Source organism: Engraulis encrasicolus, chromosome 17 (genome assembly GCF_034702125.1).
Source record: "Engraulis encrasicolus isolate BLACKSEA-1 chromosome 17, IST_EnEncr_1.0, whole genome shotgun sequence".
NCBI classification, from domain to species: domain Eukaryota; kingdom Metazoa; phylum Chordata; class Actinopteri; order Clupeiformes; family Engraulidae; genus Engraulis; species Engraulis encrasicolus.
The window spans coordinates 36,578,230-36,650,318 of record NC_085873.1 but is presented as its reverse complement, the minus strand read 5'-3'; the positions used below and the strand labels follow the sequence as shown (position 1 = coordinate 36,650,318).

Genomic DNA, 72,089 nt, shown 5'->3' with positions numbered 1-72,089 from the left:
TCCACCCCGTAGAAGCGTTTGAACTAGAGATGCACCGGATCCAAGATCCGGTTCCGGATCCGGCAGGATAATAGGGTTTTTCACAGTATCCGGTTCCAGGATCCAGGATCCGGTAACCGAGGCTTTTCAGTCAAAATAGTTTGAGCCAACGTGATAAAAAGGGCCCACATGTATGAGTAGGCTATGTGTTTCAACCCTTTCATAGGATCCGGTATCTGGTTCCGGATCCGGCAGGATCCTAAAAATCAGGATCCGGTGCATCTCTAGTTTGAACCATTTCCCTTTCTCACAGTCCATGGCGTGAGCTGCTTTTGTGCATGTGGGGTCCCGTATTTGCCTGATTTTCATAGACTTCAGATCACTACCGCGATTCTGGTCTGACCAGGACTATAACGATTAGCATTTCCATACAGGAAGAACTTTGTTTCCATACTCATGAACGGCCGTCCAGGTACTTTGCTCTAAAATGTGCGTTACCCCCCTTTATGGGTGAAAACAAACCGAATGCCTCATCAACTTACATGCTACATTGGCTAGCCCATGCTTCAGCCACGACTGTTTGGCTATATTATTTGAACAGCCGGCAACACAACACGTTTACGGCATGTTGCGCGTGAACAACGCTAGTCTGCAGGTCCGTATCTTTCGTTTATTGAACCCCAACATCACCAATTGACTTGCATGGGTGGTTTCCCCCCACAAACGGGTGTAACGCAAATGGAAAACGTCATGCCATTCATGAGTATGGCCTGGTTAACCCGCCTCCCTCGGCTTGCTACTGGTTGAGGGATGTGCCAAACCAAACAAACCAAACATTTCTTAGCCCAATAGAACGTCTCTGCTTAAACCACGTCACTGCCTTGAACTTGCCTCTACCCAGGACGGTTGGAAATGCTCAGTTGATTGGTTCCAGACAAAGTGGGTGGAGCAAGCTCCTGGCCCTACTGTGTGTAGCTGAGCCGAAGGCGTTGCGTCACCAGTAGGGCAGAGCCCTGCTAGTCCCGTATGGCCAAATGTCGTCTTGTCCAGCATGTGTGTTGTCATATTTCATTGGTTCAGCAGCCTTGTGGGGGCAATCGCTATTCCGACACTTTTTAGGGGTAGGGGTTAGGGTTAGGGTTAGGGCCAAAACATACCAAGGCGGAACGGAACGGTCGCAGGACGGACGCGGTCTTTCTGCTTAGTTTTGGCCGGCGTGCTTTTCTCTGCCTTGCACACTGACAGCGTCGGCGTGCGCGGCCAGTCCTATTCAAAACCCTAGCCACAGCCAAAGCTAGCATGCTACTTTGCCATTCATTTGAATGAGACACCGCCGGTCGCCGGCGTGAAAAATAAGCTCGAGTTCTATTTTCCAAATGCAGCGCGGCGCGGAGCCGGCTCCCGCGGCGCTGACGCCCGACTACCGCCGGTTGGTGTGTAAGGACAGATAGGTTTCAATGTATTTTCACCGACGCCGGTAAAACACGTGGCCGTCCCGCGACGCTTTACCGCCTTGGTGTGTAAGACCCCTTAGGGTTAAGGTTAGGGATGTCGGAATAGCGGCATGTAGGAATAGTGGCGGGCGGTGGAAAACGTGTCAGTATTCCGACAATAGACATTAACGTCGGAATAGCGACATGTCGGAATAGCGCCACGTAACCCTTGTGACCACCACACCAAGCAGATGCACGTGTCTCGAATAATGTTGAGTGTCACTTGACCCAGTACAGAAAAGCTTAACACACCAGAATATTTTACTATATTGGGACTCATTGGGACACATTCAAATAATAATAATAAAAGAATTATACGAATAACACAAGAATAGTAGCAGATAAAGAAAACTGAGATGAAACAAACAAAAAAAATCTCTACACACCTGTACCTCGAGCCCTTAATCTTCAGGTAGACGACGGGATGAACCACAGCCATGAAACAGTCCACGCAAATGCACGCCATGAACAGAGGTCTCCCGGCCAAGTTGAAACCGTACAGCACGTTGGCTACCTTCGAAAGCGCATCGATTTCCCACACAATGTAATTGAGCACAGCTGGTATAGTGTAGAGGTTAAAGACGACATCCATGACCGTGAGGTTGAAAATGTAGATCATGTCACCGGCGTTGCTGGATTGTCCGTGGCGCTGCTTTTGAACGAGCACCCACAGGAGCCATGCGCTGGCAGGCACGCCCACACATGCTGCAGCTACGCTGAAGACAGCCCAAATCATGGCACCAATGGACATGTCATTGCAGTAGTAGTCAAAGTAGTCCTCAGTGCTGTTGGTGGGGCTGGTGATGTTTGAGGACGCAGGACTCATGATACCTAAATGTGTTTTAGAAATTAGAGAAAGGATACAGGAGAAAATACACTGAACGGCCAGTTTATTAGGAACAGCCCTCTATTGCTGGGTTGCACCCTCTTTTGCCTTAACTGCCTGCAACAATACTCGGGTAGGCTGTGGCATTCCAACTAAGATAAATTGGTAGTAATTGGCCCAAATTGTGCTAAACAAGTATCCTCATGCCATTATATCTCCTGAAACGTTGATGTAAGGCAGGGTCGATCAACATTTTCATGTTGTTGTTGACTCCCAATTTTACCCCATACCGATCTTCTAGAGTTGTTTATGGTGAGCCGTTGCAAATTGTTGCCTCATTTTCCTGTCCTTAGCTGACAGGAGTGGCACCTGGAACCAAATGTGTTTTTCTGCTGCTGTAGCCCATTTGCCTCAATATTTGATGTGCTGTGTAATCAGAGATTCGCTTATGCATACCTCGGTTGTAATGAGTGGTTATTTGCTCAAACCAGTCTGGCCATTCTCCTCTGGTAGGATGCATGCCTTCATTTCAAACAAACAGAGCCCGCAGATCATTCATACCTACTAGTATATCCATGTTAAATAAGACAACTGTTAGACTGAGTAGCACATTGCACTTTGGTACTGAATAACTGCACTTTACCTGTGTTTAAGTTGGGTTTTTTGTCAACCTGTCGTCTTGTCCAAGAGGGAAGGTGAGTGTTGCGTTTGTCTACTGTGTTTTTGTATTGCAATGTCTTTGTAATTCTGTCAGATGCACTGAAAATGAAAATGGCACAGAACAATTTTCCGAAAGGACAATAAACTATCTATCTATCTATCCATCTGACCTCTGCCATCAATAAGGCATTTTTGCCCACAGAACCGCCGTCACTGTACAGTACATTTTTTCTTTTTCGGACCATTCTTTGCAAACCCTAGAGATGGTTGTGTGTGAATGTCCTAGTAGTATTTTCTGAAATACTCAAATCAAGCCCTTTCGGCACCAACAGCCATAACACGTTCAAAGTCATGTAAATAACCTTTCTTCCCCATTATGATGCTCGGTTTGAACTGCATCAGATTATCTTGACCATGTCTACATGCATAAATGCATTGAGTTGCCACCATGTGAGTGGCTGATCAGAAATTTGCCTCTATGAACAGTTGTAAAGGTGTTCCTATTAAAGTGGCCGGTGAGTGTACATCAAATGAACATTAAATGAAAGTTAGGAAATGGATAGCACTCAGTTTTTTTCTTCTTTCTTGTTCTTTTCTCTTTATTTAAACATTGCAGGGACTATATGACAGACGTTTCGGCTGCACAGAGCCTGCTTCAGCGTGGCCTGATTAGGTAGTATAGAATGTGCAGGAAGAGATTGGGTATAGGGCTGGGAAATAACCCAGGACGGGCAACATACATTGATGGTATGGTGCATTAATGTCAATTTCCTTGTATGGCCAGTGCATGTGAAGAAACTGACAATAAAAGCGTACTTGACTTGACTTGAGCTGCCCCATATATATAAACTTTATTACAGGCTCAGGGCCCAATAGGCAGACACACAACATATACATAGAAATAGAATGTGCAGGAAAAAGAAGAAATAATAATAATAAAAAAAAAACAGCAATGATGCCAAAGCATATACAAACTATGTCATGACGGTCTTAAAAGGCAGCCATACCAATGTTTCCACATATATGATTGGTATCGGACAGAGCTATATCTGGCACTTGTGAGCATCATTATAACCATAGTCCACAGGGGAGCAGAAAAAGTTCCCCAGGTCCTATATTCCCTGGGTCCTATGTTCCCCGGTCTTTGTATGGGACCGGGGAATTTAGGACCCTTTTTCTAGAAAACGGTGTTCCCTGCATTGTACAGTATCTAATCCTTCCCAAAACCATCCCTAAACCTACTGTAACCCGTCAGTGATGCAATGTTTCTTAGTTGTAAATTTGTGCCCTGACCAAAACTATCCCTAAACCTAAACTGTTACAGGTGCAACAACAACCTGCACTTTGCCAGGCAGCAGCAGTCTACTTGGAAGCAGCGGGGAACATTTGAAAAAAGGGTCCCAAGTTCCCCAGTTGCGGGGAATATAAGACCAAGGGAATATAGGACCCAGGGAACCTAGCAGCCTGATCTCCAAAAATTCTGTGCTCCTGGACACGCATGTTAAGGACACGAAATCCGTGTCCAGGAGCACGGATTTTACCAAAATTCCGTGCCCCTGACACGGAATTGTTTTCCGTGATGGGCACACGGAAGTGCTTTCTATATTCCCACAGCACTGTGTTAAATCTATCATTAGAAAATATATACCAAATGCTAATCCTAAACAAAATAATGCTACAGCAATTTAAGTTGTGCCCTGACCCATTAAAGACATATTTTTGAGAAATACCTTTTCCAGTTGGTTGATAGGCTATCAAATTCATATAATGAATGAAAGAATACTAGCTGTGCCCAGACCAAAACAATCCCTAACCCTAGCCTGTCAGTAAGAAATGTTTTTTTGAGAAAAAATATTTGAAATTAGAAAAATCCTGAGAAAACACAAGACTGTGGAAACATAGAACTGTGGGAGTATAGAGAGAGCACTTCTGTGTGTCCATCACGGAAAATAATTCTGTGTCCAGGAGCACGGAATTTTGGCAAAATCCGTGCTCCTGGACACGGATTTCGTGTCCTTAACATCCGTGTCCAGGAACACGGAATTTTTGGAGATCATGTTGCACATAGGGATGACCCCGTCCACAGCTGTCCCTGTCTTTCTAAACTTCCTATGCAGTTGTCAGCACCTTCCCTGAGCCAGGCATAAATTGCACCGTGCACATTCAATCCACCTTTTTTCAGGACACAAGCAACAATCAAAATAATCGCAACATGATATAAGCTACACAGATATTTTAACTCACCCGTGGTCTTATTATTAGGCTGGTTACATATGGATGTCTGTGTGTCTGTAGAGTTAACACCATTATGTCACGGTAGGCTGCCAGTCCCCATATATGCTGTACAGAATACAATCAACCGCGATAACAGATAATCTATACAAATTTGAATGCCGAAACATGTGACTGGAATATACAAATGTTTATTGTACGGTGGTACTGTCTCTCCCTCCCATTGCCACTGTGCAATTTTCTGCCACTCCAGCCCCTCGATGCAGGGGACTTTCAAGGGGGCCTATATGGGGCTCTGGGGGGGGGGGGGGGGGGGGGGGGGGGGGGGGGGGGGGGGGGGGGGGGGGGGGGGGGGGGGGGGGGGGGGGGGGGGGGGGTGTATATAACAAGCTCTATAACCTGACCAGCTACAAGCATTCATTGAGGGCAGGTGAGGCAGGGCCTCACACGCCTCACTAGTCAACTTCCAGACATCATGAGATGCAACAAATGGGCGATTCTCCAATTAGGGGACAATTTGACCTGGACAATTTCAGAAAACGTGAAAACTGAACAATTGGTAGGCTTATACTTAGTATTCACATTCTGACGATGACTGAAGTGATAATGTGAAGTGTTGGCAGTGATAATGTTACATAATTAATATGACTTTTTTGATATTTTTGACAGACCAAGCAAAGAAAATGCCATTTCCATCACGGAAGTAGTACTGGAAATGACGGTTGTGGAAATTACATTTCCTCACTTTCCCTCCAAAAATCTCATGCTAGCTAAGTAGTCTTGAGATCATGATCACAAATCACAACTAACAAACGTTGTAAATACTGATTTTTTTTAGCCTAGCGAGCCAGACCCGTACTGATTATATAACACATATTTACCTTGATTTTTTTTGTTTTTCTTACCCCCTGTGGGCACTCTGGCATCAATCCCTGGGAATCCCTCTGAAGATTATTTTACTGTGGTTACTGACAAAATATTTCACAATATTTTCACAATATTTATTTTTAATACAATACATGTTTACTTACATGGATGTAAATTAATGTTTTATGATTGGATTTGACATTAGTTTATAATTCTATCATTAAGGTAAACAAAGGGTTCTAAGTTCCCTGGTTCTAAGGTTGAAAAAAGGGTTCTAAGGTCCCTGGTAGCGGGGAACATAGGACCTGGGGAACATAGGACCTGGGGGAACATAGGGATGACCCAGTTTAGGGGAGCAACAACCACGTTTTTTGCTGCCATGCATTTAGATGGGAGTTTTTCTCCTCAAATGGTGCTCTGAGGCAGGTACGTACTGGACATATAAAAATAGTAAAACCGTATACACACAACACAAAAATGTGCATTTCGTATTCCACGAATCACAGGGTGCTGATGTTGTGATCATCCATTCCAGACAGACAGAAAGGCAGGGAGATCATTTCCATGAGTGCAAACAATATATATAACATGATCGATGTGCTCTTAAACTTTACATATACTCAAATGGCTCTCGTCACCTTACCTTACCTGGTGCAAAGTGCACGTGGACACCTCACCTGGCGTTGCTGTGTATAACAGGGAGTGCATTCCAATATGCAACCTTGCATCCTCCACTTGAACTTGTGGCCTTTGCGTTTTGCTGAGGCCCCGCCTCCGTGGAGAAAACGAGCAAGTTTCCCCGCTGTCAGCCTAGCCAAAACAATTTTTGGGGGACTATTCTTCATTAACCATCCTGTTTGACTTTTTTAGAAAATGACTTTACAATTGAGCTGTTGCGAGATATTGAAATATAATGTTGTTGTCAGTGATGTCACCATGACGTATTACTTCCTGGTACAAGGCCACAAGCACAAGTGAAGGACGCAAGGTCGCATATTGGAACGTACCCAGGGAATCATGGCCGATCTCAACATATAGTTTTGCTCGCTCTCTTGGGGAGAGAGAGATGGGGAGGATTCGGCAAATGACCCGGGCCGCAATCAAACCTGGGTTGTCAGCGTATATCCAGTGCCCTACCGTTAGGCCACGTCAGGGCCTAACCTTGACTTTTGTCCGTACACAAAGACAGACACGACTGCGGTGGTACTGGGTACTAAGCGAAATTAAGCTTTATTCAGAATTTAAGCGACTTAATTCCGAACTAAATGTCTCACGTAACACAAAGTGCTCATCTAGCATTGTTTCAAAGACAAAATGAGTGATCAGCACTAGAATGAGTGAAAGGGCAGGTGCACCTGCTTTTACCTTTGGAAGCTAATTGTCCTGTTTGAGACAACAACCCACACCTGTCCTCACTTAAAACTGGCAAACTAGCTCATTAGGAGTCAAGCTTAAATACCTGTGTCTGGCTGGCCGGCTCTTTCACACGCTTACGGCTCCTAGTTGAGGTCAGGGAAGGTCAGGTCGGTGCAACACTTTCTCTTACTCTTCTACATCACAATACTAGATCATAGGTGTATCTGTCAACACTCATTTCTGGTCATTTTAAGATAAGGAACTTTTATTGTCTGCTTGCACAGACATTTGTCTTGCATGACACTTCTCCACAATCCACATGTAAACACAATTTTTATCTTGTCTACCTCAACTCTCAGAGTATGTTTTTTTGCACTTCAAAAGAAAGAAGTCTACCGCATACTTTGTTGACTTTATGCTCGTTTATTAGAGCGAGCAACGCGTTTCACCTCAGTGTGTCATCAGGCTCGCTCAGGTATACCAATATACCAATACCTGAGCGTAGCCTGATGACGCACTGAGGCGAAACGCATTGTTCACTCTAATAAACGAGCATAAAGTCAAGAAAGTGTGCGGTAGACTTCTTTCTTTTGAAGTATTGGAGATTCCTGCGTTTACCAGCACCTAGGAGCTGTGCATGGAACTTTGTACTGTTGTATGTTTTTTTGCATGTTTGTCTACACAGAATCTTTTTGCACATTGCCTTTTTATTTTTATTTTTTATTTTCCCCCTCCCTGTCTATTACCTGTCTTATATGTGTCTTTAAATGTCCATGTGGGCATTATGTGTATTTTATGTAAGCTACTACTTGACATCTGGGTTACCCTGGTTTTCGGGGATCAATTAAGTTACTCTACTGTACTTGGGTCTTGTGCAGGGCCAGCGCCAGCTTTTGGAACAGTGTTGTGGACGGTGAATCTGCTCAGCCATGTTCAGAGAAGCGAAAACCTGGGCGTTCTGGCGCGCCGTCCTCGCGGAGATGGTGGGCATGCTCCTCTTCATATTCATCGGCATCACGGCCGCCATCGGAAACCACAATAACTCCGGCCCTGACCAGGAGGTGATTTTAAATGACAACACCCACCCCCTTCACCCCCACCCCCTTCACCCTGAATTTGAGCTGCTCCCCTCAGGGAGGCGCTACAGGGCACACATTACAAGGAAAAACATCTACAAACATTCATTCATACCCAACGCAATCTCCATGGTTAACAAGCAATGGAAAAGCTAACAAAACAAGGGACTGGATCTGGTACCTGACTTGTAGTGTATATGATGTGTATGCTGGGAAGGGTGGCTAGAGGGAGGGGATGTATGCAATGCTTTGTGTGTATTTATGTTTTGAGTGTGTGTTTTCAATGGAGTGAATGTACATGTTTTTATGGTGAGATCAAAGACAAATGCCATGCTTGCATGACTATAAAGTATATTCTATTCTATTCTAGGTGAAGGTGGCTCTGGCGTTTGGGTTGGCCATTGCCACGCTGGTGCGGACTCTGGGGCACGTTAGCGGCGCGCACCTCAATCCTGCCGTCACGTTGGGCCTGCTCGCTAGCTGCAAGATCAGCGTGCTTCGGGCTGTGTTCTACATCGTTGCTCAGATGGTGGGGTCTGTAGCAGCCAGCGCAATTGTTGTTGGACTGAGACCCACGAGCCTGAATGCTCTTGGATTAAACGAGGTGTGTAAACTTGCATTTTCACCTTGTTGAAGCGTTTTCAAATGACATGCTGTACTGAACTGTGCAAACTCACACTTCCTTGTAAGGTGCTGTTTCCACATAGCCGGATTTTTTTCCCCCTCCTGTTTACATTGGTTTTAGCCTTCCGTCTCCATGTAAGCAGACTTTTAAAACCCCACATAAAAAAAATCTGGCTTTTAAAACGTCCCATTTAGGGGGCTAAAACGCACCTGATCCAATGGAGTTGTTTCCACCTAAACAGGAGAACAAAAAATCTCCATATTTAAAAATATCTGGCTACGTGAAAATGGCACCGAAGACTAGACATTCTGTTAATTAGATGACTTTTTAAAATTTATTTCATTTTTTAAATTTATCTTCACAGCTGAATGGAGTCACGCCTGTTCAGGGTTTTGGCGTGGAGTTCCTGCTTACACTGCAGCTTGTCCTCTGCGTCATTTCCAGCACGGATGAGCGCCGATATGATGTTGGCAACTCTGCACCACTGGCTATCGGCCTGTCTGTAGGCCTCGCGCACCTGGGAGGGGTAAGTGAACTGAGTGGCTACGGTTACATGAGACATTTAATTCAAAATTAACTCACTTTAATTCTGAATAAAGCTTAATTCCGCTTTGAAAACATAATGTAAACACTTAATTCGTAATTAAATGTAAGTGATTCAGATTGATATAGATAACTTTATTAGTCCCATCATAAGGGCAATTCAGTTTGCGGTCCCAGTCTCCCATCAGTCAATGAATAGATAGTATAAATTAAAAAAAATAGAAAATGGAATACAAAACCTAAAAGAAACAAAAAACAATAAATAAATAGGAAAACAAAATACATACACATTTTAACACATACATTCAAACACCCTGTCCTGTGAACTGACTGGCTACGGTTACATGAGACATTTAATTCAGAATTAACTCACTTTAATTCTGAATAAAGCTTAATTCAGCTTTGAAAGCATCATGTAAACACTTAATTCAGAATTAAATGAAGGATTAATGGGAACTTGAAGGAATTATTAATTCAGAATTAAAAATATCATGTAAACATAACTGTCTTCTGTGAATAAGGGTGTATTTGTTGCTTTCGATTTTATCAAGCCTGTTCATGTGTAACAAATATATGGAGTTTATTTACAAAGCGGTGTATCCACATTTTTTGACTTTTGCATTTTAGTATTATAAATGATTATTCAGAGGTGCTGTCACCTATGTGTGAATTATTGCCATTCAAATATAACATATTTTTTCAAGCTATATAAAATGCATTTGGCAATGGAATACCCAATACAAAAATGTCAATTTCCCAACATTCTACAAAATGGAAATGCACCGTTTTGCAAATGAAGTCTTCATACCTTGTTGGAATCGATTACTTTATATATATATATATATATATTTTAATTCATTGGTTTGCTTTGCTATGGGGCACCTAAGTCACACCCTCTACTTCCTGGTTCATGGGGCAGGGGGAGTCAAAAAATAATTACTGGGCTTGAAAATGAGTATTTTCTTGATACCAATCCAAACCTTGGACCTCCACCTATGCACCACACATCCAAAAATCAATCATTTTCAAGCCCAGTAATCATTTTTTGACTCCCTCTGCCCCATGAACCAGGAAGTAGAGGGCGTGACTTAGGTGCCCCATTGGGCTTGTGTTTATCTCCCCTCAGATCAGTTACACTGGGTGTGGCATCAACCCTGCTCGTTCCTTTGGACCAGCTGTGATCCTCCAGTCCTTCAACAACCATTGGGTATGGTCTTTCTTTTAGGGCAGTGGTTCCCAACCTATGAAGGTATTCCAAGTGGGCCTTGAAATCATTTCTCAAAAATAATCATATTTTGGTGTGCATTGCTGTTGATTTAGTTGAGTAATATTCTTAATTGGCTCACAGGTGTGCCGCTAACATTTTTGACAATTTTGAATGAGCCCCAAGTTGAAAAAGGTTGGGAACCCCTGCTTTAGGGTATCTTGAGTTCCATGTATATTTATAATGTTAGATGCTGTTGTGCCACCTGATGTCTGAGCCCCCCCCCCCCCCCAAAAAAATCTTTGACCCATCTACTACCTTTTAAGTGGGAGTGGGCGTAACATGAAATTACCCCCCCCCCCCTCTCTCCAGGTGTATTTAACTTAAAGTGATACTGTCCCATTTTTGGAAATAAGCTTATGTTACACCTCCCCTTGAGTTAAATAATAGGCTTTTACCGTTCTCCTATACTTCCAACCGTTTTCTAGTTATGGAAGTTCAAATTTTACCTCCAAGCTAGCAGTTAACATTGAGTCCTATGAGACCAGTTAGCCGCCAGCTGGTCTCATAGGACTCAATGTTAACTGCTAGCTTGGAGGTAAAATTTGCACTGCCATACTCAGAGAACGGCAGGAAGTACAGGAGAAAGGTAAAACTCAATCATTTAACTCAAGGGGAGGTGTAATATGAGCCTATTTCCAAAAATGGGACAGTATCACTTTAAGACTCGTTTTCTTCTCCCCTCTCTCTCCAGGTGTATTTAACTTGAGAGTCGTTTTCTTGCTCCCCTCTCTGTGTAGGTGTACTGGGCAGGGCCCATGAGTGCAGCAGTGGTGGCCGCCCTCATCTATGACCTGATTCTCTGCCCCAAAATTGGCGACCTTGCAGAACGGCTGAAGGTCTTGTGCGACGGAGAACTTCCAAGCGATCAGGAGCCTCTGCTGAAGGTCGGAGAGGGTGACGAGTAGTGTGACACTTGCAGCATGCACAAAAACTGTTAAAAAAAAACCTAAAGGATAATAAAATATATATTTGTACAATAATTGATTCCTAGTCATTTTGTGAAGCCTGAGATTGTTGGGTGCAAGTTTGCTGCAGAGATGGCAAGCAGAGGGCACAAAGGATTTCTTGGGCTCTAATTCAAAGGTTTTCTTTATTACTCTGAGATGACTTGCAGTTTGTCTAAATTGGTGAAACTTGTATGCTCTGTGTAGTATAGAGTCCAGCATTTTGGTTGAAGCCGCCACCTTTTACTATGCTGCTTTTTTGCACGGTTTTGCAAATGCAAGTGCTTGGGATTATTAAAAAAAAACAATAGATAAGCTATTTATTTGGGGTGGGGGTTCATTTTTTCACATTTTTATCTGAAATTGCACAACAGCCTGATGTGAACACATTGTCCATATGATCACGTTATCTATTGTGAATATAAACATCTGATACTATCATAATAAAACAGAAAATGAATTGAGTGGTACATTATCTAAGACTAGCTTGGTGTCCTCATTTTCTCAAATGACACCTGGGCCATCTATTTGCAGGTTCACCACTTAAGTTTGATTAACTTAGCCATGGTTTGTCACTTGACCAGATTCATGGTGCATTTCAAAATGCAGACTCCCCGTCCTCCACTTGTACTTGTGACCTTGCCCCGCCTCCATAAAAAAACAGTTTCCCCCGCTGTCAGCCTAGCCACAACTTTTGGGGGACTTTTTCGTTCACCATCCTGATTGCAAATGAGAATGTAAATTGTGCTTTTGCAAGCTATTGAATTTTCTGTTGTCAGTGACGTCATCATGAGGTCACAAGCGGACGAGTCGGCAAGGGAGGACTGGAGTCCGCATATTGGAATTCACACTGTGAATACCCACCCTGCAGGGGCCAGAGTTATAGACCTTAATGTGTTTATTTTGCCAACCCATCAGTCCTCACCCACACCCATCATCCATCATAATGGCAGCTATGATTGCTGTCCAACACCTGCGTATTCAAATCACTGAGGTGCACCTACCTGTATAATGTAGGCTACTTCAGCGCTAAGGTGTTTCCACGTAGCAGAATATTTTTTTTGCAGGGTATTTTTTTTCTCCTGTTAGGTGTAAACGCAACATGTGGATAAAAATAAATCCTCCATTGTAACGAATGCGTTTCAGCCCCCTAAACAGGACATTTTTCTCTCCTGCTTTTTATACCTGGATTTTAAATATCTGCTACGTGGAAACGGAAGGCCAAAACCAATGCAAAACCAATACAACCAGGAGAAAAAAATATCCACATATAAAAATATCCAGTGTAAACGGCACCCAAGAGAGTGGCAGTATGTTCTTTTTAATATTATTATGAAATGGTAATCTCGACAGGTGGAACCCAAATCTAAAACATTAGTCACGTTTCTATGGACAGTTTCCCTTCAGAGAGATTGAAGATAATTGGTTTTGAAACAGGCACGCTGTTTATTACATGATCAGTTTCTGTATTTACTCTTAAACACCTAATATACAGTGCCCTCCATAATTATTGGCACCCCTGGTTGAGATGTGTTTTTTAGCTTCCAATTATTTTATTTTTTTTCTAAATAATATGGGACCTTAATGGAAAAAAAGAGAAAAATCCAACCTTCAATACAAGTGCATTTATTCAGTAGGGAAAAAATCCCACATAAAGAAATAATTATTTGACATCAAATAATGTGTGTCACAATTATTAGCACCCCTGGTGTTAATATTTTGTACAACCCCCTTTTGCCAACAAAACAGCACCTAATCTTCTCCTATAATGTTTCACAAGATGGGAAAAGACAGAAAGAGGGATCTTCAGCCATTCCTCTTTGCAGAATCTCTCTAAATCATCCAGAGACCTGGGTCCTCTCCTCTGTACTCTCCTCTTCAGCTCACCCCACAGGTTCTCAATGGGGTTGAGGTCAGGGAACTGAGATGGATATGGGAGGAGCTTGATTTTGTGTCTGGTGAACCATTTCTGTGTAGATTTGGCCATATGTTTAGGGTCATTGTCTTGCTGAAAGACCCAGTGACGACCCAGCTTCAGCTTTCGGGCAGAGGGCAACAGATTTTGATTTAAAATGTCCTGGTATTTCAAAGCATTAATGATGCCATGCACCCTAACAAGGTTCCCAGGGCCTTTGGAAGCGAAACAGCCCCACAGCATCACTGACCCACCCCCATACTTCACAGTGGGTATAAGGTGCTTTTCAGCATGCGCATCTTTCGTGGTACGCCAGACCCACTTAGAGTGTTTGTTGCCAAAAAGCTCAATCTTGGTCTCATCTGACCAAAGCACACGGTCCCAGTTGAAGCCCCAATACCGCTTGGCGAACTCCAGACGCTTGCGTTTATGATTGAGAGTGAGGAAAGGTTTTCTCCGTGCATGCCTCCCAAACAGCTTGTTGGCGTGTAGACAGCGCCTGATGGTTGATTTGGAGACTTTGTGACCCCAGGATGCTACCATTTGTTGTAATTCTGTAACAGTGAGCTTTGGAGATCTTTTGATTTCTCTTACCATCCTCCTCACTGTGCGTGGTGGCAAAATAAACTTGGGTCCTCGTCCAGGGGTGGATTTCTCGAATCCGACCAAAATTAGCCTTCGGACCAAGTAAGTACGAACGAAGTCCGACACAACAACTAACCAACAACGATGATTTCTCGAAAGCCTCAAACCAACAAAGTCCGATGTAGGTACGAAGTAAGTCCGATGAAATTCCAACCAAGTAAGTTCAGACGCATGATGAAGTTGTCGGAAATGCTCGGAGTGTCTCGCCTCAGCTCGGGTGCATTTGTCGCAAAGCAGTGACGCTGTACCACACAGTGCCTGTCAAATTCAGGCTATACATCTATCAAAGTCCACAAATCTTTGTCAACACAATCATGTCCCCGACTTCACCCCTCTTCAACTGCAGTTACCAAATGCGACATTACAATCCACCATGTATTATTTGTAGATTTTGCATGTTTAATATTGTAGGCTATAACCTACCACTAATATCATGGAAGTACGGTTGGTGGGTGAGTGGTTAGAATGTCGGAATTTTATACACGTTTGCCGTTTCCTTATCGGAGGCGTGAGTTCAATCCCCGGTGAATATAGCCCTAGGCTATATAATAACCACCCATCACATCTTTTTTCCAGAACGGCAAGCGAAGTCAGTCATTCTCACGCTCATGGGCAACGCAACACTTTCAACAGGTCATGGCCAGGCAGATTGCAGTTAAATGTTGCTTGAAATGATAACTGAAATTACGCTTGAGAATTAATAAAACATATCAGAATGTTTCTTTAATTTTCCAGTCTGCACGCGTCTTTACGCGCAACGTAAGCGGGTGGAACTGCCATCATTGCCGTTGTACATAAAGACCCGCAGGAAGGGACCTATGGAAGGGGGCGTTAATGTCTGTAAACATGGCACATTCAAAGTCCTTCAAGGTCGGAAAAGACCTGTTAACACAAGCATATCCCCAAAATCCACCCCATTAAATGCAATAACCAAATGTCGGTCTACACATCACCATCAATGAAGAGCAATGGGCGGTGAATTGTAAGCGCGAAGGCATTTTCAGTGTGACAAGATTTCGATTCCCTCAGTAAGATAGGCCTACATTAAACGCAGGTGCCTATTCCTCTGCGCAACTGTTTATCCAACCTCTGTGTGTGTGCGTAAAGTGGCCGATCCACGCGTGCTGTTGGGCGCGCTTGTGGAGCTCTGGCATCCGAGAGTCTTTGCCTCGTAGCCACGCACGCAGTCACATTAAGGCCAAGTCAAATTGCTTTTCACCTGTATTTTAGAAAAACACAAAACGATGGCCCAATTCACACAGATAGAGAAAGAATGACACAATGCGCTGTGTTGTTTTCTGATCCCCCTGACTGCACTGCACTTCGTGCGCCATGGGCCATGGCGCTATTTGGAGTGTGCTCACTGCTGAAACAACATTTGCTTTAACAGTAGCCTATTGGCCGGCTACTTGTGACAGACCTATAGTAGAATTGAAATGAAAAGAAGAATATGAATACTATAAGACCTTCTTGTCATCACGCTCGCCTTTCCGAGTGCCTTCCCATTACGCACTATTTCAACATACTAGGGCAGTTGCATAATGTCCATTATTTGAACTTGTTGTAGTCTACGATGTAGTTTGGAGTTCTTGTGGACTAAGGCATAGCCTACAATGCAAGGAATAGGCCTACAAGAAGGATAACCGCACACTGGTGCCTTTTAAAAATAATAGTGAACAGCGCATTTCGCAATGGCAACTTATAGGCTACATGTATTTCCATGTAGCCTATGCTTGTTGGAGTTTAATCAAAATGTGCTATTGGCTTTGTTATGTGTGGAGATATGTGAGCAATTAAATAATCTACATTCATGCGAGATGCTGCTTTTGGTGTGGGTTCAAATCCCGATGGTAATCAAACGGTTCTTTTTTTGGCGCAGCTTTGATTGATCGGAGCTCGTGAAGCACGATAGTGGAACATATAATTTCCTACTATATTTGGACAATATTTTTATCCCCTATTTGAATATTGTGTTGGTGGGGGGTTTCAGCCCTGTTCGTAACATGACTAGACATTTGGTGTAGTATGGGTCGGAGGCTTGTGCACTTGGTGGCAGTAATCGATCGATGTTGCTTGAACTCTGCCTGAACCCGCCCCAAACCACGAGCAAGAGTGACGTGCTTCCCAAAACAAAGGTGAACTAGCTAACCATGCTAGTCGTTCCAATTCCGACAGTAGTACTAACGAACAGCCCCTACTTCGTTTTGCAGGAACACCTGCGTCGTTCGCACCAACATCGGACGAACGACTAACTACATTACTTGTAAACATTGGTACTTTGTAAGTCCGAACGAAGTGTTCCAGAAACAATTTTGTCGCAGCTGGGTGGTTAGTTGCTACATTAGTTAGCAACGAAGGTTTCGAGAACGGTAGCCCAGGCTTGTTTACCACTGTTCCAGTTGTTTTGAACTTCTTAATTATTCCTCTCACAGTGGATATGGGCAGCTGCAGTTGAGTGGCAATCTTCTTGTAGCCTCTGCCTGACCTGTGAAGGTCGACGCACATCTGCCTCACTTGTATGCTGTGTTCCTTTGTCTTTCCCATGTTTAAGAGTGGATAAGAGAAATGGCCTCGGTGTCACATCATATTTATACCCCAGGGAAACAGGAAGTGATGAATTACTAATTAAATGTTCCTACATACTCTGGTAAACTTTGTAAACTACTGAAGAAATGACAGAAATGCTTCAATTATATTTATTTCCTGGGAATTGTTAAGGGTGCCAATAATGGTGGAACAGGTGATTTAATGAAAAATAATTATTTTTTAGTCAGGGATTTTTTTATTTTCTTACAATTCATTTGAGTTGAAGGCTACATTTTCCTACAATTTTCAGTGTGACAGTATTCTTCTGCAATAAACACTGAATTTATTTTAAGGCTTTTAACACATCTCAACCAGGGGTGCCAATAATTATGGAGGGCACTGTAATCAGTTTAAAAATGTAAAGCGCATATTCACAGAGATTATGTGACCGTGTTCTTGAATATTTAGTAGGTTTATACATTTAATCAGATCAAAAGTTCTGGGTATCCCACCTGCGTTCACTTAACCACACCTATATTCAAATGTGTCAGTGGTGACCACACCATCGCATCTTATCCAAGAGGTTGAATAAAAACATCAACATTAGATGAGGCAGCTATTCTCTGGCACTGTATGCTAGAACCAACAGGATGCCTGGCGGTTTAGGAAGCGCGTGAACCTGTCACAATCAAGGTACAATACTTTGGCTTTATGCCCCTTAAAATTAATGGACATGTACTGTATGTCATGTATTATATACTTTTTAATTTGTGCTTTTCAGTGGAGTCAGCTCGAAAATCTCTTCTGACTGAAGATAATATGATATGTCAGTACACTGAGTGCATTGGGTACCCCTTTAGAAAGAACGTGAAGCAGGTTTGAGGTAAATTTAGTAGAGAGAGTAATAAGCGGCATTTGTGTGGTAATCACATGAAAATGTTCTCATCGGTGTCCAAGAGAGCATATCATGAGGTCAAGGGAGAGGTTCCGAGGCACTCAGAAGTGCGATTTAAAGTTCTTCATTATTTTGTGGACATCAAGCCGATCATATCATATGACTGGTGGACAAAAGGACACAATATTTGGATTTAAAGGGACACTGTGCAGGAAATGGTCAAAAAAGGTACTGCAACTATGCTGCTCATTGAAATTGGGCTGCCTCTTGCCAAATTTGATCTTTACATGAAAGTTTACTAAGTAATAAACAAATATTTTCTAGTATGGTACAAGTAGTCATTTTTGCAGCTAAAAATGGCTAATTTTGGACATTCAAAATGGCGGACCATGGAGAAGATCCCCCTTTTCATGTATGAAAATTGCAATTTTTCCAGTCATAATGATTACTTAGAATTTGACGGTGGTGGTAAGTATTCATGAAAAAGGTAACATTAGTGAATGGGCAGCATGAATTCTGGAAATAAACATCTAAAAATCTCACACAGTGTCCCTTTAAACAAAACAAAAAAACACCTGTGTGGTAAGTTTAATGGTGTTGAGGGTGGAGATAAGGTATTCGTTATTTATCTCAAATAAAATGAAGTAACTTAACATCAGCATGTACTCACATCACAAATTCTCTCTCACACACACACGCACACGCACACACACATGTATCTTGTCCACGTAAAAATAGCCTACATAGCATCTTTTCACACCTTTTCTTTTCCATTACTGTTACGTAATTGGCACTTGCCAACCAGCCAAATATTGGTAAAACTTGGCTGGGCTAGAAATAATTAGGCAGGTAATTTACTCTTATGACAGAGTCTTCCAATCAGAATCTACAGAATCTACTGGTATATGGAGGGCCTTTTCATGGTAAAGTTTGGGAAGCCCTGCAGTGGCCGGTGAGTGAACAACTGAGAGTGCGTATTAATGTGCGAGCTTGCCTCCTCCACTTGCGCTTGTCTCCTCGCCCCGCCTCCTGGCCCCTCCTCCGTGGAGAAAACGATAAAGTTTCCCAGCTGTCAGCCTAGCCACAACAACTTTTGAGGGACTGTTTTTCATTCACCATCCCAATTGCAAACGAGAAAAAGACTCTACAATTGAGCTTTTGCAAGATATTGAAATATAATGCTGTTGTCAGTGATGTCATCATGACGAGAAGCGAGTGGAAGGTCGCATATTAAGATGCACTCTGAATGTCATGCCGTGGAGCAATATGCTAGTGGAGCAGACTACACTACAGTTTGCACACAGTGAGTGTGTTACAATATGCGGCCTTGCCTCCTCCACTTGTGCTTGTTTCCTCGCCCCGCCTCCTGGCCCCTCCTCCGTGGAGAAAACGATTAAGTTTCCCAGCTGTCAGCCTAGCCACAACTTTTGAGGGACTGTTTTTCATTCACCATCCCAATTGCAAATAAGAAAAAGAGTTTACAATTGAGCTTTTGCAAGATATTGCAATATAATGCTGTTGTCAGTGATGCCATCATGACATATTACTTCCTGGTACGAGGAAACAAGCACAAGTGGAGGCGCATATTGTAACGCACTCAGTGGGTATTTCTCAAAACCTAGTGCAGTGCACTTCCAAGTGTATCAGCCTAATTAGTCACGCCCATTGATTGGATACTCTTTGTTGAACTCTACGGAACATCCAATCACTGGGTGTGACTAATAAAGAGTATCAAATCACTGGGCGTGACTAATTAGGCTGATACACTTGGAAGTGCACTGCACTAGGTTTTGAGAAATACCCTGTTTTGTGTTTGTGCTTTCTAGGCTTGACGTGTTCCTTTCTTTGGTTTTCACAAACTGCGTCTCATTATTTATTTATATTACCACCATGTCCAAAAAGCAAACGCGTTTCGGCTATCAAGCCTTCATCAGTGTGTGGTACCACGCACTGATGAGGGCTTTTTGGACATGGTGGTAATATAAATAAATAATGAGACGCAGTTTGTGAGTGCGGATTTTTCTTCCTTAAGTTGATCCAAAGACTTAAGTTTTTCCAAGAAGTTGAGCGCGTCCTTTGCCTAACCTTTCTTTGGTTTTCTCCAGAGCCGACGTGAAGAGTGCTAGATGATGATGGCGGCATCAGAAACTTCACCTCCGACCTCCTTTAGCTACACCAATACCAAGTCCACCGTCCTAACCATTAGGACACGGCTGCCCTTTGACATGTTCCTTCTAGTGGTGGGCCGTTATCGGCGTTACCGTGCTGCGATAATGTGAGACTCTTGTCGCGCGACAAAGAAAATATCGCACGTTAATCTATTCTCAAAATATGGATTTGGGGTTTGGGGATGCGTGTCACCATAGCGTTCGAATGACAGACGCTTTCAGACTGCCCTCCAGTCGCTTCGCCTCTCCACCTGTTGCTCAGCAGACCTACTAAATATGAACAGTGTTTGCATGCTGTAAACATTAATCTCTCTGCCGTGATATGTGTTGTTTTAGTGTTTTTTCACAAGTGGTAGACTAGAGAGACGTTTGGGGTGAAGCAGACATTATTGTGTACATTGTGATACATCAGCCCGACATAGCCAACATTTCCTCACGCATTGCATGGAACACAAACAACAGTCCTGTTCCAGACATCTTGCCTGTGCCATAATTGCAAAACATTCCGTGTGATATACATTTTGAAGATTGTCAAACTGAAACTGTCAATATCTACTCTCGCTGAATGTTTGTGTTATGATCGCGCATTTGCGACTCATGTCAGACGGATACACCTCGCGGTAGTTGCGCTTGATATAGCCAACCTCGCGGTCTCGCGCTCAACTTTTTTTTTTTTTTTTGAAAACTGAATTCATTTGGAGTTGTAACTCCGCATTCTACCACAGAGAACAACTGCCAGGTTTAGGCCAAATCGATGTGGGCCAGTGCTTTAGGGTCTAGAACTAGCTCTAGAAATCTAGTAGCCTGGCTCTGACTTTGCTGTAGGCTACCTGCTACGCAGCTCCTCCCTCTCTAAAGGAGCCGCTGCCCTTTTTAACAGGCAGTGGCAGATTCATTCTCTCTCTCTCTCTCTGCCCATTAGAAATGCTGAGTTGTTGTGGTCATTTTGTTTAAATAGTTAAAATGTTTGAGATTTATCTGTATTTGCCTCTACAATTTATAGCACTGTTCATTTTGAAATGTCAGTATATTATGACTGTAAATGCTTCCTAACATATTCGAAACACTTTTCAAATATTGCAGTGATTTTTTTTCAATCACCAAATATCAAAAAAAATGTTGATGAGATGCATTTTGGAAAAAAGATATGAGCTCTGGTCTAATGCGCCATCTTAAGAAACCCCCTAGGTTTTTTTCCGTCATTATTTCGCTAGCGTGCCTATTCTGAATGAGCCATTTTGATATAGATTAATCTAGATTAATCTAGATTAATTTCATAATTACAGTGAGATTAATCTAGATTAAAAAAATTAATCTATGCCCACCCCTAGTTCCTTCCTTTGTTTTCTCCAGAGCCAATGTGCTAGACGATGGCGACATCGGAAACTTTACCTCCGACCTCCTCCAGCCACACCACCAACACCTCCTCCAGCCTGGTGGCAAACCACACCGACCCGGAGCCCTTTGACCTCTTCTGCACCGACATGATGGAAGGCCCGCTGCTCTGGGCCGTCGTCAGCGTTCCCTGCTCTTTAGTCGGGGTGATCGCCAGCGCCTGGGTCCTCTGCCTGTTGCTATGGAAGCGTAGGAACCACGGCAACCCAAACCTCTCCAGCAGCAGCAGCAACGACATGTACATGCTCGACCTGACCCTCATGGACCTGATCTTCAACTTCTGTGTGTTGCCGAGCGCGCTATGCTACTTCCTGTGGAAAACCTCGGCGCAGGTACAGGTCAACGGAGAAGAATTTCCTGGTGATTCCAAAAGTCAAAACAAAGTGTGGAGAGGCAGCCTTTAGCTTCTATGCTTCACAGCTTTGGAACCAGCTTCCAGATGACGTAAAAAATGCACCCACTATTGATAGCTTTAAATCTAGACTCAAGACAAAGCTGTTCTCAGATGCTTTCCCCTAGCTCAAATTCTTATTTTTTTTATTTTTATGTTTATTATATTTTTTTTTATCTTATTTTATTATTATTATCATTTTACCTCATGTTTTATCTTAATGTTTTACATGTTCTTTTTTAATCATGCATTTTAAACATGCATTTGTTAATCTTGTGAAGCACATTGAGTTAATAATAATAATAATAATTGTATTTGTATAGCACTGTGTCATACAAGGCATGTAACTCAAAGTGCTTAACAAATGGGAAAAAAACATTGTTAGAGATAGATTTAAAAGGAGAGGTATAGAGGAGAGGCAGAAAAAGCAAGAAGGCAGAGGAAGAAGAGATAGACAGAGAATGTAGAGTCATAAGGTCAACGTAGGTTAGGACCAGGATTCTTAGATGTGTAAGGTCCATAGTGGCTGGGCCTATCATAAGTCATAGATAGTCACACAGAGATTGGGCGCTCAGGTGCGGCCCCTGGTGGCATCAGGGGTGAGGAAAAACTCCCTTTCGCTTGATTCATAGTTTGTGAGGGGGAAAAAAGCTCGGTGAGGTCTGAGAAAAAAGACCCCCTGTAGTCAGGAAGAAACCTCAGGCAGAGACCAGCGGCCACCTAGGGGAGCCCCCTGCCAGGGCTGGATTGCGAGTAGTAAGGGCGCTGCGGCGGCTGGGACACTATGACGCCTTGGCAGCTAGGAGTTGGCAAGGATGAAGAGGTGGGTCTTCAGCTGCTTCTTAAAGGAGTCGACGGAGGTGGCTGATCGGATCTCGATGGGGAGGGCGTTCCATCTCTTGGGCGCATAGCAGGCAAACGCGGCGTCGCCGATCTTCTTCTGCGGGGGGGTGGGGGTCCTTAGCAGCTTGGCATCAGTGGACCTGAGAGCTCGAGCAGGGGCATAAAAAGAGAGCATGTCTGAGATATAGCTAGGGGCAAGTCCATTTAATGCTTTAAATACTGTGAGCAGAATCTTAAAGTCGATTCTGTATGAGACAGGTAACCAGTGCAGGTCTGCCAAGACAGGAGAGATGTGCTCTCTCATTCTGGTTCTTGTTAGGATTCTTGCCGCAGAGTTTTGAATGAGTTGCAATTTGTCAATTAATTTTTTTGGGAGACCAGAGAAGAGAGCATTGCAGTAGTCTATCCTACTGGTGACAAAGGCATGAATAAGTTTCTCAGCGTCTTGTCGGGGGGCCAAGCCGCGCACTTTGTTGACATTTCTAAGATGGAAAAAAGCAGATTTTGTTATCTTGTTGATGTGAGGCTCAAAGCTCAAATCCGAGTCTATGACCACACCTAGGCTAGTAACCTTATCTTTAATGTGTATGCTTAGGTCACCTAGGCTTGAGTGGAGTTTTGCACGTTTTTTCTTAGGCCCAATGAGCAACACTTCAGTTTTATCTTCATTTAATTTTAGGAAGTTACTGTTCATCCAATCTGTAATGGCAGACATGCATTTAGTCAAGGCATGAATGGCAGTGGTTTGGCTAGGCTCGACAGAGATATATAGTTGAGTGTCATCGGCATAGCTATGAAAATCAACATTGTGCTCTCTGATGATGGAGCCCAGGGGCAACATATAGAGAGAGAAGAGGAGAGGGCCCAAGCAACTACCCTGAGCAACTCCAAAAGGCACATTATACTTGTTGGAGACGTATTCTCCGATGGTGACAAAAAACTGTCTTCCTGTAATATATGTTTTGAACCACTCTAAGACGTGACCGGACAAGCCTACCCAAGATTCAAGGCGGTCAATTAGTATGTTGTGGTCTATCGTGTCAAAGGCGGCACTGAGGTCGAGGAGGATAAGTGCTGAAACTTTGTTTGCGGCAGTGCTGAGCCTAAGATCACTTATTATTTTGGTTAGTGCTGTTTCGGTGCTATGGTTGGCTCTAAAGCCTGATTGGAATTTTTCCAAGATATCATTCCCAGCCAGATGTTGATTAAGCTGTTTAAATACAGTTGCACCTGTGTATGAAATGCGCTATACAAATAAACTTGCCTTGCCTTGCCTTGCCTTGCAGGTACAGGTGTTTAACTTCGGCTATTGCCTCAGTATGAGTGGGAGACCGCTGTTCATGGTGTGCATCTGTGTGGACTGCTTCATGGCTGTGCTTCGTCCCATCACCTATAGGAACCTGGCACAGTCAAGGTACCTACAACAAATCCAAGTCAGATATCGCGCACATCCAGATCTTTTTTTTTTTTCTTTTCTCGGGTGCAGGGTCAAAGCGTAAAGTTCATGAAGGCAAAAGATGAACCGCACACCGATGAGCCCCCATTTAATCCATTTTTATTTGCGTGCTCCCTGGCCCTTCCTCAGAGACCTACAACAACCACCACACTGGTCTCATGGCACTTTGATTTGATGTACAGTGCTCAGTAATACAGAGTACACCCCTTTTGAAAAGAAACATTTTTATTGTTATTTTAGTAAGCAAAAAGTTATTGAATGTGCATGTGGTAGGTTTAATACAACATCTGTTGATCTTAACACAGAAAGAAGCTTAATATTATAACTTAAAATAACGTATTTTCCCCTTTTTTGTGAAATTATGGTGGGGCAAAAATTCCATAACTTATGTGTTTATTGAAATTTTATTCAAAATGTTTCTTTTCAACAGGGGTGTGCTCTTTTTTTAATTTGTGGTGTCAGGCTGAGACAACTTGAAATTATTTTATTTGTAAACTCTTTTAAGTAAGTCAGCGCAATGACATTGCCTTACTTGAAATCTCTCTCGGAGTAAGTTACTTAATTTTTTCAAGTTGGCTCAACAAGACAGACAATCAGAACTTTCGCTGCATGTCATACTTTCTCTGTATTTCTATGCACACATACAGTATATTGACAAACATCTGGTCACTGTATCCCTTTAGTTACAGGCTGGTGCTATGCATGCTGGTATGGGGGTTCACGTTGGTCTACGGCCTGATGTTTGTCCTATTCACTGAGCTCTTCAACACTCCCTACAACATCATCCCCAACATGCTGTCTCTACCGCCCATTACCGTTTGTGACCTGTTGATCCTCCGAGCCCTGAGGAAGCCGGATCCTTCTGGAAAGACCGAGGTCCACCCGCAGAAGCAGAGGGCCCTGCAGACCATCACCCAGAGCTTGGTCATGGCCGTGGTCTCCTACCTGCCCCCTGTGCTGCTCTTTGGACTCGTGCAGCTGCTGCCGCTGACCAGGCAGCAGATCCACTGCCAGGTAGGGCTAGGGTGGCCATACGTCCGTCTTTTCAGTGCTTTGTCCGGCGTCCCGCACAGCATTAAGCCGGACACCTGGCTGATTAAAATGCATTGAAAAGGGTGGCTTTAAAGGGGGGGTGGGGTGGGGGTTGTGGGAACAGAAAATAAAAAACTGGTTTATTTTATTTTTTATTTTATTTTATTATTATTATCATTTTACCTTATGTTTTATCTTAATGTTTTAAATGTTCTTTGACTCTAATTTATTTCCTTCTTTCTTTTATGTTTCCTTTCTTTTTTGCATTTGTTAATCTTGTGAAGCACATTAAGTTGCGCCTGTTTATGAAATGCGCTATACAAATAAACTTGCCTTGCCTTGCCTTGGTGCACATATAATAATAATAATACTGGTGCTTTGTTGCAGCACCTTCGGCTTTCATTACAGCACTCAGTCTTTTATTCGGTATAGTCTGTCAACATGGCATTTTTTAATATCATGAAAGCCTGGATTTTGAGAAGTGTAGACTTATTTTATAGGCACTGTACATACAGTAGCCTACATACAGTATACACACATGTTTTTGTGTACATACATACGTACGTACGTACGTATATACATACATACATACATACATACGTAATATACATACATACATACATACATACATACATACATACATACATACATACATACATACATACATACATACATACATACATACATACATACATGTATAATGAAATAAATTAATAGATAAGAATCAATTAAAGGAAATAGCTGTTTCCGTATCTGTACCCCCTGACAGGTGAGCGTCCCAACCCTGATGACCAACGTTCTGGGCAGCACCATCCAGCCCCTCCTCTACCTGAGCAACATGGGACACCTGCAGAAGCTGAGGGGCAGCTGTGGAGGAGCTGGAGCCTCTTAACCCATTGTGTCCTGGAGACTTGTACGAAATTCCGAATGGAAAGAATTTCAATTAAAAACAATGTCATAATACGAACACTAGGTGGTGCCATTACCTTGAATTTCTTTGAATTTAATCTACACCACCCATTGAAAGTACATAGAACACCACCACCTAGTGTTCGTATTATGGCATTACTTTGAATTCAAATTCTTTCCATTCGGAATTTCGTATAAGCCTGGTGTCCTGGAGCGACATACTGTATACGCTGCATTCAGGTTCTTTAGATTTGAGCTGTTTTATTAAAAATGTGGGTATGCTAGAGCTGCATGAACACATTGTAGTGCTAGATGAAGGTTCTAGCTTTTAAATGCAATTCATGTCATGTTTTTATGTGCTTCAGAGGCTGAGATATTTAGGTTTTAATAAGGAGAGGGCACCTTTTCCCAAAAAAGAGCTTAGGGCTAAAATGGGTTAAAGAACACACACACACAGTTTGCATTCCAATATGCGACCTTGCGTCCTCCACTTGTGCTTGTGGCCTCACGTTTTGCTGATGCCCTGTCTCCATGGAGAAAACAATTCCGCTTCCCCACTGTCAGCCTAGCCAAAACATTTTTTGGGGGGACTATTCTTCATTCACCATCCAGTTTGCAAACGAGAAAGAATTTTACAATTGAGTTTTTGCAAGATATTGAAATATAATGCTGTTGTCAGTGATGTCATCACAACGTATTACTTCCTGGTACGAGGCCACAAGCACAAGTGGAGGACGCAAGGTCGCATATTGGAACGCACCCTCTGCATCCTGCATGGGTGTGAGGCACTATTTCCTTATGTCAAGTGTATGAGCCTGGGTAGTGTGTAGCCTTTGCAGTCACGCCCAGTGATTGGATATCCCGCAGAGTTCACCAAAGAGTATCCAATCACTGGCCATGACTACGAAGGCTGACACACTTAGTAAGAAGGGCGCACACTAGATATTGGGAAATGGCCATTGTCTGATTGCAGACAACAGACGAAAAGCAGTGGTAGCACCATAGATCTGTATACTAGGCCCTGCCGTGGCCAAATGGTAGGGCACTCGTCTGCCATGCGGCCAACCCAGGTTCGATTCCCGGTCTGGGGCATTTGCCGATCCTTCCCCATCTCTCTCGCCATTTGATTCCTGTCAACCTCTCAAACTGTCCTGTCAAATAAAGTCGTAAAAGACCAAAAAAAACCCATTAAAAAAAGATCTGTATGTATACTAAGATTTACATATCTCATACTAGAATGTCCACACAGGTGGCATCTTACCACAGACAAGCTTGTCCACAGAATGTGTCATCAGAGGTGTAGTGGGCGCGGTACGCGGGGGTACGCAGTCCACCCACTTCTCCTGAAGTGAGATTTTTAAAAAAATCTTCTGCCCATGTTTGAATACAAAAAGGAATGATCACATAGCAGTATTGCAGGTGATTGACCAAACAGATGAAAACAGAGAAGCAATGACGGTAGATTAAGGACAGTTGGGGGGTTTGACATGATAAGTTGCCTAATTATTTGATGATGTTAAAAATCGCGTACCCCGACTTTAAAAATCCCCACTACACCACTGTGTGTCATATACTGATCTAAACTCAGTATATACTGATCTAAACTCAGTATATACTGATCTAAACTCAGTATATACTGATGTAAACTCCACTGAGGTGCTTAAGTGTTTATATTCTTATCTTGTTGAAATGTTGATATATGGTCGGGTTTATAGTCGGCTTAAAACATTAGGGTAGAGTGGTAATATGCAGTTCAACAAAGACGCTTTTGCACACCTCTGTAGTTGGGCAGGTGCGTAGGATGTTATCCCAGCGAGGTTGTCAGTCAAGTGCAAAGAAATCCCGCGCACTGTCCACTCCACCAACAAACTTTAATACACCATTTCGGTCATCCGACCTTCTTCAGGTAATCTAGGGTTAGGTCACCTGAAGAAGGTCGGATGACTGAAACGTTGTAGGCTATTCAAGTTTGTTGGTGGAATGGACAGTGTGCGGGATTTCTTTGCACTAGAGTGGTAATATGCCCCAGAGGAGAATATACAGTTGAGGACGATATTATTAGCCCCCCTCCTAAAATTAGACATATCTCTTCTTTGATCATTAAGAATGATCATTTTCAATAAATGTATGTTATTCTGGAAATGAATACACCATGGAGATAGTATCCAATAAGTTATATTTGGACTTTTCCGTTTTCACAATGAGTTTAAACAAAAAAGTGTAAAAATGGCAAGGACAAAATTATTAGCCCCCTTATCATTAATAGTCAATACAGTGCAATTTATGAACAAAAATTGACACCAGGCACTTTGATTAGTTGTTAACTATGTTGGCACATGTCCTACCAGGAATTTTGGCCCATTTTTTCATTGCAAATAGTTAAGCTGGTCCAAATTGCATGGATGTTGAGGATGGACATTCATTTTCAGCACTCTTCAAATACTATCTGAAGGATTGAGGTCTGAACCACTCCAAGACCATGGTTTTAGTATCCTTGAAGAACATTTGAACTATTTTGGATGCAAGTTTTGGGTTATTATCTTATTGAAAGGTCCAGTGAAGAGCTTCGCTCCCTCTATGAGCGTATTTTTGCAGGTCACTTTCCACATTCTATCATAATTTTCAGTTTTTATGGTGCCGTACACCCAAACAAGGTTTCCTGTGGCTGAGGCTGCCACAGAATGATGCATCTGTCGGTACCTTACCTGTCGCTTCTGCCTTATCTGTCGCTCTTGTCACCTGATTGGCTGAAATGAACGATCCATGTTTTAGAGGCTGTCCGGGTTATCGCCTGTTCATAAACAATCGTATTTTAAGTTTTCCTGGTAGACTGTTCGTTTTTATTTAATAACAAAACACCGTGAAGCAGAACATTAACATTGAAATCGCGTCGCATTCATCGATCTTAATGTACTGAAATGAATTTCGACACAGGCTTGTTATACCCATTGAGAGTAAATAGAATGGAGGCCAAAATTCTATTTCATTGTTGAAGCCAAGTTGGAGCCAAGGTTGGACCCAAAAAGACCAAAAAATGGCCAAATCCCATTCATTCCTATGAGAGACATAAAACCCTGTATCTCCCTTAAATGCCACTCCAGGGGGATCATTTTTCGCTCAACTAGTAGGTCCCCTTGCTCTCCAACTTACCAGGGTGGTGATTTTTTGTGGTGATGTTTTATTTTAGAGAGATATTAAAAAGTTAAATTGACCAATGAGCATCAGAACATGGTTTGATTGACCGTTAGAAGTCTTGTTGTTGTCCAATCAGCACCTGCGTTTGGCGTTGCTAAGGTGGAATGTAAGTTGGAATGTTCCCAAATCTGGCTTCAAAGCGTTGAATGGCAAATAGCGTTGATTTGGCGTCCATTCTATTTACTGTCAATGGTTATACCCCCTGATTTACTATGTTTACTGCTAAGCTAATGTAGCACGTTGTGTAACACACGACTACCGTTTATATTGGCCGCGAAATATTTTACATCTGTAAGTTAATACAGTATACTATTTTACATCTATAACCTATCTATAGCCTACTATTTCCACGATCTGCTTACCTTGATCCCCACAGATACCACGCAAAACGCCAAAATACGAGGGAATGCACTCATTGACTGAATATTGCTACTGTGACAGACTGAGCAAGTGACTGGATTACATTAACTTGCTTTTCGTTTTTACCTGGTAACAATTATATAATAATTATATTCTCTATAACATAACAACGTTAAAAATGCAACTAAGTAGAAGCTTGCAGGGACACCAGTGTTTTATTTCACCTTTATTTTGGAATTCCCAGATGCCAGTTTAAATCAGCTGAAATAACTTACAGTATTAAGTAATGTGCCATTTATATTTAAAAAAAAAAAACAACAAAAAAACAAACAAACAAACAAAAAAACTTATACACTGCATACCCCTACTTGAATAAAAATAACATTTTGTTAAACAGGTGCATGAGTAAGGGACAGCTCTTCCACATACCCATGTCATTGTAATGGGGGCAGGCGTTTGTTTACATTTAAAAAAAAACATCTTCATTTATTCCCAATAACATTCAAAAGGTTATGCAACATCAGCAGACAACTAGCAAACAGACAGTGATACCTTTTGGGATGGTATTTGGATTAGGCCTATGTTAAGAAGGTTTTTAATACAATCAAAGTCTGCCCCCATTAGAATAGCTCAGATCTCAGAAAGAGCTGAGTCAAAAGAATGCCATCATCACCGGGTAGCCTACTGACAAGTCAAGGGTAGCATGAGCTATACAACAGCATATTGAAATTGGCAGAAACTATCTTTTAAGAGACAAATGGTTGAGTAATCCAGTGCCACTTTGATGTTATGGGCATTCTAATTTACCAGAAATCACCAGACATAACCTTCCATTCATTTTCAATGTTTTTTTTTCTTCTGGTGAGTTAGAATGTCCATACCACCAAAGCACCAAAGCGTGGTATGGAAATCTATGGGACAATGAAGAGGGAAGTGTGGGTGACCAGATCACAAAAAAAAACAGCTGGCATCAAAGCATCAAGGATATCTGGGCTTCTATAACCCTGATGCAATGCCACTGCCCATTGACTTCAATGGTGCGACACCTTCCATTCTGACACACATTGAGACACACTGCCATGCAAAGCAAGTAAGAGTGTGGGAAGATATAATCACAAATAGTAGCTACATTCCTGTCCTGATGCATCTGCCAGATGGCAATCTAGCAAAGAACTTGTGCCGAGGGTGCAGTAACACATGGAGAACCATGATGTGACGCAGTATGTGATGGTTTATTAGCAGTTTTGTGGTTGTAGTGTCTTCTACAGGGTTCACAAGAAGTGTAGATTTTGCAGAGGTTTTGGTGGCCCATGACTGGTCCTGGATGGTGCACCACCTCCACTGAATCTCCCCTGATGCTGATGAGTTGGACATGCTGGAAATGTCATCTAAAGTTTGGCAAAGAGAGAAGATTAGAGGAGAGTGCGTGCGTGCGTGCGTGCGTGCGTGCATGTGTGTTATTAACCCATTTTAGCCTGATGCTGCATACACGATGCATTGTCCAAGGCGCCTAAAGTGACATGGGTGCATTCCAATATGCAGAAATCATGAAAAGTAATTCCATTAGTAAGTAAGAGTTACTTTTTTAGAGCATGCATAGGGAAAAAAATATGGAATGACTCAGCTCTGAGGAAAAAAATATGGAATCATGAAAAACAAACACACAAACAAGCACTTCAAAAACTTTTTCTGGATTTTGGAACAACGTACAGCCTCGGAGTAATAGTATTAATGAGAAAAAAACGGTATCCTTTATCAATTTGGCTTCAAATGTCTCTGATTACAGTGACAGAACATCTTGGGACCTTGCCATTGACCATTTAAAAGTGATACTGTCCCATTTTTGGAAATAAGCTCATATTACACATCCCCTTGAGTTAAATAACTGACTTTTACCTTTCTCCTGTACTTTCAACCGTTCTCTGAGAACGGCAGTGCAAATTTTACCTCCGAGCTAGCAGTTAACATGGACTCCTATGAGACCAGTTAGCCGCCAGCTGAAATGAGTTCAGTTCTGAGTCGGGTCTGTGATCCATCATATTTCTAAAAAATAAAAACGACTGAATGAACGTCCTCCACGACAGGTGATTCCATACTTTTTGCCAGGGACTGTATATGGGTTGTAATAACCAACCTACCGTAGAGCACATTTGTTGTCAATACTTGAGTAATGTCGTTGACCGCCCTCCTCCTCCAGGTGAGCCATTCGTGTACATCCGTGGACTGGCAGCAACACAGCATCTGAACAGACAAAATCCAAGGCGACATTGCAGTACAAAAATATTAGATTACAGTCTTGCATTACATTTTGTGGTAATGCAGTTATGAGTGTTACAACACACCCCAGTTGCAGGCTTATTATTGTGCTTCTGGGTTCACTCTGTTTATCTAAGTGGCCTCTGTCTTCAGTCTACAAGAAAGTAAGCTGTATCTGTTGTGTCTCATCTGAATTTTAATATAATACTCCTCTTGTAGAATATACCCCATGTGGACTTTGGGAATCATAGACGTTTTGACATTTATTTTTTCCCTCTGTGTCATATTCCCAAGGAATGGTAGCATCGCATCTGCTCTGCTGTGCTGAGTCAAAGTAATTCATAAGCCTACTGGTTGTGTTTTCCCTGCCCATTCACAACTTTGATGGCCTGCAATTTATTCAGATGTGTTCTACAACTTTTTGATGAAACTTCCATTTTACATTTGATACCACAAACTAGGCTTACTTGTTGTGCTGTGTGGATTTTTGTTAAGCAGGGATCTCACTTACCAATTAGCATGTTCTCCTCTTGTTACCAGCATCAGTCTGAACCTGACTGGACACCTGTGCACGTCACCATATGTGAACTCTGAGGGCAAGTGTAGAAGCCTGGCAAATAAAGACAGGAATAAGTCTCAGTATCACTGTAGGCTGTACAGCAGGGGTGGGCAACTTTCATTATAAGGTGGGCCAACATTTTTAATTACCACAATCAGTGGGCCACATCACCACGCACTTGAGAGAATTTACAAAAGTATACTTCACTTTTTCTTTATTTATACCTGAATGCTTACACTATTGATTTATAGGGGGTTAAAAACTGTCCTTTTTCTTTTTTTAAAAAGTGAGAAGTTGGGCTGCATGTGGCGCCCGAGCCTCCAGTTGCCCATCCCTGCTGTACAGTATCCTAACAGAAAGGCTCTCATAGTATTTCAAATAATGGTCTATATAAAAACGGGTTATAATAGGTACAGTGCAGCATAAACAGGGTTGAGGGGGTGGTTTCTTTTATTTCGTTGTACCTACCGAGTAGTTTAGCCAATGTCTGTGTGACACGTTCATGCTGCCACCTCCACAGCATCCTCTTCACAACCGCAGGGGCAAAACACCTGAAAACATAATAATGTAATCCTTTTTCAGTCCAAGATATAGACTAGAAAATGAGTGACAGCATCACAATCAGGTATGCAAGTGTAGTGGACCCCCCCCCATTTTTGTCTTTTTGTTATTCCCTTATTCTCACTCCCTGTCTTTTTGTTGTCCTGTCAGAAGTTGTCTTTTAGTTTAATTATGCTGTTGCACGTTCTCGCCAATAGATGGCATCATAGGACCAGCAATGAGTGCAGAGACCCTCTATGGTGCAGTAGCCAGTGACTTCGGTCACATAAAGAACGAAACGTGGAAGTGACAGGCTTTGTTATGATACAGAAGGCAGCAGTGTCAGCTGTACAGTTATGCTGAGGAAAATGTAAATAAACAACGAACTCAGCAAAACTCAACACACTTGAGGACCTTATGCATTGAGTGTGCAACATAAGCATTCACGCAATAATGCCACCAGGTCACATATAAGATTTAACTAGGAGTATTTTGTTATGGATCTTATGTAGTAATAGACTTACCATTTCTTGTTCTGGCATATCTGGCCTATCTGGCCTATTCCCAAGAGAAGGCTGATGTCCCTGTCTGTTGATCTGATTTTGACGTCGGCAAGATGCTTCGTGCTGTCTGGGTTTCAAACCTAGTGGTGAAATGACAAGGGATTTTATGTAAACAAAATGCTTATTTCAGTAAGTGTACATACAGTAAACAGATCTAAGAAGTTCCCAGAGCACCCTACGATAGCTGGCATGGTTGGCACAAAGACCCAAAGAGCAAAATTGTCCCAAGATTGTCTTCCAAACAATTCCACTCCAAACATTTTCCTTCTGAAATAAACAATGTCCATATCCAATCAAACCTCAGTAGGCAGCTATCTCGTCAGGTCGGCCTTACCATAGACACATCTGTGGCCCGTAAATTTACAATCTCAAACGTCATCACCATATAAGCCATGGCACAACACAAGCGTTTGATTTTGATTTGTTTTTGATAATAAACAAGATATCTCGGCACGTTTGCGCTAGTTATCTGAACACTGATTGTTAGCGAATGCCCGAAATAGTGTAGAGCTAGCTGCCATTTATGTTATGCTAGCTAGGGTCAAGTCATCTCATCCAAACTAGCCACAGTAAGGGGGGAATTACGCTTCAAATGAACGGGAATGACTAAAAACTTTAGAAATATATTGTTAGAATGTACCGTATACAAGGTTAGTCTATGAGGTTAAATAGTTTTCTTACATATATATCTCAGTTACGTACCTTATCTTCTGCACGAATCGAGGCCTCCTGTTTCATTGGCACGAATGAATGAAAAATCCTGTCAGGGAGCGGAGCCGTTTGTTTACAGTTGTTACCAGGGCAACGCAGCTAGGACCCCAAAGCGACAGATAAGGCAGAAGCGACAGGTAAGGTACCGACAGCCTCCACCACCAGCACTCCTAGAAAAAGGGGTTCTTGTAGGTTCTATATAGCACCGTAGGGGTTCAATCTGGGGTGATGGAACCTTTTTCTGATAAAAAGGTGCTATATCACGCTCGTGAAGAATTATTTGATTTCCAACGAACCTTTTCCACGGCAACAACCTTTCAGGGTAAGTGGCAACAAAATTTAATATTTTCCCTTGTCATAACCAATATTGCGCAAATAATGGTGTGTTTCTCTTTAACAACGTGAAGGGATGTCTCTGAACTTCAAGTCAAGTGTGTGTTTGAATGTTTGATTGGTTGTGAATGATGAAGGGGCGTTAACTTTTTGGCCACACAGTTGTTTTGCTAATGTGTCATACATTAGCTATTCGCAGGCATATTTTGGCTTTGAGCTTCTAACGTAGCATAAAACCATTAGTTGATTTCACAAAGATAACAAACGCCAACATTACGGACTTAACGGCGGATGATGATCTACCGTATTTTGGTTGTGTGTAGGCAAGGTGGGTTTTCCCCCGACAAGTAAGTTAGTCGTGACGAGAATTCAAAGTCTTGTCGGTGGTTGTCACTTAGCAATAGAGGGCCACTCCACTCAACAAATCAGATAAACGCCATTAATGTGCGAATACAACACTAAATAGCCTACACAAACCCCACACGCTTTGTATCAGATATGCGCTGTACACGTTTAATAACCCAAACGAATGCTAGCTAAGCAGGCATCTCAATCAAGTTGATCTCTCGGCCAAATGTGTACGCTTTGGCGTAGCAAAATGAATGCGTGTTTTGGGAAAGTAGGCTACTCTCTACGTCTACACAATCTGGCTGATCACTCGTCCCGTTCGATGGGTTTCCCCCCTGTATAAAAGTACATTTGATGGGTAGGCCTATAACACGACGGTTTCATCAACAGACCGTTTCATGCCTGCTCCCGAAATGAACGCAGTTTTGACCCGAGTCAGATAAAGTTTCTAAGGCAAGCCGTGGCTCCGATTAGGCTAGATGACGACTCATATCAGTCATATCAGCCCAGGGCATACAATAGGCTGTATTGCTGTCTAGAAGTAGAAAGGATGTGCATTGGGCCTATTTGTTAGTCTGATGTGCAAACTAGAAATAGGCCTAATAAAAGTGTTATTGTCAAATAGGCTAGTGTTGTTGATGTCCTCTGCATTCACAGCCCATTTTGGGGATATTGTTAGGCCTATCTAATATGTGTGATTTGTTCTTTCTTTTTGTGTAGATGACTGAGCACTGGAGTGTTGATGATGTCCTGTCAGCTTGCTAGTCAGTGTGGTCACTGTTTTGTTTATTACTAAGTTCAAATATTAAACAATTTTTCTATGACTAATTTCAGAGGGCGAAGAGACACGGCAGATGCAGTCCAGACATGTTGGGGGAGCTTGGATCCAACACAAGAGGTACAACAATATGAAGGATTTAAACATGGTTCATTGTTCACATGATTCATCTATTATATGGCACATTATTGACATTGCCTATTTTCTGTATGTAATGTTTTATATTGTAGTGGAACTTGGGGAGAGGATGACCTGATGACCCGAGTTTCCAATAACATGCCATAAATAATGAGCTGCGCCGGCGACAGCCAGATCTTCCACATATCATGGACAGGATGAAGCGTACTCAAGTGCTGAATGGCCAAGCAAACAGGTGAAGTGATGTTCCCCTTTTCTCAGATGCCTGAGCTTTTGAGAAGCTATTTGTAGCCCTGGTAAAAGAAAGACATTCTTATCAAACTGACAACTAACCACCCCCCTCCTTCAATTGTCTTTGTCTTTGGGTGTGCTTGTTGCATTTTTTTCTCTAGATGCATTATGAAATGAGGCTGAGGTTGGAGATATGGAGATAAACATCCACAATGCCCTGACAACATTGGCACCAAATATCATCAGGGCGGCTCTGCTGGGGAGCCACAAGGGACAATTCACCACCTTGATGACTGAGGCCAAAGCAGACGGTATGGGAAGCTGCAGTTGTTGTTGTTTTTTCTTTTCCAGACTCACACCCTCAATTACCTCAATGGATTTAAAAAACAATGTTTATTTTGTCATTTAAGATCATCTGAAGAGTGCTGCGGAAGAGTAGTGCGATCGTACCAGAGCAGAAGTTTTACTACTTGGATGAGGTATGTTCTCTGTAATTGTACTTCTGTAATTGTAATGTGCCTCTTCCTTTTGTTATGGCATCCAGATTTCTATCAGGATGTTAATTATACTTTTACTTATTTTTCATTTATACAGGAGGCATCCAGCCCATCTCCAGTAATGGTGTCACACAACACTGTGAGTCCCCTGCTGTGTACTACCCACCGCATCCATCGCAACTGGGGAGATGGACATCCTTCATCCCTATAAAGCCTCGCCACACGTCATTTTTTTATGATTATTTTTTTAATTCAATATGTGATATGTTTGAACTTTGAACTATCTTCCGAAACGTTTGTTAGCCACTTTGGCTTTCCTTTATTTGTTTATTACTTTTTAATACAGTTTCTCTGAATAGCACTCAGCTCCTGTGTGCGACTCCTTCTTCTCCACCTTTTACTTGAATTTTATAGTGCTTAGGGTGTATTTCACATTGAGTCCAATCACACTTTGGCCTGCCTGTAAGTCCATACACATTTCTGTGCTCGAATTTTAAAATGCTTGATCTTAGGAATGGATTTCACATTTAGTCCAGTCACATATTGGACGAGTAGGCTACATAAGCCTTTTTGTATTTAAATATAATGATGATAATAATAATAATACTAATAATAATAATAATAATAAAAAAATAAAAATAAAAGGTACAATAATAATAATAATGGTGCCTTTTAGCACCCTTTTTTGAAATAATAAAGAACCATTAAAGGTTCTTTTAATCGAACCCTCTGAAATGGTTCTATATAGACCCCTTAAAGGGTGACATATACGTACCAAGCTATAGAACCAAAAAAGGTAACTTGCAGGTTAAACACCACTAAATCTCATTTTAAGAGCCTCAATACATAAATTTAGATGTGATATATGTCAAAATACCGAATTATTGCATAAACAACATTTTCAGAAAACTTTGTCAAAAATAACGGCGGCTTCTTTTAAACAAACATTTAGAATCCGACGTAGATAGAGGGAGTCGCTGCGTTCTACAGACATACTAAAGACCGCAGAGAATAGGCCAGATTATAATATTGTAACACCTTTCCAGACCTATAGGCTAAATTTCAACAAGTTAAATGGCCTTAAACAGTGGCAGTATCCACCAGATACCGTCCGAACTGTTTTATTATTTAAAATAATAATATTTTTTTGTAGGTTTCCTCCATGTCAATGCGCTGCAGCAGCGCCATGAGGGTGTGCCAGACCGTTATTAGGCTATGTGGCACTTCATTAGGTTTCAAAATAACATTGTTAACCTAATAGAATGTCTGATTGATATAAACTCTATTTGTGCATATAGCATATTTAATTTTATATTTTCGATGTGTTTCCCTCATTGTGGAGATTCTCGGTTGGATCCTGAGTTGGGTAGGCTAGATGTAGCCAAAATAATCCCCCTCCCCATCACAGAGCTATCGCGCACTACCACCACCACCGACTGTTTTTATTGCCCCAGTTTGCACAGTAAGATTGTCATTATTAGGGTACGTCACATTACTTTTTTGGAGTTTATTAACGCTGCTGTGCTGGCCTATAACCAAACTTGACTGTGACTTTATGGCGCTTCGTTTTTGTCGAAAAAAAAACCCGATATGCTTCCGAAACATAACCTGACGGTGGTTTTGAACTGCTGGAGAGAGTGAACCTCTTTCTCCAGGCCTACATAGCATATCCACATTTCCATCTTTTTTTCTGACGGTGTGTCTTTTGCGCATGGAGTGGACAGTGTTCCAAATTGGGTCGTAGCAAAGTTTTAACTAACCTATATGCAGTACCCTACACTCACGAGAGATGAGCAGGATTTGAAACAGGTTTGATTCTTGCGGCGATTGCTGATAGCCAGCTGGGCCAGCGGTGGATTGTAACCATACACAAAACCAGGCGAGACTCGCTCTGGTTACATTGCTCTGCGAGAAAGATCATCCCTGTCTTCCTGGCGATTCATCCCCTTTGTCATCGTCCCTCTTTTCCTGTTAGTAATTTGGACCTGGCATGTTTATCCCCGTAATTTGTAAAACCGGCAATCAAACGTGCGCGCAGCACTTTACAAAGACGCAGGTATCCCCTCTATCAAAGGAACGCTTTCTCCGCGTGTGGTGTGCTAGATTTTCCGTATCCTCATGGATTGACAAGACATGTTGGGAGACTTCAATTCAATTCAATTTACTCCCGATTTTGTAGAGATATTATGCTATTGCTATTCATCAAAATGTCAGGACCACATCAACGTTAGTTTGGCAAATGTAGCCTAACATTGGCATGCTGATGCAAGGTCGACGGTGAAACAATGACGCATGCAAATAATAATCGATCTACTTCCCCAAGAATAGCCTACTGAAAATGCCCAGCATGTCCAACGTGTTTTACACATTCAAATAGGCCTACTCCCACTAAAGACATCTCCCAAACTCAACGCAATGCAAGCAGGTTTCCTTTTTGGGCGCGGTGGGCCAAGCGAAATCTAAGACTCTCAAATGACGTTGAAAAAGCTTACTAATGTTTAAATTACTGTTATCCATTTTAAAACGTCGTCCATATTGTAACTGTGCAATCGACTGTATTTTTAAGTTTTAGAGGTTATGAGTTGGGCACCAGGCAGCAATAAGACTGCCGTTGGTAGGCCTAGCCTTCGTTACCTTTCCAAATATGAAAAAACCCCACTGACGAACACATAAGAAATAAAACAGATCAACACAACGAATATCTTTTCTTATTAGTCTTATTATTTAGTGCACTTTTGCAAACCCTTGTTTGCAGACTTGCGCGCTCGGTCTCAATTTGGAACAGCGCACATCAGTTTCTGGCTTCAGCGATTCAGAATTGGTGCACACACTTCACGATTCCTTCTGGCTTGCTCACTCGGCTCATGGTTGTTGCGATCCTGACAATCTCAAACCCATTTTAGAGGCTGCGTGGTGAGATGGGAAGTATAGCCTAGTGCACACGGGGTAACTCTGCGCTCTCACTCCTGAGGAGGCAGCTGGTAGGCTGTTACAATATAGCCTACTTTTTATTTTAGTAATTTGGACCTGGCGTATTTATCACCGCCTACTTTTTTCGTTGGTATAACTATGGACAACACAAATAACTGTATTCCCTCATGACATTGTAACGTGCTTCACAGAATGCCGCGATTTCAGCACCATGGACAGAGGGCGCAAGTCATTGTGGCGGGGAACATGAAGGTCTCGTTACTCCACGGGCATCGTTTTCGGGAAAGATATTAAAATCTAGTAACGGTCTACTATGACACTGTTTTAGATAGGCATATAAAATGCCACTCTCTTGTGAAAGCATTGGAAAGATATAGGCTACTACAACCAAAACTGTTGGTAAGCCTACATCAACAAGCGAGAGCTGAACCAGAACCTTAGCTGGACTCCCTCTATCTACGTCATAGAGGCTCTGCCAGCGAGAAGCCCAACATTTCAGAAGTGGCTTTCAAATGATACATTTTCATGAAAATATTGCAGTTTGGTATTGTTACAGACTGTGAATTTCACATATATGTTTCAAAACACCTCTTCTGACAACATCCTGTATAGATTTAGTTATAAATTTAACCTAAACATTACCCTTTAAGAGTGTGTTTAATTGTGGAAACCATCTTATAACGATTCAAGGGCTATCCCTTTCTTCACCTGACAGAAGCAGAATTCATGCATCAAAGCAAGTGCAATTGAATATCATCAGATGAAAGCAGAGACGTTCAAAACTCATTTTTGACTTTCAAATGTTCACAGGCAAAGCTCAATAACACTCTGATATGCGCTGCCTTTAGTAAAGGGGTTCTTCTGTGATGATGGCCCCAAAGCCCAATATGATGACAAGCCCTAACAACTGTCTTTCTTGGGGGGGGAAAACCTCCAGGTGAGGCCAGGTCAATAACAATCATCTAGGCAGGTGTCCAATGCTTCTTTTGTCTAATGAGGCCAAGCAGTTTCCACAGTTACACACAGTGGTGGGGCATCACGTTTAGTCTGTTATTCAGCCTCAGACACAGGGAGTCTGGGTCTGAATCTGGATTGCTGGGTCTTCCAACAACATTGTAACCCAAAGTATACATTTAGATTAGTTCAGAGGTTCTTCAAGGACACTAAAACCATGATATTGGAATCACCCGCTCATAGTCCAGTCCTCAATCCCACTGAGAGTCTGTGGTTAATGTCTATGCTCACTATCCATGCGATTTGGACCAGCTAGAACACTTTGCAGTGAAGAAATGGGCCAAAATCCCTAGTGGGGCATGTGCCAACCTAGGTAGCAACTTATCAGAGCCTGTTGTCAGTTTTGGTTCATAAATGGCGCCATATTAACTATTAATGATCAGGGGGCTAATAATTTTGTCCTTGTCATTTTTGTCCTTTTTTGTTTAAACTCATTGAAACAATAGAAAAAGCCAAATTCAACTCATTGAACATTATCTCCATCAGTGTATTTGTTTCCAGAATAACAGAAACGGTTAATAATGGTCATTCTTACTGAGAAATCAAGAGAAATGTCTAATTTCAGGAGGGGGGCTAATAATATCGTCCTCAACTGTACCTCCAGCCTGATTTTTCATCCAGACAGAGCAAATACACATATTAACCATTGCTATGCATTACGTTGACGGCGGGGATATACTAATTGCACATGAAAAGAAAACGTACTGGAAGAGAGGAGATTTACATGGTATGTGTGATCTGATTGTCAGTGGATGTAATTTGCCATTGACTGAGCGTCACTTCTTCTTTTTGAACACCAGGTGCTGCTGTCAGACACAAAGCAGGGAGAAGGAATGGGAGAGTGTAGGTCAGGGGTGGGGAACCTATTTTGTCTCGAGGGCCAATTACTACGGAAGCCGAGAGCGGCCTCGTATCATCTTTTTTAATTCACTTCGTTATCCCGAGATAACGGTATAATTAATTGGAGATCTCGATAAAACAATAATGTCGTGTCACAGGCGGAACTGCATTCACTTCCGTTGTTTCCGAGGGGAACAATATTACAGCGACACCTGAGGTGCAAGTAAACAACAGCTCTTTGGTAAACGCTGGCATGCCAATTCAGTTTGTTAATCAATGTAAAGCAAAGCCATGAGAGCCACTTTAGTAATTAACCACTCTAGCGGTAGGCAGGCGTGCAATTTAAACGCATCAGCTATCCGGAGAGGAACATAGCCGAGAGGGAACAGTGAAGAACTGGAGGAGTTGTAAACTGTGAAATCGCTGTGGAGGACCCCATCACGGACGGGAAACGGTGGACGGAGCCCCCCTTCTGCCCTTTGGGTAAGGTAAGTGTCACTTTGTGCGATATACCCCCTTGTCACTGCCTGCCTAATGCTCTGTTGGCCCTTGCTCGCTACACCGCCACCGTATGCTTAACATTGTGCTTGCAATTGCCTCCTTGCCTTCGCTTGCCCCTGGTAACCCATCGTTGTGTTGCTGTCGCTACCCCCGATACCTGCCAGCATTATAATAATGTTGCTTGCCCATGGCCACCTGAACTGTGCTCGCCCTGTTAACTCCTTTCTGTGTGTGCTGCTATCAAGTCAAGTCAACTGTAGGCCTACTTAATTGTCAAAAATCTATGTAACAGTGTTGGCACAGAACCAGTTTGAAATTGCGTTTGACCAGTCTCCAATGTGCAGTCTCCAATGTGCAATACACACACACACACACACACACACACACACACACACACACACACACACACACTAACCTACTCATACATGAATGTACTAAGCTTATTCTTTCTCTGACACATTCATTCACAGCATGTGCAGTACACAGACAATACACACTCACACATGTGCAATTTTCAAACTCTGTCATACTGATATAGACATGTAGGCTACAATACAATATACGCACACACACACCCAATCGCTTCCCCCAACCCCTGCTTGCATTAATGCTGCTACTCCCCTAGCCACCTGAGCTGCTAAAACTCTGAAGCGCTTGCCCACTGCATGTGCTACTGTTACTATTCCCGACCCTTGCCTGTATGACTGTTGCTATAGTTCCCCAACATGGCTGTAAATTGTGTCCCCTTATTGCAAGAGCTGCTGCTATCCCCCGGGCCCCTCCCTTTGCATGGGCTACTAACCTAGTCACCTGAACTACTGCAACCGTGCTGTGCTTACCCCTCTTGCCCCACTGGCGTAACTACCTTGCTAACCTCCCCATCTCTTTTTCTCTAGCCCCAGCCCACAGGAAACCAGGCGGCTCCGACCTACTGTACCCCACCCACTCCTGCCGGAACGCCACCACATCTCCCCAACGTTGGTCTGTCTTCACGTGTGAGTCTGTAGTGTTATTATGCTCCCTCTCCCCACCTTAGCCTATCAGCTGTGCTGCTTGAGCTAAAGCAGGGGTGGGGAACCTTTTTCATTCGAGGGGCCACTTCAAATTCCTCCAAGGGCCGTAGAAGTTCTCAGAGGGCTGTACTATGAACACAAACCAGCATATTCCCCTGCACTTCATGTCTATATTGAGGGCAGCAAACTTTAAAAGAGACCACACCTTCTCTAGGCCCCCTTAATATAACATGATTGTATTGCCAATGCAGTTTTACAATGTCATATTTCATGTGAAGGATGCATAACATTAAAATTATATCGGGGGCCGGATAAAACGCTTCAAGGACTGCAAACGGTCTTCAACACATAGGTTACCCACCCCTGACCTTAAGTGTGCCATGTTTATACATGGGTGGTTGACGTTTAAGGGCGTAACGCAAAAAAAAAAATCAAATTCCTGAAAAAAATGATGGATAAAAATTGGAAAAAAATAAAGCACTCAGTGGTCTGTGGAATTTCACCTTAATTTTGCCATTTTTGGGAAAATGTGTCCTGCATCAACACATAGCATAGGCATGTCACACCGCAGGAAAATGGAGTCACACCACAGGGAATTCACTGCATTATGGCCATTTTAATCCTTTTGTATACATGACTGACATCTGAGCTCATGCTAACTTGATAATGATATTGTGTTTAATCTTAATATGTGTTTTCATTAATAAAAAAACTTTTTTTTCCTCCTATAAGAACAGTCACACCACAGGACACCATAAAATGAACCTAAGCATTGCGTGACAGAAAGATTGCAATATGAAGACATATTAAGAGGTTAAGAGTCACCTTAAACTTCCACAGCACTCTCCAATAACTGAGGTACTGACTGGTTAGGAGCCAGTCTTTAAGACCCTTGTAGTTGGCCTTGCAGCTGCCCATTCACAAACATTGACATACATGTCACCCCACAGGACGCAATTTGTGTTACGAAATTCATTTCATTTATTTAAACTCGAAGAATCATTGAGAGCCCAGCCCTCATTTACAATGATGTCGAGTAACAAACAATTACACATATAAAATCATATATATATACAACATACACAATGCAACATAAATCATATAAGAGGTAAAAATTAAGACAAACTATGAATTAAAACTTATGAGTTAAAACAAGTACAAGTATGTGATAAAAAACTTCCCAGTATTACTTTAAAATGTTCTAAAGACACCAAGGCTTGAAGACCTATCCTTTGTTGTAGGGTATTCCAAAGTGAAGGTCCACAGACACTAAAAGCCGTTTTAAACCCAGTTCAGTGCGGGCATAAGGGACCTCCAGTAAAAAGTTGCTGCTGCGGGTTTGATATGGGTTGGAGTGCCAAACTAAAAGAGATGAAATATAAAATGGGAGTTTACCAGTGAGGGCCTTAAAAATAAAACTAAAATAATGCATGTCCCTTCTGTGAGAAAGTGGAGCCCACCCAACTTTATCATATAACAGGCAATGATGAGTGCTATATGGATCCCCAGTAATAAAACGAAGAGCTGAATGATAGACAGTGTCAAGTGCCTTCAGATTAGAGAGTGGTGCATGTCTGTAAATAACATCACCATAGTCAAGGGAAGACAGAAAAGTAGCTTCAATTAACTTTTTTCTGCAGAAAACAGGAAAGTGATATTTATTTCTGTGCAGGAAAGATAGCTTTTGTCTGAGCGTAGTGACAAGACAGTCAGTATGTTTCTTGAATGTGAACTTGTCATCTAGCCAGATTCCCAGGTACTTATAATGTGATACTCTCTCAATAACAGACCCATCTAAAGTAGATATATTAAAATCATTTTTCATGCCATGCTTAGATCGAGTAAAGACCATACATTTAGTCTTGCTTACGTTAAGTAGAAGCTTAAGACCAATGAAGGCATTTTGTAGAATATTAAAAGACTGCTGCAAATTCTCCAATGCTAGCTGTACAGAATCTGCAACACAATACAAAATTGTATCATCTGCATATAGATGAATAGAGCAGTTGGAAAGGAGAGAGAGTATGCTATTTATGTACATGGTGAAGAGTACCGGACCTAATACTGAACCTTGTGGGACCCCCTTGGTTATTAGCAGGGGGTCAGATTGAGTATTACCCAATTTTACAGTATGGTGTCTGTTTGATAGGTAGCTCTGGAACCATTTACAGGCACTTGCACTAAAACCAATACCAGGCAGAATTTGTAGAAGCAGAGAGTGGTCCACAGTGTCAAATGCTTTGGATAAGTCCACAAAGATGGCAGCACAATGTTTTTTTTTGTCAAGAGAAGTGATAATATCATCAATTACTTTAGTAGCAGCAGTGACTGTACTATGTTTAGGCCTAAAGCCTGATTGGAGAGGGCTCAGAATATTATTGGTATTTAGAAATTCTTTGAGCTGATCATTTACCAACTTCTCTAGTATTTTTGAGAGACACGGTAGCTTGGATATTGGTCGATAGTTGTTAGGGTCAGTCTTATCACCCCCCTTGTGCAACGGGGTAATGTGTGCAAATTTCCATAGTGTAGGGACAACTCCAGTGGAAATAGAATAATTGAAAATGTGCAATAATGGCTCTGCTATTATATATGCCGCAGTGCGAAGAAAAAGGGGATCTAGGTGGTCTTCTCCAGTGGATTTGCGACTATCAATTGCTAATAAAGCAGATAGCACTGTATGCTTAGACACAGGATGAAGCCTAAATTCCAGATCATCGTCTCTGACATTGTCTCTGATACACATATCATGTCCAGCCCTAGGCATAAAGGAATGATTTTTGCTATTATCAAAACTTTGACTGGCTAAAGAAAAATGTTTGTTAAGAGCACTGCAAATGTCTGATTTGTCTTGTAGTAGACAATCATCAAACTTAATGGAAGAAGGCATAGGTGTAACAGATTTATTGTTTTTGTAATTTACAGCCTTCCAGAATTTTGCAGGATCAGAGTACGAGCTAGAGACAAGGTTAAAGTAATAGTCAGATTTAGCCTTTCTTACAGATAATGTACATCTGTTCCTGATTTTCCTGAAACTTGCCCAGTCAGAGGCATCCTTGCTCCTCCTTGCTAATGACCAAGCCTTATTTCTTGACTGAAAAAGAGAGGAGAGTTCAGGGGTGAACCATGGGTTTGTTCTACTTTTTACTCTTATCTTTTTAAAAGGTGCATGTTTGTCAACAATGCAAATAAATGAGTTTGAGAAAAACTGTAGAGCCAAGTCAGCATCAGGAATTTCAGTTGTGAGATGAATGTCACTTTCATAGAGATCATTTAAAAAGGCTTGCTCATTAAAATGTTTCATAGTTCTTTTAACCAAAATGCGAGGCAGTGCTTTGGTTAGAGTGCTGTGCCTAATACAGGCAATGGGACAGTGGTCACTGACCCCTAAATCAAAAACACCAGTTGCGCTAATTTTGTTCATCTTATTTGTAAAAAGTAGATCAATAAGAGATGATTTGCTAAAGTTCTTAGAGTTTGGTCTTGTTGGATCATTAATAAGTTGATCCAAAAATAGACTTGAGAAAACATCTCTAAGATGTTTGGAGGCATCAGTTAGCCAGTCAATATTAAAATCCCCAAGAACCAGAACTTCTGAGTCAGTGAATCTAGATATCAATTGAACTTGTAGTTAATATTACTGTACAGTTTTTTCCACATTCACATATCTTAATCTAAAGTTAAGATTTATGCAATCATGCCAAATGCTTCATACATTATTCAAAATGTTGTTGGTTAATTTATATATATATTGTTTCATTAATGTTACAGTCACACCGCAGGAAATTTGACATATAAACCTTTACATAAATCTTAACAAAAATGTTTCTTCTCATCTAAGACTAATATGAAACATAATGTACCACATCTTCTTTCATTGACATTTGTTTTTTAAAGGAAAATAACAGTTTTGTAGGTTTTTAACCAATGTTACGAAAAAACAAGGCGTCACGTCTCCCACCCACATGCGGGTAGCTGACCAGGAGACCCCACCACTACTTGGACAGTGACTGGAGCCGACCTGATCCATGCTGCTGTTGCTGCCCCGATCTCTTCCAGTGCAATTGTTGCTATCCCCCAAGTGCCAATCCCTGCCCCTATGCATGCTGTTAACCCTTTAACCACCTGAACTGCTGTAACTAGTGTTGCTTTTGGCGGCATATTTTAGTTTTAGTCCTAGTCTAGTCAAGTCTTTGCATCAAGTTGTCATTTTAGTCCTTGACAGTTTTAGTCAAATCACCAAATTCCTTAATTTTAGTCAAGTTTTAGTCTACTTTTAAGTCCATGCATTTAGTCACATTCATGTCAGTGTCATCCATGACCCATTTCAGTCTAGTCTTAGAGTAATTTTAGTCAGCAAACAAAAATATGAAGACATTTAAGTCTACTTTTAGTCAACACAATGTAGTTTTAGTCAGCAAACAAAAATAAGACGACATTTAAGTCTACTTTTAGTCAACATAATGTAATTTTAGTCAGCAAACAAAAACATGAAGACATTTAAGTCTACTTTTAGTCAACACAATGTAGTTTTAGTCAGCAAACAAAAATAAGAAGACATTTTAGTCAACACAATTCACACGTTGGTCTTCTCTGTGATGTGATTCTCTTTAACCCAGACATGAGGTAAAAGTGCACAATGTAAGACACAAAACCAACCTATTTAAAGATACCTCATACAGTACACTCGTTAATACTGAACACCTAATGCAAAAATAGAAAGTGCTACAGTTTGAATGAATTGTCTTTATTCCATCAAAACATGTTAATACACCACAAGCATCAACTCAAAAAGGAAAATAAACAAAATGCTTTATCAAGGTGAAATAAAGATCATATTCTGAATTGAAAAAAATTGTGCAATTTCTTTAGTTTCTAAATCCAACTCAAAAAAATAAAAAATAAAAATAAAAAAGGGTTTTCCACTCCCCACAGTGACACTTGAAAGACTGCTGCCCCCCCCCCCCCCCCCAAAAAAAAAAACAAAAAACACATCAGCTGTAAATCCTGTTCAAAAATAAATGGAACAGCATAGGGTCATATCCTCTAAATTCTACCCTATCCCTCATATACTAGCACAACAGTTAGCAAAAGAGTAGTCAGATTCTCAAAAAAAAACATGTAGGGGCCTATGTGTATGCATGTATGCATGCATGTGTAACGGAGGCCAACTAGCAGAGTTGGTGTGGAACGTTGGTAAAACCTCCCTCCGAAAGAGTCATTCAGTGTCTATGCCGTTGGACTGAAAGACTGGTCTCTTGGCCCAGTGGTATCGTACTGTGTCTCCCATTGCCGGACCGGTGTAGTTGACGAGGTAGCAGGTTTGATCCCAAAGGTGGGTTACCAGGTGCAAGATGACCCGTCATAATGGTGCTGTGACCCGGATGGGAGTTAGGTTTAAGGGGGAGAGTGTAACGGAGGCTAACTAGCAGAGATGGCGTGGAACATTGGTAAACCTCCCTCCCTAAGCCTCAGACAGTGCCGATGGGCCGGAAGACTAGTCTCTTGGCCCAGCGGTGGAGCAAGAAAAGTAATGTAATCCTCTGCTTTTCGCAAGAGACTCTGAAATTCACCCTCCTCGCTTTCTACAAGACCTTCAGCTACAAATGGGTCCTAAAAGCAAGCTGCTGCTGGAAGTGGTGAGAAGTTTTCAGCTGTTGAATCAAGGAACACACCAAGTCGTTGATCCATACTTGACCTCATCTTTTGGGCCAAAGTAGCAGCATCCTTGTAGCTTCTGCCATGTGTAATGGAGAACTCTGACAGGTGCTGATTCAGGTCCAGCAGTGCTTGCACAATGAGGGAAAGGGACTGGGTGTCACTTTCAAGGGACTTTGTGTGTTCTGCAAATGGCCCATTCTCTGCCACTAATTGGGTCAGGCAGTCTTTCACTAATACAAGGTTGCATCGTACTGTGGCTCCCATTACCGGACCGTTGTAGTTGACAAGGTTGCACGTTCGATCCCCGAGGGGGGTGAACAGGTGCACGATGACCTCAGTCACATGACAGAGGTCATCTTGCACCTATTAACCCCCCTCGGGGATCGAACGTGCAACCTCGTCAACTACAACGGTCCGGCAATGGGAGCCACAGTACGATAACGCTGGACCAAGAGACTAGTCTTCCGGCCCATCGGCACTGTCTGAGGCTTTGGGAGGGAGGTTTAACCAACGTTCCACGCCATCTCTGCTAGTTAGCCTCCGTTACACTCTCCTCCTTGAACCTCACTCCCATCCCGGGTTAGTGGCACCACTGTGAAGCAGATCATCTTGCACCTGTTCACCCCCCTCAGGGATCGAACAGGCCACCTCGTCAACTACAACGGCCTGGCAATAGGAGACACAGTACGATACAGCTGGGCCAAGAGACTAGTCTTCCGGCCCGACAGCATCGGCACTGTATGAAGCTTTGGGAGGGAGATTTTACCAACGTTCTACACCAACTCTGCTAGTTAGCCTCCGTTACATATGCAACCACAAACATACTGTACGCAATACCTACTTAGGTTTGTTCACCTTTAAGAATGCACTCTGTTCTAAAATTTTCCTGGCCCTGTTTCTACGGCCACACGACAGATAACCAGTAACGCTGAAGACTCTCTCTGTGAAGGCCTGAGATGCCGGCATTGCAAGGAGATCTAATGCCAGTGGTTTCAGGTTCGGGAATGCTGTAGAGCAACACCTGGTTAACCAATACTCAATGCCAGACTCCTCAACCTCATCACCATCACCAGTGTGGAAGGACTCTGACAGTAATGCCCTGTATTTTAAAAGCTCCTGCCGAATACTCAATGGTTTGGGTGTCTTGGGCCTTACTGGACGTTTTGAGCTAAAATATTTAAATCTTTTACGTTTTGCTGAGGGTACTTCTGGTGCCACTTGCTCATCATCGGTCACTTGTTCTTCAGGCAGACTTGGTGGAGCAAGAAAAGAGATGTAATCCTCTGCTTTTCGCAAGAGACTCTGAAATTCACCCTCTTCGCTTTCTACAAGACCTTCAGCTACAAATGGGTCCAAAAAGCAAGCTGCTGCTGGAAGTGGTGAGAAGTTTTCAGCAGTGGAATCAAGGAACACACCAAATCGTTGATCCATACTTGACAGCATCTTTTGGGCCAAAGTAGCAGCATCCTTGTAGCTTCTGCCATGTGTAATGGAGAACTCTGACAGGTGCTGTTTCAGGTCCAGTAGTGCTGGCACAATGAGGGAAAGGGACTGGGTGTCACTTTCAAGGGACTTTGTGTGTTCTGCAAATGGCAGAAGGAGGTCATGAAGCAGACCCATTCTCTGCCACTCATTGGGTTGTAGGGTGCCCCACCCCATGGCCTCTGCAACATGAATGACGTGTTCCTTCACCTCCAGGCAGCGCTTGAGCATGGCGAAGCAGCTTGACCATCGGGTCGGGCAGTCTTTCACTAATACAAGGTTGCATTTGTGGAGAAGGCGTTCTGTGGCAACAGAGGATTTTCTGAATTTGTTAACCATGTGCCTGACTTTGTCCAGCAATCTTCTTATTGGTGCCTCCTTCTGAATCATATTTACTACAAGCTGGAGGGTGTGTACAGCGCAGGGTGTCCTTTGAATGGCCCCATAATCTCTTCTGCAAGCATAAAAACACAAAACATTATATTAGTAGGTTCACAGACCATTTATTTTGCGCCATCAACTTCTTAAGTACAAGACATTATATTAAATACAGTAGCTCAAAATGCTTGTACTTGATATGACATTTCTTTTTATTCATATTAAGTGACTGAAAAACTAACTGCATAGTTTCGTGAAGGCTAATGAATACACTTCATACACAGACTGACCTCTCATCCTCTCCTTCCACATCATAGTCATTGGGGTCCTCGCTGTGCTCGTCCTCGGAACAGTCAGATGTTCCGGTGGCTTCACTGCGAAATGAAGCCACCATGTTGCTGCCGTTATCAGTGATGGTTGTAATTATCTTGTCTCTTTGGATGCCCCATTCCGCCATAGACTCCTCCACCAGCGCACCAATTGCTTCCCCCGTATGTGGATGTGCCAGTTCTTTCAAGCTAAGAAGTTTGTGTTCAGCCTTATTGCTTTCAGGATTGAAGTAGCATGCACTGACACCCAGGAAAGAGGCAGTGAGCCCCTTCTTGGTCCAGATGTCCAGGCCCGTGGTAACCCTGCGCGCTTGGGAAAGGCTTCGTTTGATCTTTCCCTTCTCTTCTATATACATGTTTTCAATGAGATTCAGAATTTTTTGTCTTTTAGGCACATTGAATTTTTTGTCCATACTTCCCATCATCTGAATGAATTCTTCATCTTCGACAATTCTTGCTGGCAGGCCAGTACGGCCAATCCATTGGGCAATTGCCTGCTCTTTACAACGTTGTTCAGGGGCGTTTTCGTTATACATTTGAATGCTGCTGGGCTTTCTCTTGGGTTTCTGTGGTGTCCGTTCTGGAATCTAGAATAGAGAAGGGGGGGGGGAGGAGAGTCCAGTCAGAAAGGTCTACTGCTCATAATAATGTTTCACAATATAGGCTACTTATATCATTTCAAATCAAACCGGTATTAATGTGACTATATTTTAAGTTACACATTTTGCGCTTAATGTAAGCCTGAAGACACCAGGATGTGTGTGCCAAGTGGATTATTTCACATAGGCCTACATTTACACATTTCTGTTATAGCCCCACACCCTCACACCTGCAAAACTATTGTGAAGTTGGCACCAGATATGTTGAATATTATGCATAAAAGCATTTTTTGTTATTCGTTTCTGCATCGTTTGTAGGCCTACATGATAGCACAGGCAAAATGAGCATTTCTGCACAAACCTTAAAAAGGTGCACTGTGCAGGAAATGGTCAAAAGAGGTACTGCAACTATGTTGCTCATTGAAACTGGGTTGCCTATTGCCGAATTTGATCTTTTCATGACAGTTTACTAAACTGATATTTTCTAGTATGGCCCAAGTACAGTCATCTTTGCAGCTAAAAATGTCTTTCAGGAAATTCAAAAGGGCGGACCATGGAGAGGATAGGAAAGTGAAATTGTCGTAGTCATAATGAATACTTAATTTGATGTTGGTATGAAAAAGGTATTAGTGAATGGGTAGCATAAATTCTGGAAAGAAACAACTGAAAATCTTACACACTGCACCTTTAAGATCAGGCTATCTGGTGACCACAATTACGCAGCACTCTATTATCATTCAAATGAATCATTTTTGCACAATTGAGCAGGCAACATGAACGTTTTTGCACAAACCGTTTATGTTACTTAAAATGTACTTTTGTAGGCCTAAATGCAGCGCCAAATCAGCAACCAAATTACTCGAAATGGTTCGAATTGTTTGTGCAGGTGTGTGGGTAAACAATGTTTCTGCAGAAACAGTTTGTTACTTTGTTATTTCATTCAAGTCATTTACCCATTGAAAGTTAAAAAGCTTAAATAGGCCTAAGCTTCTCACACGAACACTCATTTTGCCTACACAATCGTGCACAAATGAATAAAAAATAAATCTATTCATATCTTCAACATGTGGGGAGCCAACTGCACGCAAGTGCTGCACCTCTAATGTCATACGCATGGTCTAACCTACAAGTACGCAAGGCCTAGGTATCGGTCAATTGTCAGTTAGTTAAACGGATCAACAAACATTTACACCTGTGTCCTGCGTCTTGAACAGAATGTTAACGCCACAAATGAAATTCTCCCACGATTTAATTTAGATTTACTACTGCAGCGAAATGAATGAATGAATGCCATCGTGCTTTTTTTCTCCGTCTGGGACAACCCTCCAGTGAAGCAGCGCGTCAAACCTATATTTAGATAGGCTTACTGTACCGAGTCTGACAGACACAACTATAACCTGGGCTACCAGAAATGAGAAATGAGACGTTGCCGCAGCGGAGGAAGAAGATTTGGAGAAGAAGCAGACGGCAGAGTTGCGCTAGTGTATGGAGTCGTAGACTTATTAGCCACAGTCCTAAAATATACCCATACAGGCCTAGGCTATATTGAACGGATGCCTGTGAAAAAATACAGTAATCCATATTGGCAACAGTGGTCGCACAATCTGAGTGCAATTGAAATGCTAAAGGTCCTAATGGACGCAGAACAGCGTTGGCACAACCCCCTTATTCCTTGGAAGCGATGGCTGGTCCGTGTAACGCTTTGCAGTGCTTTGATCCATTTTCGGAATTCACATGAAAAAGATGAAAATTAGTTCAAAACTTCAAATTTCCAGACAACTCAGAAAACAGAAAATTGACGCTGTGTGCTCGTTTCATTGTAATTTGTCGGTGGCCTTTGAAAGAGAAAATATGTGAATTTGAAACCAAAGTAAAATTAGGCAATATTTCAATGTCCAATTTCTGTGTCGCGCAGGGACCGGGGGATGTATTGGCTCAAGTAGCGCCAGATGTGTTTTGCGTAATGTCTACAAATGAAATGGATGGCAAGTCAGCTGAGACGTAGGCTACAGATCTGACAGAACAACTGGCTCAGCTGTATAGGCCAACCTGCAAACTTTCACCTCCTTCCCGACAACCGTTGGGACGAAAGTGAGTTCATGGACAGGGGGAGAAAAATAGGCTACCCACATAGTAGAACTAGGCAGGCATGCATGGTGTGCAAACTCTGATTAATGCGCACCACAGACCCATTGACTCCACGCCGACTAGACTACTCTTCATAAGGCCCCGTCTAAATTTGCATTGGCTATTAAGGCATAAACGTTGCACATTGTTTATTTTACGCGTGGATATTTCCCATCCAATGGGATCTCATTGCGCAGTTGGCACCACACTGCAGCATCCGTGACCGGATTATCAGTGGTGCAGTCTACTTTTTTGAAGTGGGTATACTGTATATTCAAGCATTTTTTTGAAGTGGGTATACTGTATATATTTATGCTATTCTAAACAATTGATCAATCCATTTGAAGTGGGTATACTGAAGCCCCTAAAATTTAGAAGTGGGTATACTCCGTATACCTGCGTTCTACGTAGACTACACCACTGCGGATTATTCCAAAACATCTGCAAGACCTATATTAGCCTATTTGTAACATTATCTTGACATTTCACAGAAATAAGACAGGCTTGAAATGTACTATAGGCTACGGGTGTAACAAAGCAAGCGTCATGAATTCGCAGTGCGTTATTGCTCGACCGCGTCATTTCAGTTCAGTGGAAACTAAGCTTGAAGCGCTATAACGGCAATGTAGCCCACAGTCTGCTCAAGTGAAGCAACTGATGTTTTTCCATAGGCCTAATATGATTGTCTGAATTCTTAGGGGAGTTGGCCCATATGCAAACGGAGTTGCCGACCACTGATCTACAGTAGGCTATGCGTGCCCAACGTGCTACCCTCTGAGTTCGGAGTTGGGTTCGGAGTTGGTCTCTGGCGTGTTGTCAGGGTAGGTGAAAGCGGGTTATTGAAAAGTTTGCAGGTTGGCTACGACTACAGCTGCCAGTCATTCTGTCGGATCTGTAGCAAGCCTACGTTTTAAGCTGACTTGCCATCCATTTCATTTAGGCAAAACACATCTGGCGCTACTTGAGCCAATTCCTACATCCCCTGGACCCCGCGCGAATGATTCAGTCCAACCACCATGCAGAAATTGAAAATTGAAATATTGACTCATTTTACTTTGGTTTCAAATTCAGTTGTTTTCTCTTTCAAAAGCAACCGACAAATTACAATGAATTAAACAACGTCAATTTTCTGGATCAAAAAATTAGAATAAATTCTCTGACTAAGGCACTCCAAATTAAAATGTCTTTATTGAAATGACGGGTCCTACATGGACATATTAAAAACAAGGCAAACAATATTAAAAGGGGCCTTGTTTTTAATATGTCCATGTAGGACCCGTCATTTCAATAAAGACATTTTAATTTGGAGTGCCTTAGTCAGAGAATTTCTTCTCATTTTTTGATCCTGGAAGTAGGCCACTATGCCTTGGACTAAAGAGCACCCAAACCCAAGCCAACAAACTATTTGGATAAGAGCACGCCATAGGCCTTCTCCACAAACTGAACGTCAATTTTCTGTTTTCTGAGTTCACTGGAAAATTGAAAATTGAAGTTTTGAACCCAATTTTAATATTTTCCAAATTAATTATTAAAATGGATCAAAGCACTGCAAAGCGTTAGGCTACACGGACCGGCCATCGCTTCCAAGGAATTAGGCCTACACAGATAGCCTAGGCCTACTTTTAATCGCGCAGGTGTGTCCGAAACTGACTACACTTACCTGGATGTCCGTATGAATTTTTTTCAGATGCCTCTTCAAGTTAGTTGTGTTTTTGCCTTTGAGTGTGTGGCCACATTTCTCGCCATCAATCATAACCACACGGCATTCAGTTAGGTCCTCGGCTTCTTGATATTCGAAGTGTTCCCAAACATCTCCCCGTCTCTTTCGCCCAAGTGTTACAGAGCAGGCCATCGCAGTTTTACTGTTTTTTGAAAAAAAATAATCAAGCCGTCGTCGCTTCTCGGTCTTAGTTGCCTACAGAAGCTGAACGCTAACGCCATGATTTTAAACCTGTCGTTTCCATCACCTGACGAAAGTGCCAATTCCACGCAGCCAATGACGACGAGACCATTATTGAAAGCAATGAATGCTGACTGAGAAACGCGAAAGGCTCTTGCTGTCACATGCAAAATATTTATCATCACCATGACAATAATGTTTCTTTTCGTCATCTTCAAAGCCTCTCCTCTCGTCAACAAAAACGGAGAACCATTTTAGCATAGTTTTTATTTGTGACGTTTTACGTTTGAGTTGGGTATGCATTGGTTTTTGACATGACGAAAATACTCTTTACTTCTCGTCTGGTTTTCTTCACATGATAAAAAATGTTGTTGACGAGGATATTTCCTCCGCGTCTTCGTTGACGACAGCAACACTAGCTGTAACAGTGCTGTGCTTGTCTCTGTTGCTCCATCAATGCATATTCTTTCACTACCCCTGAGCCCTACCTGTATGCATGCTGGAACTAGGAACGGCAACATGCCCTGGCCCGTTGTACCTGCCCTACTCTGCTGCTGCCCAGGCTTTGTCCCTCTCCTGGCGTGGGTTTGTCATCACGCGTAAGTTTGTAATGCCACTTGTGCCTAACCTGATTACAGTGTTGTGTTCTGTATGCCTCCTCTCAGGTCACATTTGATGTAGCTGCACAGCCCGCTGGTACCGGACGGGACCTAACAGATCGGACTATTGCTGCTTTCCCCTCCCCCAAAGACGGGGACCTCATCGGGCTCCCATCCACCCCCTGACCTGTGGACTAGTGCTGTTCTCTCCTGCCCCTTCCAACCAGCTCGCCCAAGTTGATTGACCTACAGTGTGCTGTGTATACCGGTAGTTATTCACCCTACTTACATGGATTGCTGTGTTCTCATTGTGTGGTCTCATTTTAAATAAAAAAAATTCAACCCTTTAATTCTGTAGTCCCGTGTGTCTTATTGGTGGTGTGTCCCAACTCCTCAAGGTTGCTAGGGTAAATTCCAAGTAGGCATTTTTGCCTGGTGACACAGCAGTGCTTTCCAATATGCGACCTTGCGTCCTCCACTTGGGCTTGTGGCCTCACGTTTTGATGATGCCCCGCCTCTGTGGAGAAAACGATTACGTTTTCCCCGCTGTCAGCCTAGCCAAAACAATTTTTGGCGGACTATTCTTCATTTACCATCCTGTTTGAAAATGAGAAAATGACTTTACAATTGAGTTTTGCGAGATATTGAAATATAATGCTGTTGTTTTTGATGTCATTACAATGTATTACTTCCTGGTACGAGGCCACAAGCACAAGTGGAGGACACAAGGTCACATATTGGAACGCACCCATAGACCCTAGAATATCAACATTTGCCAGTATATGCCACTTTAGTACTGAGAATAACCACTGAAGTATGCAAACATGAGGCACTAGAGATGTCAGAGTAACGAGGTGGAAGTAGTAGGCTACTACAATACAGTGTCTGAACTTTTGGAGTTGTGTTTACACCCATTTCCACTTTCATATGATGAAATAACTACTTGATAAGGACAGTTAAAAGACAAATCTGAGTAAGTTAACCTGGAGGCAGTGGTTAACTGTTTGAGATCCCTTTGCCTTGATGGCAATTGTGCATCAGGGCTGTTTTATTACTTCTTAACTTTTCCTTTCAGTAGTAGAGTTTTTCTTTAATATTTAAAGACGCACTGTGTAACATTTCCAGTTCATTTCCAGAATTCATGCTGCCCATTCACAAATGACCTTTTTCACAAACAAGCCTGCTTATCACAAGCTCACATTGTCAGCCTTATTCATTATGATTGGGAAAGAGCACTTTTCATTCTTGAAAAGATGGATATGCTCCATGTCTGCCATTTTGAATTTCCAGACATTTTCGCTGCAAAACTTATTTTTATATAGTGCTTGTTGTACTTCTTCTCCAGTCCTGTGCTCCAGTAGTACTACATTTAATATACGGTATACAATAATATGTACAATTATACATTTTCAGCCCTGACCCTGTGATTCAGTAGCACAAAATGCTGTGTGACTGTATGATGGTAGCCTAGAGCAAGTAAGGCAGTGTAGTGATTAAGGCAAGAGTCTAGCATTGGGAACAATGAACCCAGATGATAACAGTAATATGTTTGATCAGTCATCCGCTTCTTCCAGGAGTGCCCTTATCAATGGCCTCAGGTCTTTGTAGAGTTTAATGGCTCCTTCAGCTCCAGGGCGGTGAGTCAAGTTGTGTTCCTCCATCACCATCAAGCACAAGTCATGTAGGTCAATGTCACATGAAATATCTGTTTTCCACTGGCAAATGTCTTCACCTAGGATTGTGCTTATTTTGTCCAGTTCAACTGGATGCAGATAATTCTGTGCATGATACAGCTCAGGTACGTTGTACATCATCACTGGCTTGCCATGGTAGACATCACGTCCATTCCTTCCCCTTCCCGGACGAATGCGATGGTTGTCCCACATTTGCACCACTGTGTCCAGCTCGTCCTGTAAGGCAGGCAATTAGTGAGAAGCATTGTTTACAACTATAATTAACGGCTTTAACCCTTGTAAGGTGTTTGTGTTTTTGTTGAAGGTGTTGGTCATTTTGACCCGGGCCTATGGAAAATAATGTTAGGGGGGGCATAGCTCGTATTCACCATGTTCCCTTCATCATGCTTGTGAATTTCTGTGTAAATATATTTTTGAGTGAGAGATTCAGAGAGCGAAAGATAAGGAAATGGTGAAGAAAGTGAGTCACTGTCCTGACTCTCAGACTGAGCCAACATTGATGCACAACCCAAAAATATTGGCACTCATTTTCCCACATAATTCAACACCTGCCTCACTGTCTACTCAACATGTGATCACTATTATATCAGAGAGTTTAGACAATATTGCTCTATAACCCCCCCAAATGATACTGGTCAAAATGACCCAGCGACACCTCCAGTGTAACAGAAATATGTAATGGGGTTAGCAAGGGGGGTCTCTCGTTTTGCTTTCAGATTCGAAGTCAGTGAATGTCAATGTGAAACAATAATAACAATAATAACTGATATTTTTTTTCTCAAGCAAAATGGGTCACCCAAACACCTTGCAAGGGTTGCAAATTGGTAGCCAGACTGTGCCCTCCTAGTGACGCAACACCCTCAAGAGATTTGAATGTCGATGATAATCAGGCTAGCAAATTGGGCTAGTTGCGCACAATGGCCAAACCGTTACGCACAATATTACGCACACATTCACCACTTTATTTCAACCATTTTACTCTCAAAATAAATAGCATATTGCGTATTGATTCCTTACCTGTATAATCTTCAGAAAACAGAATTGCACAAGACCCTTGTCGACGAAATCACCGCTGAAATCACCCGTAGCTTGGAACTCTCTGAAGACGTCTCGCCAGTAGTCCACGTTCTGTCTCCTGTACATCCCCCACCAACATTCGATTCTCTGGTTTGCCGTGCTCCTTCCTTGTATAACACAAGGGGGCCCAGGGGCCTCTCCAGTGTCGTCTTCCCTGAAAAAAGTCTGTAGTCTGTTGGCATGGACATTTTCTGTTCCATGATCTCAGGATTTTGGCGCAGCCTCCGAGTTTAGAGACAGTTTGCGTAAAATAGGCTGCGATTACGCACGGGTTGCTGTTGGTAGAGTTTGCTTCCATCCAAATTATATACCTCGAAAATCCATCGATGCACCCGTTCACCCCAATGCCAAAGGGGGTGAGCTTGTCATATGAATCCATGTGCCATACGTAATTAGGCCCCGGAACACTGTATGATCTTCGCCGCAGTCTCCTTTCCGATGCTACACGGCCACGGGATCAAGGGTGGTCTGGATCTCCGCAACGACATCCCGACTGGCACGGAATCCAGCTAAAAGGCACCTTGCGTGCATCATACGGTAGCCATGAAGCCGTCCTGGTCCGTTCATAAGACTCGAGATGAACTCTACGACCTCAGCTGGATCGCTATATCTCCGTCGGTACAGACGAAGCCGGGCCAGTCTTCTGCGGAGGTGCCGCGGACTAATTTTGAAACTATTCCTTATTAAAAGACTTAATGCAATCTCTGCCTGTGTCATCCCCTGATCAAAATATGGCCTTATTAGGTTATCCATTATTCCAGACATTGTAAAGACAAGCGTTTCAACTATGAGAGCCCCGAAGTCATCAAAAGCTCTTCCCGTGGTGCCTATGAATGACCCATTTGTCAGCTGTTTGCTGATCATAAAAAAATGATTCGTTTTCCCGAGATCACAGAATAATTTGTTGTGTTTTCTCGAGATCACGGAATAATTGTTGTGTTTTCTCGAGATCACGGAATAATTGTTGCGTTTTCTCGAGGTCTCGAATTAATTATATCGTTATCTCGGGATAACAAGGTGAATTAAAAGTGTACTACAAGATGGGCCGCTCTCGTCTTCCATAAATTACAGTGACACAGTACCAAAGCCAAATTTGGAAAATGGATAAACTGTATAGTGATTTGGAAAAGAGGGTCTTCAAATTCTGCTCTGGGTGGAGTTGATTATTTTCCTGTTGCTGTTACTGTTGCTGTTGTTGATATAACCTGACTTTCCCTGTCATGCTTGTGTTGTGTGTCACTAGAAGTCATTGTTATTCCAATGTTTTGACAGCATATTCTGAATATAATGTATAGCCTACGTTTATAATTACTGTTATTCCAGATTTCTGTCTTAATATTTATTGCCTTGGAATTGCCATTGCAATGTCACTTAAAATATAAGCATTCATACATGTTTAGCTTTTGATATTGCAGGTAATGTGCCTGTTTTATGGTTAATGTTGTTATGCTTGGCTGTCTAACGTCTGTCTCTTAAAGGCTGATTGATGTATGATGTCCAGTACGTACTCTGCTGTATTTAAAGTGTAGTGGTAGCTGTGTGTTCATTAAACAATGGTTGATTCGTTCAATTTTTTGTAATAAAATTATTTTACACAGTAAGTGTTTCTTGATTTCCTGATGTTGACATGGCACACGTGAGTTTCACATCAACATCTACATACATCTACAGTTTTGTGCAGAATGCATCGAAAATAGTAACGAGGGAACGCAAACCATTCACATGAACGGATGAGTTGCCAAACGTCGTAATGACAACAGTTTGAAGGAGTTGAAAAGAAAGCAAGAAGACTAGGTGTTGACAAAGCATGACAAAGCATGTAGAGGCCACCTTAGTCATGGTTACGTCACACACAAGACACCCCACATTCTATGGCACAGTTACTGTAGAACTGACAAAGCTTCATGGATGAGGAGCAAAACGACTTCAAGCTGCCAGAAGCAGTGTTGCCAGATTGGGCTGTTTCCTGCCCAATTGGGCTGCTTGGGATGGCCGTGTGCGGGAAAAAATGGCATTTATCAGAAAAACCCGCCCAATCTTTGCCATAGAAATCAATAGAATTGGGCAGGGTTCTGTGCTTCTAGGCGGGTTTTGAGCATTTCTTGGGCTGGAAATCATCAGCCTCATCTGGCAACCCTGGCCAGAAGAAGTCCAGTTGCAGCATTGTAGTGTAAAACAAAGTCCTTTTGGATATCATGGGCCTGGGCAAATGACTATCTTCACCGACGTCAGACAAGAGAACAAGCACCACAGCACCTGCACACTACTAAATACAAAAGCAGTCGTCATAAAAGACCAAAATTGAATAACTATGCAAATTATATTCAGCCATTGTAAGCTCCTGAGCTCCTGTTACTCGGGATATCCAAAAACATTGCCCTCATTAGTAAAATCCTGAGCAATAGATACCTGCAATGCTGGATATGATACCTTGGAGCAAATCAGGTCAGGGGGGAGAAGAGGTCAGTTGTTGTCAGTGGCGGTTCTACCCATTTGGGGGGCCCTGGACAAAATATAGGCATGGGGCCCTTTTTTCTGGCATTTTCCATGGCACGGTTGACTATTGGGGGGCCCTACAGTGGGCAGGTGTGGTGGGGGGCCCCAGGCAGTTGCCTAGTCTGCCTGTTGGTTGGTATAAAGCCGGCTCTGGTTGTTGTCCTGGGGCCCAGGGAGAAGGGCCCCCCCAGAATTGGATGCCCATTGCACTGTACTGTATGCTCTTATATGGTTTTGAACTGGGCCCATCCAAAGCAAAGCTGTCAGCGGCCCTGGAGAAAATCATACAGCACTGTACCTGTATGTGACACACTGGCATGATTACAATTCGCTCCTACAGTAGCCAGGAAGAGATGATATCGGACAAAAGGTGAGTTTGGCCCTTTTTACACTCTCACTCACTAGGATGTTCCAGATTTACATTTTGACTTGATGGTGGTTACTTGTTATAACCTTGGAAATCTATCTAATTATTATTAAAATAACTACTCTCTGTCCTCGAGCTTGAATGGTTCAGCACCAGATATCTGGCATGAGGTGGGTCTGAAGCTTTCTACACCCGTCTCGTTCTTGATTTAAGTGACTTTGAACGTGGCAGATATTGGTACCAGGCGGGCTGGTTTGTCTATTTCAGAAACTGCTGGTATACTCTGATATTTTGGCACACAACCATCACTGGGGTTAACAGAGAATAGTCAGAAAAAAGAGAAAATATCCAGTGGGTGTCAGTTCTGTCCCGTACTGGCAAGGTGTACCTACAGGGAGTGTTTATTAACATTGGCTCTATCTATGTCAGTGTTTCTCAAAGTGGGGCGTAAGCCCCCCTGGGGGGGCTCAGAGGCATCTCAGGGGGGGGCCTGTGACATCTGATTTTGCTTTTTTTTCCCCAAGGAAATTATTTCCTGTCTCGCCAATAAGTTTAAAGTGATACTGTCCCATTTTTGGAAATAAGCTTATTTTACACCTCCCCTTGAGTTAAATAATAGGCTTTTACCTTTCTCCTGTATTCACAACTGTTTTCTAGTTATGGCAGTGCATATTTTACCTCCAAGCTAACAGTTAACATTGAGTCCTATGAGACCAGTTAGCCGCGAACTGGTCTCATAGGACTCAATGTTATTTGCTAGCATGGGGGTAAAATTTGCACTGCCATACCCAGAGAACGGTCGAAAGTACAGAAGAACGGTAAAAGCCTATTATTTAACTCAAGGGGAGGTGTAAAATAAGCTTATTTCCAAAAATGGGACAGTATCCCTTTAAAGCCCTCGCCAACATTATATTATTAATTGTCATGAATTTGAAAAGCATAGGAAATGAACACACATCTGCATTTGACTGCAGTCCCTCTTTGTTTAATCTTTCCTTTGATTCTGTGCAGCGATCGCAAAATCAGTTTGTGCGAGCACTGGTGTTGCTTGGGGTGGGGGGTGGGGGCTCGGAAGTATTCAGAAGGGGGAAATGATGGTAAAAGTTTGAGAACCACTGATCTATGTCATTCACGTAAATGGACCTCAAATTGAGTATTTTCCCCACCATCTCTCCAAATTCTTTTTGAAGTCATATAGAGTAAGTAATCTGCACAAGGAGGTGTAAAAGCTGTGAGTGTCATTCCGTGATTGATGAAGGGGTATCTCAATTCGTAGGGGTTGCGTTTCAAGCTCTACACCTTGCGGCTTCGCTTGAAAGCACGAGGGGCAAGAGGAAGGGGTAGGGGTAGAGATTAGTAATGGGTAAAGGCTCGAAGTAATCTGCGGAAGGTGTAAATGTTTAAAAATGTAAACATATGTAGGCTAGGAGGCGAAGACCTTACCGGTCGAAACGTTGTGCCTTTTTTTAACAATAAAATCACGACAAGGGAGCTTTTACGGTGTGCGAATATTTTTTCTACTTTTTCAACATATGTAGGCTACCCACAGTAGGAGTATCCTTCTGAAGCCAGTATTTAGCATTTGGCTTGCCTTCTTCTCTGCAGCCATCAGGATTTTTAGGAGACACTCAAAGATAATCAATGAAATAAATAATAATAATAATAATAATAATAATAATAATAATAATAATGTATTGCAATTCCATACAGATTATTTGGAAAGTGTGATTATATCAATGTGAGTAAATTTTTTGAAACTGCATTTTAAACTGTATACTGAACTGTGTTTTACGTATGCTGTCACTGTGGTTTTGTTACATGCATACAGTGTACAGTGTTTGTGTGTACTTTATATGTATTTTATGTATTTATATGCAAGTCATCTGTTTTATTTCAGAACATGCTTAAGTTGGACCACATGACCACCATGAACCCCACGTTTCCTCAGCTCAATGATACCACCATGAACCACACGGAGAAGCACTTTGACTTTTACTGTTTGGAGTTCCCAGTAGGCCCTATGATTTTGTCAATCCTGAGTTCACCCTGTGCCTTAGTGGGCGTGCCGGCAAGCGTGTGGCTCCTGTGGACTCTCATCCAAAGGCAACGAAGCAGTAGCGGTGGAGGCTCCTCCAAAAACAACGACATCTACATGCTCCACCTCAGCGTCTTCGACGTGTTGTCCACCACTCAACTTCTTCCGTACACTCTCAATTTTAATTTCTGGAGGAACGACCTGTTTAAGAGCGTCCAGGATTTTATCTTGGCTCTCAACTTTATGGGAAGACCTCTGGTGATGACCTGCATCTGTTGCGACTGCTACATGGCTGTGTGCTACCCGATATTCTACATGAGGATGAAAAGTTCGCACTACACACTACGACTGGTCACGTCTGCAGTGGCCTGGGCTGTTGCCATTGGGTGGGCAACTCTCACGATTTTCATTTTCGTAGCAAAAATGCCAGACGTCCTCCTGTCAATCCCCTACTTCCTGACTCTTCCGGTCATAGTGGGCTGTGACGTTGCCATCCTGCGCGCCCTGAGGAAGCCGGATCCTTCCGGAAAGACGGCCGTCCACCCGCAGAAGCAGAGGGCCCTGTTGACCATCGCACAGAGCCTTGTGCTGACCGTCCTAGTCTTCCTGCCGCCTCTGGTGATGCTCGGCATCACGCCTCTCATACCGCTGACGAAGCAGGAGAGGTTCTGCAGTGTCATTACGCCGGCTCTCTTCGCTCCAGGACTGGCCAGTATGATCATGCCTCTGATGCACCTGCATAGCCTGGGGAGCTTTAGGGACCTGAGATGGTGTGGGTGTAGAGTAGAGTAGAGTAGAGTAGAGTAGAGTAGAGTAGAGTAGAGTAGCCTCTGATGTAGCTGCACAGCCTGCCGAGCTTTAGGGACCTGAGATGGTGTTATGTGGGTGTTGAGCAGGGATGGGGAACTTTTATGAGGAGGGCCACACTTTTTAATCGCCACAATCGGAGGGCCACATGACCACGGATCTAACTCTCCAATTTGCAAAGTTATAAGGTGCAGTTGGTTGCTCACTGACTGCCCATATTGTTTGGAAGGAATAGAATACTCTATACTCAATAATCAATTGGCCAACAGTATAATTACAACAGATTGATTCTTGCTAATCGGCGAAGCTAACCAGCCAAATCTTGCCCCCCTGGTGTGGAGGACAGACAATAGAGTAGAGTAGCTGTAGAAGAGGTACTGCATGTCATCAGCCCTGAGGGAAATTCAGGAACTGACAGAAAGACAGACACAGACAGACAGAGGCTCAATTCGAAACGGGAGGCAGTGACTCGATGACTCTCCTCCTACATATACAGGTCACTGATCAGATAGGTGAAGTTAGCTGATGAGGCAGCCGGTACGAACGGCACTAACGAGTTCGCTACCTTGCGCATTTGATGTTACGGTGACTCTATGGCGGGAGTTACGTTCATCACGTTAGCGCTTAGCTTACGCATGCTATTTGAACGGTGAATGATCGTCAGACGGCGGAATCGTAAAATAGGCTATAAATAGATCTAGCGACAGCATATTTAGATACTACAATGTTGATTTATCCATTCGATTTTCAATATCTACATACATAAGTGTCAGAATAAAGAGTATGATAAGGTAGTAGCTTGGGTAGTAGCCATGTTTGTTTTTCAGGTTTCTGGTTGAGAGGGAGGTGGCGCACAGCATGTTGGGTACCAAGGCAGCGAAGTCAGCATCTGATGCTGACCTCAAATATCCCCGTTACACCCACAAATGCAGTCAACTGCCGAGGGAAGAAATAAAGCAATATGTCGTTTCGATCCACACTTCATGACTCGATGTCCAGTTAGCTCACTGGAAGGACAGCTGCCTTCCCTGTTTCGAATTTAGCCAGAGTAGCTGTAGAAGAGGTACTGCATGTCATCGGCCCTGAGGGAAATTCAGGAACTGACAGACAGACAGGAAGGAAGGCAGACAGACAGACAGACAGACAGAGTAGCTGTAGAAGAGGTATGTCGTCGGCCCTGAGGGAAAATCAGGAACTGACAGACAGACAGGAAGGAAGGCAGACAGACAGGCAGACAGACAGGCAGAGTAGCTGTAGAAGAGGTATGTCGTCGGCCCTGAGGGAAATCCAGGAACTGACACAGACAGACAGACAGACAGACAGACAGACAGATGCATATAATTATTTACTGTGGAAGAATGGATACATACTATATGTCTAGATAGACAGACATTGTGACAGACGGACAGACATTGTGACAGACAGACAGACAGATAGATAGATGCTCTCCCAGCCTAGTGATTGGAGCTCCACAGATCTGACAAGAACAAGGTTTGTTGTTTCAGTTCCATAAAGCAAAATTCTAATATAGCCTAGCAATAGCCAATATGGCTTGACCAAGTGATAATGTATTAGTATACAATGTGTGATGTTGTACTGATGTTGAAATAGTGTAGTGTTGTAATACTCTGCATATATTTTAGGATGAAGTTTATGTTTTCTGGGTGTTGTTGTATTTGCTTGATGCATTATATTTCACCCGTGTCTTTCTGTACCTTACAAGTACAGAATGCTTTCACAAAGAAATTACAATCAATAAAAAACATGATTTAGAGAGAATGTCCTTGAGTGTCCTTGAAGAGCTTCATAATGAGTGATAGGCCTACATTCCAATGTCACAGTACCATCACTGCTCTTAAACTCATTTTATTTGTTTATCCTTTGGTGCCTGGAGACACACATAAGCTGCATTCAGGCTCTTGAGATTTTAGCCTTTTTAAAATAAAATAATTGGGTATGTTACAGCTGAATGAACACAAGATGGGGGTCTTAGGGTTTAAATGCAACTTATTTCATGTTTTTATGTGCATCAGAGTAGAAGTTATTTATATTTATAAGTAAGTTTCCCAGCAAGGGCTTGAGCCCTATCTCACGCCTTTCGTAAAGTCTTCACGAAAAAAAATAGAGTAATTTTCGTGGTGCATTCACGTTATTGCCCGCCTTTCGTAAAGTCTTCACGAAAATAATAGATTAATTTTCACGCTGCCTATTCACTTGAATTGCCCCACTGCTGCTATGGTTATCCAAACGTCTGCAGGGGCGGGGAGGGGGTGCTGACAGAACACTGCTGATACACTCGGGACTCACTAATTCGACGCCCTTTCGGTACTTACGCCTTATGTCCCCTAAACCTAAACCTAACCCTAACCTTAACCCTACTTAACCCTAAACCTAACCCTAACCCTAACCTTAACCCTAACCTTAACCCTAACCTTGACCCTAACCTTGACCCTAAACCTAACCCTAAATTGCTTGTTTGAAATGTTTGATTACCATGTGACGGTAGGTTACCGAAAGGGCATCAAACTAGTGGGTCGCTAGGCAACAGTCGGGCAATTCAAGTGAATAGGCAGCGTGAAAATTAATCTATTATTTTCGTGAAGACTTTACGAAAGGCGGGCAATAACGTGAATGCACCACGAAAATTACTCTATTTTTTTTGTGAATACTTCACGAAATGAGTGAGATACGGTTGAGCGCTTAGGCATTCGTCAGGCGTTTTTTTGCAGGTGCTTTAAGCATAAATGGGTTAAAATGGTAAGGTTTAAGTAGTACATAATTACAAAATTGTGCACAGAATGAGAGACACACAACATAATGAGAAGAAAATGGAGTAAGGAGACCTACTTCATCAAAGGGTACGAACAAGGAGAATGTTTATTGAGTCAGAAAAACAGAGACACCTCGAGAGACTGATGCTTGACTTGACTAACAGTCTGTCTTCAGCTCCCAGTAAGAGGCACCACTATAAATTGTGAGCCCGCTGCTGATAATAAAAGCATGTACAGTAATTTAGCATGTTCAGGATGACAGAAAACTGTGCTGTTGTCAGTGTTGCCAGATTGGGCGGGTGCCCGCCCAATTGGGCTACTTGGGATGAGCGTCGGCGGGCAAAAACGGGAAAAATTGGCCATTTGGCGGTTTTTTAAGCCGTTTTGGGCCCATAGAAGTCAATGTAATTTGTTGAATTTGGGCGGAATTTAGGGCATTTTGGCGGTTTTTGAGAACCTTTTGGGCGGGATTTGGTCAGACACATCTGGCAACACTGGCTGTTGTCCATTCCCGCACCTGATCTCCAACCGACTGACATGTTCACGCTGAAAATCTGAGCGTTCGGGAACCGAAAAGTTGGTTCGCAATACGAACTGAACAATACGGGTTATCTAAGGTTTGAATAATGCTTAACAAATGCATAACTAATGCGGTCGGTATTATAAAGTGTTACCTTTTTTTCTGCAAACCATGACAATGACGTAAAGTACAGCATAGTATCAGCAGATTCCGTGGTCACATGCAGTAGAGTACACAACCAGGTATGGGGGCCAGCGGTTTGCAGGTAAGCACTTCTGTTCCCAAGCGTATGTAACTGGTGTGGGAACAGGCTAGCCTGATTATCATCGACTTAACAATCTCTTCAAGACTTGGTCTGACCAAGAGCATAACAATTATCATTTCCCAAATGACATGGTCCCATGACCCACCTCCCTTGGTTTGCAACAGGTTGTTTGCTTCCTGACAAAGTGGGAGGAGTTCCCGATTTTTTTTTCGGAGCTCAGAAACAATATTTGTATTGCTCCTGGCCTGATTAGGTCCACTGAGGGAACCCCATGACACGTTGGGTCTCCACCCTTGCGTTGTGTTCCCGCTCCCTGGTATACAGACACTTAATGAAGAGCACGTCTCTCTTTATATCTCTTGAAAATCCCTCAAATTTAGGAGCCCCTCATTTAAAAAAATACTGAAACACTGTATTGCAACATTAGAAAAAAAAAACATTTTCTTTCTTATCCCCACCCACCCACACGCCCACCCTTCCACACTCTTCCACCTTTCACTGACCTGACAGCACTCTCTTAGTGTTTATATGCATACATCTGTGGCTAGGAAAAAAGGCATTTTGCATTGCATTTAAAATAAAATTGCATTTCTTTTTTTTAAATCTGCTGAATAGCATTAAAGACGTGGAGCAGAGTGCAGCGGAGTTGGGCTGCACTGGCCTTGCCTACGTCTGGCAGTGACTCAGCTCATTTCAATGGCACAACAGGTGACCCCTCTCTCTCTCTCGCTTACGGTAGGGACACAAAGGAGGCGAAGCGAGCGAAGCAAAGAGAGGCGAAATCCAACCGTCATCAGGTCGTCGCAGCGAATCAAATGGAATGGAACAGTGTTGTTGATTTGATTGGGCCGCGGCAGGCGAATTCGCTCCTCATTTGCATAACATTAAACTTTCTTTAATAATTTCGTTTCGCTTCGCTCCTGTTCGCTTGCCTTCGCCTCTCTCATAGGAATGAATGGCAAAGTTCGCAAATTCACATGTATGTGTCCCTACCGTTAGCGCATTCAGGCCGACTGAGAACCGTGCCGGTGCCTGCTCCCGCACCTAATCACAAACCGGCCGACGCATTCGCACCACAGATTTTAGCGTTTGCGATCCAGAAAGTTGGTTCGCAAAGCGAACCGCAAAATACTAGGTTTATCTCCGCTAACCATGATGACAGCGTGGCCGTCGGCAGGTTCATCCGGGTAACACAGCCGCGTGCGGAAAAAAGTTCAGAGCCCGGTATGAACACGGGCGGTTCGCAGATAAGCACTTAAGTGCCGAACGTAACTGGTGCGGGCACCGGCTCCGTTCTGGTCGGCCTGAAAGCCCTAGCTCAGGTAGAGACGAGACAAAACAAGACAAGACAAGGGGTTGATCCAAAGAGTTCTCTAGAAGAGAAAGATAATTCAAACTCCGCCCACTCAATGCAAAGGAGTGTGCTTAAGTTCGGTCTCCTAAGGGGGCGTTGTTCCCTCCTTCTTCTTTTCTTTCTGTGATGTTTGGTGGTGGCTTGCATAAGAAGTGCGCTACTGCCATCCACAGCGCTAAGGGAACTCAATTTATTATCAACCACAAGACTTCGAAGGTCTCCTAACTGAAGGTCTCCTGAAGGGGCGTTCACCTGACGTCACATGGATCCAGGAAAAGTATGGGCTTGAAGTATCTTACTCTACTAGAGAACGATTCTTTGGGTCAAACGTCAAAGGTGAAATGCAGTTCCACAGCCTGCCTACAGAGGGCAGTGACGAAGCGCTCAAACACCATTCCACACATTTGGTTCTACACGGAATGTTCAACTCATTCAAATATTACTATCCACTACATAGTGAGTGGATTATTCCGTTTTGTTCCCTACATACTGCTTCAAATGTTCATGAAATCCAATCGTTCAATAGGGTTAATGTATATATCGGATGCACCCACCCACCATTCTCTCACAGTTTTGAAAAGACAGCCGAGAAAAAAAACAATCATTCACTTTTTGGAAAGAAAGAAATTAAAAAATAATAATACATATAATATAATACATATTTATAGTTCAATACATGATTAGATACTGAAGGAGATGGACGCGCAGGTCCATGGTTTTGGGAATACATGTATACTGGGGGTAGTCATGTTAAGTCAAGTAAGAAGAAGCTAGATTTAAACAGCTAGGAAAGAGCATTGTTTGCAGAAATACAAGTGGTTGCTGGATAGAGGAATTTCTAGCAAAAAGTGTAGAAAAAAATAAGGTAAAACTGTACAATTTTCTTTCACATGACGAGGAAAAAAAACACCAAAAACTGTGTCCTTTTTTTTGATAAAGATGAAAAGATAAAAATGAATGGGACATGCATGCACTCTTTCGCTCACTCATTCACTCAGTCTTTCACTCATTCTCCCTCTTACATGAATAAAGTGTATTGTGTTTAAAAAAGTCCTTTAATTATTTACCTTTTCCTCACCTTTTTTTCCCACTGTTTTTTTTTCATTCTCCTATAGATGAACACATTGTACAATGTTTAAAAAAGTCTTTCTGACATTAAAGCGTTCATCGCTTCACTTCTCTCTCCCTTTCACTCACTCAATGCAATGCTCTTGAATGTATAAAGTGTATTTTTTTCTAAGTGTCAAAGTCCATAAGTTTCCCTGTGCAAAAGCCCCTAGCAATGCAATGCATTGGAAGTGTGACGTGTGTGTAAAAGAGTCCTGGTTGGGGTTCATTTCTTGAAACCATAGTTGCTAACTACGATGCTAGCTCCTTTGTTGTTTGCAATGCAATTTCCCATTGGCAACTACCCAAGTTGCTAACTGGCTAGCAAATATGCTTTCAAGAACAGCACCCCTGATGTGGTTTAGAAGAGACCTTTACTCTTCTTCAGGTTGAGTTGTTTCCAAGTGGGCAGGGCGCTGAACTCCTGTCTCGAGAGCTCCAGCAGAGTCTGAAAACACAAATAACAAACACAAATAATAAGCCAGGTTAGTCACATTATAAAGGTGCACTGTGATTGTGGCCAGAGTAGGTATTGCAACTATGCCGCTCAATGAAACTGTGCAGCTTATTGCCAAATTTGATCTTTTCATGAATATTTTCTGAATAATACACCAATATTTACTAGAACTGTATGACCAAAGCACAGTAAGTTTTGCAGCTAAAAAGCTCTATTTCTGGAAAATCAAAATGGAGGACAATGGAAAAGATCCCGCTTTTCATGTATCTCGCCAGCTGCCCCCCGACACACAAGAGTGGTAACCAGCTCGACCTGATCATGACTAAGGACTGCCAAGCGGACAACATCAAGGTAACACCAATGCATGTTTCAGACCACTTTTTCCTCCATTTCACCACCTCCCTACCCGACCCTACACCCACCCCCCCTCCCTTGGTCACATATAGGCGGAATCTACGCAACCTGTCACGCACTAGCTTTGCATCAGTGGTGGCAGATGCCTTGCCCTCAGCAAGCGTGCTCTCCTCACTCGATGTTGACACTGCTACAGATTCGCTCAGCTCCACACTGACCTCCTGCCTCGACAACCTGTGCCCACTAGTCACTAAACCTGCAAGACCTTCACCACCACGACCATGGCTGACAGAGACCATCCGAGCTCTACGTACCACCCTCAGAGCGGCAGAAAGGAAATGGCGCAAAACCTGCAACCCATCTGACCTCGAAAAACTTAGATCTCTACTAGCCTCCTTCTCCGCCTCTGTAACAGCTGCCAAGACGACCTACTATAACGACAAGATCAGCAACACTACAGACCTACGTAAGTTGTTTTCTACATTCAAGTCACTGCTCAACCCTCCCCCCCCTCCTGCGCCCACAGACCTGAACCCAGACAACTTTGCCACCTTCTTCACGGAAAAGACGGCAAATATTAGCAAGCAATTCTGTGAGCCGCCCTGGACACCCCCCTGGAAAACACGGCGACTCCTGCAACACTTCATGAATTCACTCTGCTCTCTGAAGAAGACGTTTCCAAACTCATCACAAGAAGCCGTCCTACTACCTGCCTACTAGACCCAGTGCCCACGAACCTTCTTCAAGACATTGCCCAAACAGTGGTCCCAGCAATCACATCCATCATGAACTCCTCACTCTCCTCCGGCACTGTCCCCTCCGCCTTCAAACAAGCAAGGGTGACACCACTACTGAAGAA

The 72,089-nt window shown here is 42.6% G+C and overlaps 3 protein-coding genes and 3 long non-coding RNA genes across 8 annotated transcripts in view; 4 read left to right on the top strand and 2 right to left on the bottom strand.

Annotated features, from left to right (window-relative positions):
* Positions 1 to 7,496: 7,496 nt before the first annotated feature.
* Positions 7,497 to 12,328, top strand: LOC134466830 (aquaporin-1-like). Of its 2 annotated transcripts, none has more exons than XM_063220714.1 (6): positions 7,497 to 7,580; positions 8,292 to 8,474; positions 8,860 to 9,093; positions 9,479 to 9,640; positions 10,784 to 10,864; positions 11,662 to 12,328. In XM_063220714.1, the coding sequence occupies exons 2-6, from the start codon at positions 8,343 to 8,345 to the stop codon at positions 11,827 to 11,829; spliced, it is 777 nt and encodes a 258-aa protein (XP_063076784.1). In that variant the 5' UTR covers positions 7,497 to 7,580; positions 8,292 to 8,342; the 3' UTR covers positions 11,830 to 12,328. The 2 variants fall into 2 exon arrangements, with proteins under 2 accessions (XP_063076784.1, XP_063076785.1); XM_063220715.1 differs by having other exon boundaries at positions 7,546 to 7,575.
* Positions 12,329 to 28,750: 16,422 nt separating this feature from the next.
* Positions 28,751 to 34,297, bottom strand: LOC134466829 (uncharacterized). 2 transcript variants are annotated; one of them, XR_010038421.1, is made up of 7 exons: positions 34,219 to 34,297; positions 33,478 to 33,596; positions 32,882 to 32,964; positions 32,366 to 32,464; positions 31,737 to 31,839; positions 29,601 to 30,986; positions 28,751 to 28,834 (listed from the first exon to the last, which is right to left on the bottom strand). It is a non-coding gene; the product is annotated as an uncharacterized LOC134466829 (long non-coding RNA). The 2 variants fall into 2 exon arrangements; XR_010038420.1 differs by lacking the exons at positions 28,751 to 28,834; positions 33,478 to 33,596; positions 34,219 to 34,297 and having other exon boundaries at positions 29,919 to 30,986; positions 32,882 to 33,350.
* A 158-nt stretch (positions 34,298 to 34,455) lies between these two features.
* Positions 34,456 to 36,837, top strand: LOC134467456 (uncharacterized). Its single transcript, XR_010038561.1, has 6 exons — positions 34,456 to 34,549; positions 35,743 to 35,806; positions 35,917 to 36,059; positions 36,217 to 36,366; positions 36,466 to 36,534; positions 36,650 to 36,837. It is a non-coding gene; the product is annotated as an uncharacterized LOC134467456 (long non-coding RNA).
* A 4,566-nt stretch (positions 36,838 to 41,403) lies between these two features.
* On the top strand, positions 41,404 to 56,276 carry LOC134466828 (uncharacterized). Its single transcript, XR_010038419.1, has 3 exons — positions 41,404 to 41,825; positions 42,735 to 42,833; positions 55,993 to 56,276. It is a non-coding gene; the product is annotated as an uncharacterized LOC134466828 (long non-coding RNA).
* Positions 56,277 to 63,460: 7,184 nt separating this feature from the next.
* LOC134467031 (P2Y purinoceptor 4-like) lies at positions 63,461 to 64,387 on the top strand. Its single transcript, XM_063220955.1, has one exon. The coding sequence runs from the start codon at positions 63,461 to 63,463 to the stop codon at positions 64,385 to 64,387; it is 927 nt and encodes a 308-aa protein (XP_063077025.1).
* A 5,570-nt stretch (positions 64,388 to 69,957) lies between these two features.
* The window catches only part of svild (supervillin d), a 119,610-nt gene continuing 117,478 nt past the window's right edge, over positions 69,958 to 72,089 (bottom strand). The window contains exon 29 of the mRNA XM_063220713.1: positions 69,958 to 70,867. Coding sequence (XP_063076783.1) covers positions 70,781 to 70,867 — 87 coding nt within the window. The 3' untranslated portion in view covers positions 69,958 to 70,780. The remainder of the gene's footprint in view (positions 70,868 to 72,089) is intronic.

What these genes read in the sequence shown, in the direction of transcription:
- LOC134466830 (XM_063220714.1), top strand. Translation starts at nt 8,343, where the DNA reads ATGTTCAGAGAAGCGAAAACCTGGGCGTTCTGGCGCGCCGTCCTCGCG. An exon ending in ATGCTCTTGGATTAAACGAG is followed by an intron (nt 9,094 to 9,478) that starts GTGTGTAAACTT and finishes TTATCTTCACAG; the next exon opens with CTGAATGGAGTCACGCCTGT. An exon ending in AGTCCTTCAACAACCATTGG is followed by an intron (nt 10,865 to 11,661) that starts GTATGGTCTTTC and finishes CTCTCTGTGTAG; the next exon opens with GTGTACTGGGCAGGGCCCAT.
- LOC134467031 (XM_063220955.1), top strand. Translation starts at nt 63,461, where the DNA reads ATGCTTAAGTTGGACCACATGACCACCATGAACCCCACGTTTCCTCAG.